The sequence below is a fragment of the Giraffa tippelskirchi genome, chromosome 13, assembly GCF_054371585.1.
Source record: "Giraffa tippelskirchi isolate mGirTip1 chromosome 13, T2T-mGirTip1v1.2.pri, whole genome shotgun sequence".
NCBI lineage: Eukaryota > Metazoa > Chordata > Mammalia > Artiodactyla > Giraffidae > Giraffa > Giraffa tippelskirchi.
The window spans coordinates 124250735-124322137 of NC_137287.1; the positions used below are offsets into that span (position 1 = coordinate 124250735).

A 71403-nucleotide genomic window follows, 5' to 3' on the forward strand; every position below is an offset into this window, starting at 1 on the left:
CGTACACAAAAATAAACTCAAAATGGATTAAAGATCTAAACGTAAGACCAGAAACTATAAAACTCCCAGAGGAAAACATAGGCAAAACACTCTCCGACATAAATCACAGCAGGATCCTCCATGACCCACCTCCCAGAATATTGGAAATAAAAGCAAAAATAAACAAATGGGACCTAATTAAAATTAAAAGCTTTTGCACAACAAAGGAAACTATAAGCAAGGTGAAAAGACAGCCTTCAGAATGGGAGAAAATAATAGCAAACGAAGCAACAAACAATTAATCTCAAAAATATACAAGCAACTTCTGCAGCTGAATTCCAGAAAAATAAACGACCCAATCAAAAAATGGGCCAAAGAACTAAACAGACATTTCTCCAAAGAAGACATACAGATGGCTAACAAACACATGAAAAGATGCTCAACATCACTCATTATTAGAGAAATGCAAATCAAAACCACAATGAGATATCATTTCACACCAGTCAGAATGGCTGCTATCCAAAAGTCTACAAGCAATAAATGCTGGAGAGGGTGTGGAGAAAAGGGAACCCTCTTACACTGTTGGTGGGAATGCAAACTAGTACAGCCACTATGGAGAACAGTGCGGAGATTCCTTAAAAAACTGGGAATAGAACTGCCATATGACCCAGCAATCCCACTGCTGGGCATACACACCGAGGAAACCAGAATTGAAAGAGACGCGTGTACCCCAATGTTCATCGCTGCACTGTTTACAATAGCCAGGACATGGAAGCAACCTAGATGTCCATCAGCAGATGAATGGATAAGGAAGCTGTGGTACATACACACAATGGAATATTACTCAGCCATTAAAAAAAATACATTTGAATCGGTTCTACTGAGATGGATGAAACTGGAGCCCATTATACAGAGTGAAGTAAGCCAGAAAGAAAAACACCAATACAGTATACTAATGCATATATATGGAATTTGAAAGATGGTAACGATAACCCTATATGCGAGACAGAATAAGAGACACAGATGCATAGAAAAATTTTATGGACTCTGAGGGAGAAGGTGAGGGTGGGACGTTCTGGGAGAATAGCATTGAAACATGTATATTATCATATGTGAAACAGAACACCATTCCATGTTCGATGCATGGGACAAGGGCTCAGGGCCGGGGCAATGGGATGACCCAGAGGGATGGGATGGGGAGGGAGGTGGGAGGGGGATCCAGGAAGGGGAACACATGTAAACCCATGGCTGATTCATGTCAATGTATGGCAAAAACTATTACAATATTGTAAAGTAATTAGCCCCCAACTAAAATAAACAAATTTATATTAAAAAAAAAAAGAGCCTATTGATGAAGGTGAAAGAGGAGGATGAAAAAGCTGGCTTGAAACTCTACATTCAAAAAACGAAGATCTTGACATTCAGTCCTATCACTTCATGACAAATACAAGGGAAAAAGTGGAATCAGTGACAGATTTTATTTTTTTGGGCTCCAAAATCACTGCTGACGGTGATTGCAGCCATGAAATTAAAAGATGCTTACTCCTTGGAAGGAAGGTTATGGCCAACCTAGACAGCAGATTAAAAACCAGAGACATTACTTTGCCAATAAAGGTCCATCTAGTCAAGGCTATGGTTTTTCCAATGGTCATGTATGAATGTGAGAGCTGGACTATAAAGAAAGCTGAGCGCGGAAGAATTGATGCTTTTGAACTGTGGTGTTGGAGAAGACTCTTGAGAGTCCCTTGGACTGCAAGAAGATCCAACCAGTCCATCCTAAAGGAGATCAGCCCTGGGTGTTCATTGGAAAGACTGATGTTGAAGCTGAAACTCCAATACTTTGGCCACCTCATGTGAAGAGTTGACTCACTGGAAAAGACCCTAATGCTGGGAAGGATTGGGGGCAGGAGGAGAAGGGGACAACAGAGGATGAGATGGCTGGATGGCATCACCAGCTCGATGGACATGAGTTTGGATAAACTCCGGGAGTTGGTGATGGACAGGGAGGCCTGGCGTGCTGCAGTCCATGCGGTCGCAAAGAGTCGGACATGACTGAGCAACTGAACTGACTGAACACTGTCACAAACTTTTTGTTAGTGATGATAATCACAATCACGTTCATTGTTTCTTTTCTAGCCAAGCCTTTTCCTCCCATAGTATCCAGCCCTACAAGGAGGGCTACGCCTGAGCAGACAGTGAGCTTCATCTGCAAATCCCCCAGCTTCTCTCCTAGAAACATCACTCTGAAATGGCTCAAAAATGGCAATGAGCTCTCAGCCTCCCAGACCAGTGTGGACCCAGAGGGAGGCTACATTTCCTACAGGATCTCTGGCACAAGCAGGGTGCTCCTTGCCCCGGGGATGTTCACTCCCAGGTCCTCTGCGAGGTGGCCCAAGTCACCCTGCAGGGGCCCCCCTGCTCAGTGGGACTGCCAGCTTGTCTGAGACCCCTCGAGGTAGATGCCCCTTACCTCAGCCCAACCCACACCTGTGCCCAAGACCCCAGCCTGTTCCTGCCTCCTGCCTTTTGCTCCAGGCCTTCCTTGAATTGCCTGGAATCTACTTCCTGACAGTCTGGCCCGATCTCCAGGCTCCTAAATGAGCTGGTTGCTCTCTACTGCCAGTGGACAGCTGTCATGTGCCGAGCACCGTGCTAAGCAGTTTTCTGTACTTTGGCAATAGTATCTCTAATTACTGAGTGCCTGCTGTAAGCCAGGCCCCTGGGTGCTTGGCAATTGCCTTTCTTTTGCTGCAGTCTCATATTCCAACTGGATGCCAGAGGCTGCGCTTGTTGTCTTCCAACATGGTGACCCTAATGGGAGGCACCTGTGCTTGAGCACTTGCCCTGCACTGTGCTCAGTGATTTCATTCATATGCAAAGAGACTCTCAGTGTTTGAACACCTGCTGCATGCCTGGCTGAGTTATCCTTCTCCCCTCTGACTTGTTTGTTCCATAAGGTCAGAACCTCTTCCTGTACTGTTTCCATTCCACCCACCCTGGAGATTGCCGAATACTCCGCAGTGGGGAACCGGGTGAACAAGTTGTACCCCCAGCACCTACGGCAGACCTGGCTGGAGAGCGGAAGCTGTCCCGAACAGAAGTGGCCTCGATCCTAGCAGAGAACAGGGACGGGGCTTTAACAGACGAGCTGGCTCCTGGGGAGCCCTCTGCCCACAGGGCGGCTGTGGGCTCACGGCAGCTGGCGGTCCCCAAAGCCGGATCCGGGAGGCCTCTGTGCCCCAGAAGGACCAGGGCATCCACGAACTTCCTGCTGAGGCTCCCACTACAACTCTCAGGGCTTTTCAAATTTTATCTTTTTTAATTATCAAGAATAGTAATTCAAGCTTATTATAGAACAGTGTAACAGTCTATAAATAAAAAGCAGAATTTTGAAGTGAGCTCCTCTCCCTCAAACTTCATACTCCAAGAGCACAATTCAAAAGAGTTTAGTCCATTCTTTATATGGCTTTTGACATAAGTATAATTAAAGAAGGAAATGAGGTTCGGGGTTCGGAATATCATCCCATTCACACCGCCCTGCTCCTCGCTCTCGTCAGCTGTTGGTAACCATGTTCAGCATCCCTGTGCGCCGCCTCCCTCCACCTCGTCCTTTCTAACCTCCGCCTCGTCTCTCTCCTTCCAGGACTTTCCACCCACACCAGGAACGGCATCCCGGCAGACGTCCGCATCTACCACTCCATGAAATCCCGGAAGAGGAGCCCTGCGGATGTGAAGCTTGAGGCTAGTCTTGGCACACAGGTGACCAAGAATGGTCACTGCACAGGGCTCCTTTGTCCCGTGATTTGTGACAGAGGACCAGCAGTGATTACAATCGCTCACTGAACATTTGCTAAATGCAGCTTTCAGTTCATCTCCTTTCCTGCTTCAGCACCCAGAAGGTTGGAGTTTGCAAAAGGGACTCATGCAGAAGTGGAGAGGGGGTGACACCGTTGAAGATGTGCTGCTTTTAGTCCAGGTGATTGGGCTAAGGTAATTGGTGAATCGGAGTCTCTGAGGTCAGGGCCACCAGCCTATATAATTGACATGTGCTAATTAGAGATAGGTTCCCCCTCAAGGGGTTCCCAAGGACAGTTCCCCTTTCTATAAACAAAACATCTTGCTCTCATGAAACCCGAAAAGAAAGTCAGCTTTCCAGGAATCTTGATTCCAGAAGACCTTTCAAAGGCCCACATTTCTTCCAGCATGCCCTACGGGGCTGTCCTCATCTGCTGGGTCAATGCTGGGTCACTGAGTGTCCATGTCCCTGCCTGTTGGAAGAATAAAGAGAGGAAAGGGAGAACAAACAATTCCACTTAAGCAATAAATACAGAGCAGTTCCATAATTATGTCCACTTTAGCTTAGTTCTGTGAACACAGCTAATCAGTGGTGCCCACAGTAATGTGGTCATATGGTTAAGGATATTGATTTTGTATGAATATAATACAAGTGCACACAATATAATTCCCTAATATCATTTCAAATGAAGTATAAATTCAAATTTTCCAAAATTCTTTTATTGTTGTTGCTTTCTGTACACCAAAAGTGTTTTTAATTCATCTGTAAGTACTTGGCAAAATTTTCCCATGAAATCACTGGGCGTTGAGAATCTTTTTTTTAAATCTGAAAAGTAATTTGGATTATTTAAGTTATTCATTTCATATTATATGAGCTGTGGTAGGTTGTGCTTTTGAGGTATTTGTTCCGTTGTCTGAGTTGTCAAATGTCTTTCTGTACAGTTGTTCATAACATTTCTTTATTATCTGTTTGTCTGCAGGACCTGTATTGACGTCCTCAGTTTCATTCCTAATATTGGAAATGTGTCATTCCTCCTTTTTTATTTGTCAGTTGTACTGGAAGTTTTTCAAAGTTATTGGTCTTTTAAGAGGAACACCCTCTTTGTTTTAGTGATTTTCTCTACTGTTGCTATTTTCAATTTCATGGATTTTTCTTTCTTTCTTATCTCCTTCCTCCTACTTGCCTTTGGTTTATTTTGCCCCTCCTTTCCTCATTTGTTGGGCAGGAATTTAGATGATTGGTTTAGACTTTTTCTTTCTCCTAGCGCCACACCTGAGTCTCCTCTTGAGCTTTGCAGTCAGGAGAGTGGACCTGGGTGACTGACTACTGCATTCTTCACCCCGATCTCAGACCCCTGGACAGTCTGCCTCCTCTCCCATCTCAGAGTCCTCCTAGGCTTATCCCTTGTGCTCTTCTTGGGTTCAAGTTGTACTTAACAGGGGGTGTAGGAGAGAAAACTTCATGCCATCTTGTCTGCAGTGTCTCGGAAATGCTTTTTAGTCTTCAATCTCCTGCTGGGCTCAACCAGGGCTGTTGTAGGGTTCCTGACCCAGCATGCCTGCTAGTGTGTTTTCTAGTGAGCATCTAGGTTGTCAGGCTGAAGAGAAGTATAAGATACTGATGTAACCTTTCTACTGGGACTCAAAACCTACCCTGGGCATCTGAGGGCTCCAACAGCTGCAGTGCTGTGTCCAGTCAGCCTAGTGTCAGGATGGACATCTCACTGATGTTTTTATCCTTTTGGGGTGTTTTACAATATTTCTATCCTAATGACCTCTCTTCTCTCATTATAGCACAATCCAATACCTTAAAACTCAACATTCAAACAACTAAGATCATGGCATCTGGTCCCATCATTTCATGGCAAATAGATGAGGCAACAATGGAAACAGTGACTGCCCACTCACAGCAGGTTCACATCTGCCCCCTTCACCCCCTCCCAGAGTGAGTGCCCATTCACAGCAGGTTCACGTCTGCCCCCTTCACCCCCTCCCGGGGTGAGTGCCCGCTCACAGCTGCTTCACCTCTGCCCCTTCACCTCCTCCCAGAGTGAGTGCCCACTCACAGCAGGTTCACGTCTGCCCCCTTCACCCCCTCCTGGGGCAGCTCACAGAGCCTCCTCTTAGGGGGACTCACTCATCTTCCTTTACCGGGACTCCTGTCTCACATCCTGTCTCTGGGATCATCCGGAAGGCTTGTCCCTCTCAGGCAGATTCAGCCTCACGTCTCCAGGGCCGCTTTCCTGGGTCACACTCACCACCTGCTCGCCCACTCCCCGCTCAGACCACAAAGGCCCCCTCGGGCCCCGAGCCCCCTGGCTCTGCCTGGGTGCTCACTCCCCTCCGGCCTGGCCCTTCCCTCTCACGGCCCCTGCAGGGTCACCAGGAGCTCCCACCGCCCGGGTCAGGCTGTCTGCTCCGTCCTGGGGAGGCCTCCGTGGTGTCAGGAGGTTCCTGTGGGGCCTCCCACACACAGCACAGCGGCCAGCACCCGCCTCCCGACCTCTTCCCTCCGCGCGGGCCCAGGTGGGTCAGGGCCCACTGCGTGTGCTGGTTTCATCTCACCCCGGCGCTGCCCACAGGGAAGTTGCTAAGCTACTCTGCCTGCTGCATAGAGGGGGCGCTCACTCATACACCCCTCCCAGGAGCACAGGGTTCTGGTGCGCAGACTCCTCCCAGGATATGGGGCTCACCTGGGCAGGTACCCGCAGGGCTCAGCACCCAGGAACCGAGTGCAAGGCCCTTATCGCAGAGCACCCCGGTCCACCTGTTGGTCAGAGCTGATCCTGAGCCCCTCAGAGCAGGACCTGAGCTGACCAACAGCTGCTCCTGGACAGGGCACTGACCCTGGGCGTCACTACACAGCCTCCTTCCACTGAGTCTTCCAGAGACTTCCACTGCACCCGGACACTGGGCTGTCTCCACACCCCTCCTCTCCCTGACTCCTGGGTTCCTCTCATTAGGAGAGGGTCTTGGAATTACCTCCCACTCATGGGCCAAATAAAATGATTAGAAAACAAGCCAGAGCTCCAGCCCCAAGTCCATCCTGACCCTCAGGACCCACCCCTGTTCCTTTCACCTGGCGGGCACAACAAGGCCCATTTCTGCGACTGAGAGCCCCTGATGGGCGGGGGTTGGTTGACCTGATCCGCCGACCAGCCCTTCCAGGTGTGCCTGGGCTGAGGTCTCTGTAAGCGGGTGAAGAGCGCCTGCAGCTGGACTCGACGCCACACTCTGTGGGGCGTGTGGGCTGGGCTGGAGAGACCGCCTTGCAGTCGCTCTTTGTGATCAGGTCTTTTCTAGACCAGGTAAGGAAGGGGTGTGTCACCCTCACCTGCTGTTGGATGTCTCCCCAGGTGGGGGGCAGGGGTGAGGAAGCAAGAGAAATGGCAGTGGGAGCAGGACTGGAGAGGTAACTCAGGTAGGGGAATGGAAAGCTTCCAGAAGAGTCCCTGGGTCAGGACCAACTTGACAAGCATGGTGTCACTGGGGTTGCCCCAAGCCCTTTCCTCCAGTCTGTGAGGCCTTTGCTCATATTCGGGGTTTTACCTGGGAATGGCGGATGAGGTTCAGGAGCAGCTAGCCTGGGGCTCAGCCAAGGTTTACTTAGAGTGGCCTCTGTTGGGTCCTCCAACTTCCCACTGAGGATGCTCCTTGGGGGGTGGGGTGGAGGAGGGGGTGAGGTAACGGGGCGGAGACAGTGGAAGGGCTGCTGGTTGCATTAAGTCCCCACCCCTGACCATCTTCAGAATTGCTCATCAGTGTAGCGAGTACGGAGAAGGCAATGGCACCCCACTCCAGTACTCTTGCCTGGGAAACTCCATGGACAGAGGAGCCTGGCAGGCTGCAGCCCATGGGGTTGCGAAGAGTCAGACACGACTGAGCGACTTCACTTTCACTTTTCACTTTCATACACTGGAGAAGGAAATGGCAACCCACTCCAATATTCTTGCTGGAGAATCCCAGAGACGAAGGAGCCTCGTGGGCTGCCATCTATGGGGTCGCACAGAGTCGGACACGACTGAAGCGACTTAGCAGTAGCAGCAGTAGCGAGTATCCTAACTAGGTTTTCACCTGTGTAACTGGTGAAATAAGCAGTGTGAACAGTGACATTAAATGTCCTCAGTCAGGACTGAGATGTTACACCACTTGTTCATGTGTAAGAACCTGGGGAGGCATGTGCAGCCCTAGGGACAGGCTTCAGACTTGACCCCTCAACATTCTGGAGTCCAGCCACTGCTTTAGCATTTCTGAGGGCCCAGTGCTGACTCTAAGGGTTCTGTAATTCAGCCTCCATCTTCCTTTAGTGAGACCCACACTTCTAGGATCCTACAGAGCAGGGCCTGTGTGAGTTCTCTGTGGCTTCTCTAACAGACGACCACATGTTGGGTGATTTAAAACAACAGGAGTTCATCCTCCCCCAGTCCTGGAGACCAGACACCTGAGGTCAAGGTGGCGCAGGGCTGAGGTCCCTCCAGAGGCTCCAGGACAGGGTCCTTCTTGCCTTTTCCAGCTTTGGGCTCCAGGGGTCCTGGGGCTTGTGGCCCCCTCCCTCCCATCTTCACGAGGCTTCTCGTCTGTGTCCTCTTTCATCTCTTATAAGGACTCTGTCAGTTGGATTGAAGGTCACCCTAACCCTAGATGATCTTACCTTGAGATCCTTAACTACATCTACAAAGACCATTTTCCCAAATATGGCCCTGTTCCCGTGTTCTTGGGGGACACATCTTTTGGGGCCACCATTCACCCCATTATCTGTATATAAAATAACCCTTATTTTAGGAGATCACCACAGGCCCATATAGACGGGCACAGACAGCTGCCACACAGGTGGGATCTGGAGAGAATGAGGATCCTGGATCACCTGGAACGGATCAAGGCCTGGCTTCATCAGGTGAGGGGAATCACAGGGAGGAGGGGGCACGGTCTTGCTCAGGCTTCAAAAGACCGTGTTGGGTGGGATGTGAGACGCACCGTGAGGGCAGGGAGCTTTGTCAGGGCCTGATGGAGGGATTAGGCTTGGGCCAAGGCTGAGGGTGTAGAGGGGAATTAGTGTGGGGGTTGGCCGTATGCCCTGGAGAAGGAGCTGACAGTCCCTTGGGCACAAGGAACTGGGAACCCAGGAGGCCTCCATGTTCCTGAACCAAACTGGAGTCCACACACCCGAGTGCAGTAAAGCCAGTTGCCTGACACCAGTTGCAGTAAAGGAAGTGCAGCATTAATTGTAAAGGCACCAATACCTGGAGACAGGTAACTCGTGCTCTAAACCCCGAAGTCCCTGAAGGGTTTCAGGAAAGCAGTTTTACAGGCCACATGAGGGAGGGGGGTCACAGACTATGTGATTGGCTGGTGCACGGTTCTCTGGTTGGTGAGGTAACAGGCGGCTAACCTCACAAATCCTCAGGCACTGGACACTCTGGGGGTGACGTGTTCATGCTCATTAAGTAGTTAACTACTTCCACTCAGTGGGGCTTTTAGCAGCTGTAAAACAACTCCCTGAGTGTGCCTCCGATACTATTATCTCCATACTTCAGAGAGGAGCTGCAGCAGAGGACACGGGACGGGGTCTGTCCTGGGAGGGCCCCATAGGCTCCTGCTTGGTTACACCAGGTGTCTGGGCTCAGCAGTTGGAGAAGTTGGGGCTGCCTCCTGGCTGTGGGCAGCAGCAGGACCGCAGTCCTCGAGGGGCCTGTTAGCCCCCAGGATGAGATGGGGAGGCCGTGGACGGACAGATGCACCTGGCCTGGGAGAGGGGTGCAGGCTGGAAATGTCACTGGAATCATCGCAGCGAGAAAGGGGAAAAGCCAGGAGGGGGCAGGTGGGTTATAGCCCCTACATGCAGGTGATGGTGGTCCTGTAGGACACAACTCAGAGCCATAAGGAGTGGTGGTCAGGGGCTCAAGCTTCATCCTCTTGTTCTTTGCTTATATGTAACTTCCCACTCCTGCAGCGAGGAGCCTGGCCCCCACCATCTGCATTTGTCAGTTCTTTTTCTCCTCTTCAGATTACATGTACAGTGGTCTCAGAATTGCTAGCTACTGCACTCTGGAAAGATCTCTATAAAATGAAGCCCAGTGTTTATGTGCAGGCCATTTTGCCTTTTCTGTATCGATTTCATTCATTTCCAAAGTCAACACATTTTGCCCCATCTCCTACAGTGAGATACCTTTTTCATGCATTTCTAATGTGGTTAAGTTTTGTTGCATTGTGCATTCTGTCCTGCGACTCTCCTACACTCTAAATAACTATACTTGAATAGATTGTTTGATCCCTTGGGCTATACAAATCGATGAGCATAGACAAATGCATAGTGACAGGTGTTCATTCTAAAGCATCACAGGGGATACTTCAACCCCCTTCAGCAGATGATCTGCTTATCATCTATGTAGCTTTGCTTTTCCTAGAATGTCATAAACGAGGTCATACTGTGTGCTGTCTCTCCAGACTGTATTCTTTCACCGAGTGATATGCACATGAGATTTAACCATGCTTTTCAAGGTTTGGTGGTTCATTCCTTACTACTGATGAGTAATACTCCATTGCATGTGTATGGGAGGAAAAACAGTTTTCACTCTGCCCTTCTGTAATAAAAGACAAATTACCAGGAGAAAAAACAGAAGCATACCTCCTCTATGCTTCCCTGGTGGCTTAGTGGTAAAGAATCTGCCTGTAATACAGGAGACTTGGGTTTGACCCCTGTGTTGGGAAGATCCCCTGGAGAAGGAAATGGCAACCTACTCCAGTATTCTTGTCTGGGAAATCCCATGGACAGAGGAGCCTGGAGGGCTACAGTCCGTGGGGTCGCAAAGAGGCGAACACGACTTAGTGACTAAAACAACAAATAGCTTCTGTATGCAGGGGAGCTACCAAAGAAGCCTGAGTCACTCCCTGAAATGTCCAAAGTCATCACCTTAAATACCATCTTCAGCTAAAAACAGAAGACCCTGAAGAATGGGAGAAGCCCGTTATGGAAGGTAATTATACAAAACACAGTAAAGAAGGGTACAATTGTTTATAGATTTAAGTCGGGACCTCTCCACTGATAAGTTACTTGAGTTTTAAAGATCCTTTTATTTCTGGTGCAAACCGGGACAACCCTTAAATGCAGAGATTTTTCTGTTGTAAATGTCCATCACAAAATGGCAATTGCTATATATTTTCCTGAGATTCCTCTTTTTTTTTTTCATGGAAGTGGACTTAAGCAATCCTCACAGTAGAGAGGCATATTTTGGGGTGGAATGTTCTACTTGCTTTGACATGGATATATCCCAATTTGATTATGCATTCATCTATTGAAGGATACCCTGATTACTTCAAGCTTTTAACTATTATGGATAGTGCTGCTGTGCCTAAGTTCATCTTTGTTTGCATTTGGGCATGGATTTTTCAAAGCAGTTTCCTAAATACTGGAAGTACGATTGTTGGATCCTAAGGTGAGGTTTGTTTAGCTTTGGACAAAACTGCCCAACTGTGTTACAAGGTGGCTGTGCATGCGTCCCACCAGCAGTGAGGGAGCGTTCCTGCTAGTCCTCACCCTCCAGCAGTTGGTATTGTCATATATTTAGAGTTTAGCAGTCCTAATATGTATAGTGTGATAGCTCGTGACTTTAATTTGTAATTCCCTAATGGTGTACAATGTTGAGCATCTGTATAACTTTTTTTGGCTGGGTGTTTGTTCAGATCTTTACTTATTGTTTATAGGGTTGTTCAAGAGGTCTTTGTTTATTTTGTGTCCAAATCCTGTATCAGATATGAATTTTGCAAATATCTTTCTCCCAGTTTGTGGCTTGTATTTTGATTTTCTGAATGAGGTCATTCAGAATAGACATCTTTATTTCTATAAAGTCCACAATATTTGTCTTCTGTGGACTGACAGCTTGTGTGTTAAAACTCAAAGCTCATGATGCACAGGCCAAACCCAGGGGCATGTAGATTTTCTATGTTTATGTCCACAATTTTGATAGTTCCAAAATTTAAATGTCTGTTAATAAATTTGAGTGAATTTGGTGACTACATTTCATTCTATACAGTGTCAAGTTAATTATTCCTTAACTATTTTGGAGAAGTTTTGGATATTGGCAATATTTCGGTTTGAATTTCCATAGTTTAACGGACCTAGTGGAACTGCCCTGAGGGGCGGAGTCTCCACTTAGCTGAGCCTGCGCGAGTGAGGGAGGCTTGATCTGCATTCTCATTGGCTGGCAGGGAGCGAGGAGCCCGCCTCCCTGACCCACTCCCACCGCAAGCTGAACTCCCGCTCTGACTGAGCACCTGGCTGCGTGTGGCTGCTGACAGGAGTCTGGTCTCCTCAGGACCCACTGGAGTTTCAGCTTTGGGACTTTGTGGGGTTCAGTTCAGGCTGAAGGGAGTCTGGTCTCCTCAGGACCTGCTCAGGTTTTGGCTTTGGGACATTGTGGGGTTCACTTCAGGCTGACAGGAGATGGGTCTCTTCAGCACCCACTGGGGCTTCGGCTTTGGGACGTTGTGGGGTTCAGTTCAAGCTGATGGGAGTCTGGTCTCCTCAGCACCCACTGGGGCTTCAGCTTTGATACATTTTGGGGTTCAATCCAGGGTGATGGGAGTCTGGCCCCTCAGGACCCATTATGGCTTTGGCTTTGGGACATTGTGGGGTTAGTTCAGGCTGATGGAAGTCTGGTCTCCTCAGGACCTGCTGGTGCTTCAGCTCTGGGACTTTGTGGGGTTCAGTTCAGGCTGACAGGAGTCTGGTCTTTTCAGGACCCACTGGGATATCAGCCTTGGGACATTGTGGGGTTCAGTTCAGGGAGACAGTGTCTGGCCACTGAGGACCCACTAGGGCTTTGGCTTTGGGACGTTGTGGGGTTCAGCTTAAGCTGATGGGAGTCTGGTCTTCTCAGAACCCACTGGGTTTTGAGCTTAGGTACATTTTGGGGTTCAATCCAGGGTGATGGGAGTCTGGCCCCTCAGGACCCATTAGGGCTTTGGCTTTGGGACATTGTGGGGTTCAGTTCAGGCTGACGGGAGCCTGGTTTCCTCAGGACCTGCAGGGAGGTGGTGCTGCTGAAGGAAAAGGTGAGGAAAATTGGGAAGAAACTTTCTGTGTGTGGCTGTTGCTGAGTGTTTGTCTTCAGAGGACCCAGGACAGTTAGGGCTTGATGTGGAAAGTTGTGGGTTTTTAGTCAGTTTTTGTCTGTGGTATGGAATGGTGTCCAGTGTTGTTCCTTGGTGTGTGGTGTCCATTTTTCCCAGCGCGGTTTACTGAGGGGACTCTCCTTTCCTGGGTGTATGTTCTTAGCTCCTTTCTTGTAAATTGATTACCATGAACCTGTAGATTTATTTCTGGGCTCTGTGGTATCTGTGCCTGTTTCTGATACAGTTCCACATGTCTTGTGGTGCATTTAGGTGCGTAATGTAGATTGAAGTCAGGGACGGAAGTGCTGCCAGCCTGTTCTCCTTTCTCAGGGTCACTTTGGCTCTTCTGGGTCCTTTGTGGTTCCACATGGATGTTAAGATTGTTTTTGTTTCTGTGAAAAATATCAATGAGATGTTGGTAGTGATTGCAGGAATGTGTACGTTACTTTGGTTAGAATGGAGATTCTAACAGTATTGTCACCCATGAGCATGGGATATCTTTTCATATCTGCTCAGTTTAATTGAGCACTATGTCCTGCAGTTTTTAGCTTGCAGCTCTTTTGAGCCCTTGGTTAAATTTCTAGTTTTGGGGGAATGCAATGGTACAGGGGATTATTTTCTTAATTTCTCTTTCTGATAGTTCATTATTAGTGTAGAGAATCACACATGATCTTGCAATTCTACTGATTTATTTTTTGGCCATGCAACTCAGCATGTTGGATCTTAGTTCCCTGACCAAGGATCAAACCCATATTCCCTGCAGTGGATATGCAGAATCTTCACCATTGGACTGCCAGGGAAGTCCCTGAATTCACTTTGTAGTTCTGACAGTTGCTTTGGTGTGGTGTTACATGGAAAACTAGAATTCAGACATCTCATAGTTTCAGTTCCATCAGGGCCATCCACAGCACTCAAGACATGGTGGCTACTCTTCCTATGGTGACTTTTAATACCATGTGGACTACTACAAGGCAGTTAGCATCACGACTTTAGTTGAATGTGGTCTGGTTAAGTCTTGGACTCTATTGCAATGTTTGATGCCATCTCTGATTTTCTGGCATGTGACTTACATGGTTGTACTGAAAAGTAATTTACTTTCTAGTAAAATTTCAAAAGTGTCAAGTTTAAATAGTGGTTTTCTATATTCACACTGAAAAATGCAATATGTTTTACCCAAAACAGGGTCACTTTCCCAGGGAACCAGCCCATAACCCCCAAATGGGGGATAGTTATGGTGTCCACATTACAATCCTATCCATAGGACCGCTTCAACTTGCATCAGCTGCCCAGACTTTGTGCAAATGTCTTTCTCCATTCTAATGCAGTTTTCTTTTTCTGGGACCACCACTGGGGCTTTCCCTCATGTTAAAAACTTTCGTGGATTTAAAGTGACAAGGTGACTATGATCTGCGTGGCTTTTTCTGTGTGGCTTCTTTCACTGAAGATGTTTTCAGTGCTTTTCCATGTTGTAACCTGTATCATTTTTTAATTGTGACTACAAGCATATAATATTTATCATCTGAGTCATGTTAAGCATGCACTCCTATAGCATTAACTGCACTCACATTGTAAAAACCTCCTCACCATTTATCTCCAGAATCTTTTCCTTTTCCCGAAGTGACACTGTGACCATTAAACAATCACCACCCTCAATCCCTGGCTACCTTATTCTACTTGGAATCGGTCTTATATGGATATCTCGTACTGGTGGAATCATAGCACATTTTTCCTTTTGTGTCAGCCTTGTTTCAACTTCACATAATGACTTGAAGGTTCATTCATGTTAGAGCATGTGTGAGAGTTGTCTTGTTTGTAAAGGTTGAATCATGTTCCGTTGTGTATCTACTACACTGTGCTTATCCATTCATCTGTGGAACGCTTGTGTTGCTTCCACCTTTTGGCTACTGTGAATAACGCTTCTGTGAATATGGGATACGATGTCTGTTCCAGTTCTTGGTTTTAAATATTTTGGGTATATTCCCTGGACTGGAATTGACGGATTCTATGTTAACTCTGTGTTAACATACTCTGTGCCCACTACTGTTTGCCGCAGCTGCGGCTCTAGTTTACTATATTCCTTTATATGACATCTTATGGATGGATCTACCTTATTTTGCCTATTCATTCACCTGTTGGTGGACATTTTCATTGTTTTCACCTTGGGATGTTGAGAACAGTGCTGCTATGAATATTGGTGTACAACTTTATATTTGAACACCTATTTTAAATTATTTGTATGTATGTGTAGGAGTGGAGCTTCCAAAACATATGATAATTACATTTCTATATTTTTGAGAAAATGCTGAAGTTTTACACACATTGATTGCACCATTTTACATCTCCACAAGTAAAGTTGGAGTTCCAATTTCTGTACATTTTAGCCAACATTTGTTATTTGTCTTTATTGTCGGTGTTCCCCATGTCTGTCCTGTGCACCTTATTACGGAGGAAGTCATAATGCAGGACCCACACTTGAGGAGAGGGGAGTTAGCTTCACATACTTGATGGACAGCTGAGTGTCTGTATCAATTGTTAGAATCTTTCTGCATAGAGATTTTTATTCAACATTACTCATAAAACCTATGTAACTTTTTTTTTAAACCAGTTTGGACACATGAAAATTATTTTAAATTTTTGGTTATAATCCAGCACTGTGTTATTAGACTGCTTAGTTTATTCTTGCTTTGGCTATTGAGAGCTTTTTCCATGCTCTCCTGTTTTTATTTTACATAATTCAGCTTTCATGGGATTTTTTGGTACTTCTTTCTCATATTTTAAGATGATCTTGCTTTACATATTTACTGTCTCAGTCCTAGTGTCAGCCACATATTTAAAGAACCCTTATTCTTTTTTATTAGAGAATGGTAATAAAACTTTTCATGTGGGAACTTACTATTCTCAGCAGATAATGCATGAAAATACATATGCCTGTATCCCAGACTGTGCATACACACAGTTATGAAGATTTTCACAGGGAGCTATGTGTTTCTGTATTAGGCTAAAGATAGTTTATAATTATGTCTCCAAGCTGACCTGTTATGACACAGGTATTGTAACCTTCTCCCTTTGTCCGCCTGTAACTTCCCACTCCAGGGGTAAGAAACCCAGCTTCCACTACTTGTCATTTATCAAATTCAGTGCCTGTTCCATTCGATGACTGATACAGTAGTTTCAGTCCTGTTAGCTACACCCTCCCATAGGAAAGAACTTACAGAGTCCATTGTTTGTGCATGGTACACTTTGCCTTTGACTGCAGATCCCATTCATTTCCACAGTGAACTTAGGTCAGCTCATTTTGTCCTACCACTAAGAGTGGGTTTTTTCTTTCTCTTCTTCTTTTTTTTTTTTTTTCAAATTCTCTTGGCTGTGCTATATGGCGTGTGGGATTTTAGTTCCCTGACCAGGAATTGAACCCACCTTTCCTGCATTGGCAACGTGGAGTCTTAACCACTGGACCACCAGGGAAGTCCTGAAGTTTTTCATACATTTCTCAATCAGTTAGATTCTTTGTTAAATTCTGCATTCCAGTCTTTGACACTCCCATAGCATAAATAAATAAATTTGAATAGGTAATAATTTACTTGTTGGGTTCTAAAAACAAAAATATATGTGCTTAGACAAATGCGTAGTGGCAGGTATTCATCACGACAATACCATGTGAAATATTTCAACCACATATTCCATAAACTGTTTATCATGTCTGTTTTGCCTTTTCTAGAATGTCTTATAAGTTTGTACAGTGTGTAGCACTTGAGGCTGGATTCCTTCCCTTAGTAATGTAAGTGTTAGATTCATGCTTTTTAATAAATGGGTTGGTAGTTCATTCCTTTGTATCTCTGAATACTATTGTGTTGCATTATATCTATCCTTTGATGTTCTTCATTGAGATCCTCATAATGAAAGGGAGATGAACTGGAGAAAAACAATCGGAGGTTTAATATATGCCATGCATTCGTGTATAATTAAAAGATACCTGGGAAAACTGAGTCACCTCCTGAAATGGTGCAAGTTCAGTTCAGTTCACTCAGTCGAGACCAACTGTTTACAACCCCATGGACTGCAGCATACCAGGCTTCCCTGTCCATCACCAACTCCCAGAGCTGGCTCAAACTAATGTCCATCGAGTCAGTGATGCCATCCAACCATCTCATCCTCTGTTGTCCCCTTCCCCTGCCTTCAATCTTTCCCAGCATCAGGGTTTTTTCAAATGAGTCAGTTCTTTGCATCAGGTGGCTAATGTGTTGGAGTTTCAGCTTTAGCATCTGTCCTTCCAATGAATACTCAGGACTGATTTCCTTTAGGATGGACTGATTGGATCTCCTTGCAGTCCAAGGGACTTTCAAGAGTCTTCTCTAACACCGTAGTTCAAAAGCATCAATTTTTCAGTGCTCAGCTTTCTTTATGGTCCAACTTTCACATCCATACATGAAAACTGGAAAAACCATAGCTTTGACTAGACAGACCTTTGTTGGTAAAGTAACGTCTCTACTTTTTAATATGCTGTCTAGATTGGTCATAACTTTCCTTCCAAGGAGCAAGTGTATTTGAATTTCATGGCTGCAGTCACCATGTGCAGTGACTTTGGAGCCCCCCAAAATAAAGTCTGTCACTGTTTCCATTGTTCCCCCATGTATTTGCCACGAAGTGATGGTACCCGATGCCATGATCTTATTTTTCTGAATGTTGAGTTTTAAGCCAACTTTTTCACTCTCCTCTTTCACATTCAAGAGGCTCTTTAGTTCTTCTTTGCTTTCTGCCATAAGGCTGGTGTCGTTGTGTATCTGAGGTTATTGTTATTTCTCCCGGCAATCTTGATTCCAGGTTGTGCTTCATCCGGCCTGGCATTTTGCATGATGTACTCTGCATAGAAGTTATAAGCAGGGTGACGATATACAGCCTTGATATGCTCCTCTCCCGATTTGGAACCAGTCTGTTGTTCCATGTGCAGTTCTAACTGTTGATTCTTGACCTGCGTAGAGATTTCTCAGGAGGCAGGTCAGGTGGTCTGGTATTCCCATCTGTTTAAGAATTTTCCACAGTTTGTTGGGATCCACACAGTCAAAGGCTTTGGTGTAGTCAATAAAGCAGAAGTAGATATTTTTCTGGAACTCTCTTGCTTCTTTGATGATCCAACAGATGTTGGCAATTTGATCTCTGGTTCCTCTACCTTTTCCAAATTCAGCTTGAACATCTGGACATTCGTGATTCATGTACTGTTGAAGGCTGGCTTAGAGAATTTTGAGCATTACTTTGCTAGCATGTGAGATGAGTGTAATTGTGATGGAATTCCATTTGAGCTATTTCAAACCCTAAAAGATGATGCTGTGAAAGTGCTGCACTCAATATGTCAGCAAATTTGGAAAACTCAGCAGTGGCCACAGGACTGGAAAACGTCAGTTTTCATTCCAATCCAAAAGAAAGGCAATGCCAAAGAATGCTCAAACTACTGCAGAGTTGGACATGACTGAGCGACTGAACTGAACTGAACCTGAACATTCTTTGGCATTTCCTAGTCCTGTGGTCACTGCTGACCTGAATGGTCTAGTGGTTTTTTCTCTACTTTCTTAAATTTAAATCTGAATTTGGCAATAAGGAGTTTATGATCTGAGCCACAGACTTATGGCTCAGTTTATAATCTGAGCTCCCATTCTTGTTTTTGCTGACTGTATAGAGCTTCTCCATCTTTGGCTGCAAGGAATATAATCAATCTGATTTCAGTATTGACCGTCTGGTAATGACCCTATGTAGAGTCTCCTCTTGTTTTGTTGGAAGAGGGTGTTTGCTATGACCAGTGCGTTCTCTTGGCAAAACTCTGTTGGTAGGGCAAAGGATAACAGGAGGAGCATCAGGGACTCAGATTCAGCAGCAGGACATTAGTTAGGGCCAGCAACAGGGCCTTAATTAGGGACCTTGTTAGGACCTCAGAGATAACTTCATGGTCTAAGTAAGAGATAGTTCAGGCTGTTAGATGCACTTCAGTGACTTTCTTAGGGACATAGTCAGGGCCTTAGTAATAGGATCAGGGTGTTATTTTGTGACAGCTTAGGCTATAAGGGGCAGTATCATGGCCTCAATTAGGGGCAGTGTCAGAGTTAGGGACAGGCTTAGGGCCTTCATAAAGTATAGTTCGGGCCTTAGCTAGGGACAGTGTCTGGGGCTTAAAGACAGTTTCAAGGCTTCAGTTAGAGATAACTTGAGGGCCTTAAAGAAGTTCAGGCTGTTACTTAGCAGCATCTCAGGACCTTAATAGGGCCAGCGTCAGGTTCATAGTTGTGACCAGTGTCAGGGTGTTAGTTAGGGACAGCATCAGAGACCTACTTCAGTACATATTCAGGGTCTTAGTTACAGACAGGATCATGGCAAAAGTAGGGATATTGAGGGCTATTAGGGACACCATCAGGGCATTAGGATGAGTCTCAGGGTGTTATTTAGAGACAAAATGAGGATGTTAGTTAGGGAAAGAGTCAGAAAATTGGCTACAGACAGTACCAGCCCCTCAGGTAGAGACTTCTTCAAGGCCTTAGTGCCCTGAAGTGAGGGAGTGCGTCAGGGGCGCATCTTCAGTGCCTGAGAGAGGGAGCGCATCAGGCCGTCACTTAAATACAGAGTTAAGGGCTTAATTAGGGAGAGGGTCAGGGCCTCAGAGAAAACTTGAAGACCTTAGTAAAAGACACTTTAGACCATTTGTCCCAGGGATATTGTCAGGGTGTTTGTTAAAACCAGCATCAGGGCCTTAGTTAGGGAGAGTTAAGAGGACAGTTTGGGAAAGCTCAGGCCGTCATGGACAGCTCAGGGCCATGTGTAGGGTCATGTGCAGTGTAGGGTCAGGGCCTGGTAGGGAAATCAAGCAGGACCCTGTGGGGCTCCTGGGCCCAGAAGCCTTTCCCATGTCCCCTGTTTCTTTGTTGGGAATAGACTCCTGGTTCCATGACCTACCCTAAGCTCCAAAGGGCAGATTGGAAGAGGTGCTAATCAGGGGAGGGAGGGGATGCAGGGAGAAGGAAAGAGCACTTAAGAAAGAGTATTTTGTTTTGGGTCAGGGTTCTGTTTCTGTCAAAAGGGATACACACAAAAATATCTCTAAACTTTTTACCCAAGTAAACATCCTCTCCAGCAAAATGGAAAATTGTAGCATTCTTCATTCCAGAGAAGCTCACCAAGAGACCACCTGAGGTCAGGCAAAGGGAGTTCAGGCCCTGTACATACCCTAATCCTTACAACAACTCTGCCCTTTAACCATTGCTATAAAGTGAAAGTCACTCAGTCCGACTCTTTGTGATCCCATGGACTATACAGTCCATGGAATGCTCTAGGCCAGAATACTGGAGTGGGTAGCCATTCCCTTCTTCAGGGCATCTTCCCAACCAGAGATCAAAGCCAGGTCTCCCGCATTGCAGGTGGATTCCGTACCAGCTGAGCCACCAAGGAAGCCCGAGAATACTAAAGTGGGTAGCCTACCCCTTCTCCAGGGAGTCTTCCCAACCCAAGAATTGAACCAGGGTCTCCTGCGTTACACGCAGATTATTTACCAGCTGAGCTACCAGGGAAGCCCATAGCTATAAAACTCCTACTAAGCAAATCCTCCTGCCTGGGGGTAGTTTTTGAGGGCATGAGTTTTCTGTGTCCCTCTTTGCTAGCAAAGCAGTATAGCTATGCTTTTCTACTTCACCTGAAACTCTATCTCTGAGATTCAGTTTGGCACAGGTGTACAGAGGTGGTGTTTTGGAATCAGATTTGATGCTCATTGTCAGGATGACTTGGGGATGGCCCCTGTGGGTCCTTTGACTTGATCAGATGCTCCAAGATTTTCTCCATGCCAGCCTCTTTCAAGAGAGTGGAAGGTTGGAGAATTCCATTAGAGGGCAAATCACCTGGCATTCTTGCCTGGAAAGGCCGAGACCGAGTCATACCCTATCTGGCAATTAGAACTCCAGGGCAGGAGCAGACAGCGAAGAGGGACTGCCTTAGCCGCTGCCAAGACCAACTCTGCCTTGAGGACGATCCTCTCTTCATCCTGTCTGGACTGTTCCAAATGTCCTACTCAAAGGAATAAGTCTGGATGTCGAGTAAACTAAGTCAGGATGTAGTGACCAGAGTCACCGCAAAGTGAGCAGCAGAGTAAGGAACTGAATGGAAAAGTGTCAGGACACAGAACCAGAACCAAAGTGTAGTCAGGTCCAGAGTAAGGGCATAGCGAGGACCAGAGTCAGGTCGTAGTGAGGTCCAGAGACGTGCCATAGTGAGGACCGATGTCGGAGTAGTGAGGACCAGCAGTCGGCCAATGAGAGGACCATTGGCAGGTGACGAGAGGGGACTAGCGGTGGGCCGTTGAGAGGAGCTGGGGACCCGATTCTGGCCGATGAGACGACCTGGTGCGGGAGGACCCACGGAGAGAATTTGGGGGTGGGGGGTGGTCCGCGGAGAGGACCCTGAGGGGAGCAGTCAAGCGGACCTGGGGTGGGGAGTCATAAGTGGACGAGTGGCAGTGCACGGGGTCTGTGGAGAGGACCTGAAGTGGGCCGTCTCAGGGCATAGAGACAGGAAAAGAGTCAGCGCCGGTCACAGGCAGCGTCAGGTCCTAGAGAGGAAAGACGTCCCGGAGCCGTGAGAGGCAGCGTCAGGTCCTAGAGAGGATAGACGTCAGGGATCAGTAGAGGCGGCGTCAGGTCCTAGAGAGGAAAGACGTCAGGTCCCAGGGAGAACGACCTAAAGGATCATTGAGAGACGGCGTGAGGTCCTAGAGAGGACGACCACAGGGATCAGTGAGAGGCGGCGTCACGTCCTAGAGAGGAGGACCTCGGGGATCAGTGACAGGCGGCGTCAAGTTCTAGAGAGGAAAGACGTCACAGAAAGACGTCTTGGAGCATTGAGAAGCGGCGTCAGGTCCTAGAGAAGAAAGACGTCAGGGAGCCGCGAGAGGGAGCGTCAGGTCCCAGAGAGGACGACGTCATGGATCATTGAGAGACGGCGTGAGGTCCTAGAGAGGACGACCACAGGGATCAGTGAGAGGCGGCGTCAGGTCCTAGAGAGGAAAGACGTCCCAGAGCCGTGAGAGGCAGCGTCAGGTCCTAGAGAGGATAGACGTCAGGGATCAGTAGAGGCGGTGTCAGGTCCTAGAGAGGAGGACCTCAGGGATCAGTGACAGGCGGTGTCAAGTCCTAGAGAGGAAATACGTCACAGAAAGACGTCATGGAGCATTGAGAAGCGGCGTCAGGTCCTAGAGAGGAAAGGCGTCAGGGATCAGTGAGAGGCGGTGTCACGTCCTAGAGAGGAAAGACGTCAGGGAGCAGTGAGAGGCGGCGTCACGTCCTAGAGAGGACGAACTCAGGGATCAGTGAGAGGCGGTGTCACGTCCTAGAGAGGAAAGACGTCACGGACCAGTGAGAGGTGGTGTCAGGTCCAAGAGAGGAAAGACGACCGAGAGCAGTGAGAAGAGGCGTCCGGTCCTAGAGAGGACGACTTCAGGGATCATTGAGAGGCCTCGTCAGGTCCTAGAGAGGAAAGACGGCACGGAACAGTGAGAGGCAGCGTCACGTCCTAGAGAGGAAAGACGTCACGGAACAGTGAGAGGTGGCGTCAGGTCCTAGAGAGGAAAGACGCCAGAGAGCCGTGAAGGCGGCGTCAGGTCCTAGAGAGGACGACTTCAGGGATCATTGAGAGGCGGCGTCAGGCTCCTAGAGAGGACGACCTCAGGGATCAGTGAGAGGCGGCGTCAGGTCCTAGAGAGGAAAGGCGTCAGGGATCAGTGAGAGGCAGCGTCACGTCCTAGAGAGGAAAGTGTGGGTCATGACTTGGGGACTGAACAACGAAGAGGTACTCATAAGCAAAACTCTTAAGGTTGCTATTACAGGGAATGGCCACAAGGCGGCAGGATTCTTTAATGGCCAGTTATGATTACCTTGGAAATGAAAGCTTTCGTTTTAACTCAGGACTGTAATTTAATACGGAATGTACCTGAAGAAACACCCAAAAGCTTTTGTGTTCTTCCCTGAACATTCTTATTTATTTATTTTAATAATTTTATTTATTTATTGGCCATTCCATGCGGCTTGTGGGATCTTTAGTTCCCTGCCCAAGGATCGAACCTTCGCCCTCTGCATTGGCAGCACAGAACCTTAACCACTGAACTGCAGGGACGTCCCCTTCGGCATTCTTTTTTTAAATGAATCTTTATTTTATATTGTAGTAACACTGAGATACTATGTGTTGTTGGTGGCAGGTGAACCGAGTGTATTTTCTATTTTATTGTTCAGTCGCCTAGTCATGTCTGACTCTTTTGGTAGGAGCGTTCCCTTTTCTCCAGGCCCTGTTACACTGGTAAAACATCTATTTGTGTATACATAAGTGTACATAGAGAGTTCCAGAAAAATATCTATTTCTGCTTTATTGACTATGCCAAAGCCTTTGACTGTGTGGATCACAATAAACTGTGGAAAATTCTGAAAGAGATGGGAATACCAGACCATCTGACCTGTCTCTTGAAAAACCTGTATGCAGGTCAGGAAGCAACAGTTAGAACCGGACATGGAACAACAGACTGGTTCCAAATAGGAAAAGGAGTCCGTCAAGGCTGTATATTGTCACCCTGCCTATTTAACTTATGTGCAGAGTACATCATGAGGAACGCTGGGCTGGAGGAAACACAAGCTGGAATCAAGATTGCCGGAAGAAATATCAATAACCTCAGATATGCGGATGACACCACCCTTATGGCAGAGAGTGAAGAAGAACTAAAGAGCCTCTTGATGAAGGTGAAGGAGGAGAGTGAAAAAGTTGGCTTGAAGCTCAACGTTCAGAAAACTAAGATCATGGCATCTGGTCCCATCACTCCATGGGAAATAGATGGGGAAACAGTGGAAACAGTGTCAGACTTTATTTTTTTGGGCTCCAGAATCACTGCTGATGGTGACTGTAGCCATGTAATTAAAAGACGCTTACTCCTTGGAAGGAAGGTTATGGCCAACCTAGATAGCATATTTAAAAGCAGAGACATTACTTTGCCAACAAAAGTCCATCTAGTCAAGGCTATGGTTTTTCCAGTGCTCATGTATGGATGTGAGAGTTGGACGGTGAAGAAAGCTGAGCGCCGCAGAATTGATGCTTTTGAACTGTGGTGTTGGAGAAGACTCTTGGGAGTCCCTTGGACTGCAAGGAGATCCAGTCAATCCATCCTAAAGGAGATCAATCCTGGGTGTTCATTGGAAGGTCTGATGTTGAAGCTGAAACTCCAATACTTTGGCCACCTCATGCGAAGGGTTGACTCATTGGAAAAGACCCTAATGCTGGGTAGGATTGGGGGCGGGAGGAGAAGGGGATGACAGAGGATGAGATGGTTGGATGGCATCACCAACTCGATGAACATGGGTTTGGGTAGACTCCGGGAGTTGGTGATGGACAGGGAGGCCTGGTGTGCTGCAGTTCATGGGGTCACAGAGAGTTGGACACGACTGAGCGACTGAACTGAACTGAACTGAAGTGTACATAGTTATAAATGTCTAGGTACATAGATACATAAATGTCCAGACTGATAGTGATATGTCTAGGTACATAGATATATAAATGTCTGTATGCATAGATATATAGATATATAAATACCTAGATACACAGAAACATAAATATCTATATACATAGACATATAAATATCTATGTACATATAGACATAAATATCTATGTTCAGTTCAGTTCAGTTAAGTCGTTCAGTCGTGTCCGACTCTTTGTGACCCCATGAATCGCAGCACGCCACATACAGATATAAATATCTATTATAGATACATATAGACATAGATATTTATATACATAGACATATAAATATCTGTATACATGGAAGATGGTTACACAGTGGAAAATGCAAGAGACAACCTTATAGACAAAGTAAGTGATACAGATAGTGGCATTTATAGGAACATCCTAGGAGAGAGAAACATAAACAATTTCAAACAAAGAGAACAAAGCTAACCACGATTCCTGTAACTAGTTTTAATCTGGTGGCAATAAACCAAGTCCACAGGGGAGTCAGTAGATGATGGCAAATTCTGGAAGGGTCAGATAGTGAAAACAAGTTAAATGTGTCATCTTTGTTTACAAAGTATACCTCATCAATTTATGGATTCATACTTGTTGATACCTCCTTAAGTATGTATCATCCTACATATATCCTCACATGCCCACATCCAAACTGTTTCAACTCAAATCATTCCAAGCATAATTCTAACTTATTGCAACTCTAGTTAGTCAATTGTTGCAATTTCACGAAAAAGGCACATTGTGATTCTTTCCTATAGACCAGTAAAGGCTAGGATTTCTGTCTAATGTTTTTTTAGAGGCCTTAGAAATCATGGAAAATTTCAACTCTTCTCCCTGCTTCACCTTGTTCTGATTCAACTGACATGGGAAAAGCTATGGAAAGAGTGTTTAATATAATCTGAACTCACCAGGTATCTATTATTTGGTATATATGAAGATCTGAGAAGTAGACTTTGATGGATATAAAAAAAAATATTGTGAATGTAGAACATAATTAGAAATTGCGAGAGTCATTTGACCAGAGAACAATCACAATGGATCAACTTTATCTCCCACACCCATGAGGACAAGTTTATCTTGGTACCAACATCAGCAACTGAGGAGTTCAAGTGTTATCACTGTGAAAAATGATTATGAAAAGAAATCTATGAAATGTTTACAACACAACTTTCCAAGAGGCTTTAAATTTCAGGTAAATGTTTTATTATTTGAAATCTTGAGTGGATTACAGACTCTGGGTAAGTTTTACAGACTGTTGAAAGTAACATTCTATTCCATCCTGGAATGAATACATCATCTTTTGATTCATGCTCTTGTGACACACTTAATCAGACTTAGAGACAATCTATGTTGGAGAGTGTTCTAAACCAATTTGCACATACCAGCTGCAGATCTGACAAGAAACATTTACTCTCACGTTGTTGTTGCTGTTCAGTTGCTAAGTTGTGTCTGACTCTTTGTGACCAGGTGGACTGCAGTATGCCAGGAACCCCTGTCCTTCACCATCTCCTGGAGATTGCTCAAACTGCTGTCCGTTGAATTGGTGATGCCATCCAACCATCTCTTCCTCTGTTGTTCCCTTCTCCATTTGCCTTCAATCTTTCCCAGCATCAGAGTCTTTTCCAGTGGGTCGGCTCTTCACATCAGGTGGCCAAAGGATGGGAGCTTTGGTTTCAGCATCAGTCCTTCCTATGAATATTCAGGACTGATTTCCTTTAGGATTGACTGGTTTGATCTCCTTGCAGTCCAAGGGACTCTCAAGAGTCTTCTCCAGCACCACAGTTTGAAAGCATCAGTTCTTCGGTGCTCTGCCTTCTTTGTGGTCCTACTCTCACATCCGTACATGACTGCTGCAAAAACCAGTAGCTTTTACTCTCACATAGGGGATATCAAATTTGCTTTTACATATTGCCTGCTATATTTAGACTCCTGGTTCATACTTCATGTAGCCATGTAGTGTTGTATTTCGTGTAGTGTTTTCAAATCCAATTTGAAACAAAGCTTTAAGAATGTTTTGCCTACCAGTAGCGTTCTATTTTCACCAGCACCTCTTACCTTGGTGTGACATCTCAAAACTCAGAAATTCTTACATGTTGATATGAATATCAATTTCATTTTAGCAGAGTTTGAACAGAGAAGTGACAAAATCAGGATGCCTATTTTGTCACATTTCTCCAGGCAGAAAATTGAAGCTTGTTGCTGTTCAGTCACTCAGTCGTGTCCAACTCTTTGCAACCCCATAGATTTCAGCACGCTGGGCTTCCCTGTCTTTCACCATCTCCCAGAGTTTGCTCAAACTCCTGTCCATTAGGTCGGTGATGCCATCTAACCATCTTGTTCTCTGTCGTCCCCTCTTCTTCTGCCCTCAGTCTTTGAAATTGAAACTGTCAGAAGGCAGAGTTCATGTAGCTTATGGGCTCCTTGACTCAATCTTTTTGCAGGAATTTTCCTATGTATTTTTTCAAGTGTGACCTTTCCTTCATATAATAGCAAATAACAGAATTAGAAGAAACTAATTTGAAATGATGGATTGTTTCTACCCTGACAATCTGAACACAAAGGAACCGGTGGGAACCACAAAGATTTGGGGGCCAGGCTTTTAAGAATATTTTAGGTTGGCAAATAATAACTAATATGCTTTCAATTTCAGCAATTTTTATTCTGATAAAGAATATCCTTTTCTAGAAGGCTTCCAGTGTGGCTGCCTCCTCCTGGAAGCCTTGGATGATGAAATCAGGACACTTTCTGTCTATCTGTACAGGACCCTGGGCTCAACTCTAAGAAATCCCTGAATCTCCCCTGGATCCTGACCACCATGTGCCCAAAGACACTGGTAACGATTTGGTTTTGCCGTTGAAGTGTTTAATGACAAAGATTCTTTCAGTTTCCTGATGTGGGTGACATGTGGAGCCCAGTGATGATTTTTTCTTTAAGAAACTTACTTGCTAGTTCCCACAGGAAGGTGAGGCCCCTGTCCAATGATGAGAGATCCTGCATGTGTATGACCTGTGCCTCCAGGGAGAGCAACCTTATGCCAGTTTAAACCTGACCACATTCTGTCTACATGGTAGATTTAGACCTCCCTAAATCAGCAGCAAGTCTTGTCTAGGGGCTTCCCTGGTGGCTGAGATAGTAAAGAATCTGCATGCAGCGCAGGACACCTGGGTTTGATCTCTGGATCGGGAAGATCCCCTGGAGAAGGGAATGGCAACAGACTCCAGTATTCTAGCCTGGAGAATCTCATGGACAGAGGAGGTTGGAGGGCTACAGTCCATGTGGTCACAAACAGTCAGATATGTCTGAATGATGAACACCTTGATTTTCAATCCCGTCTTCACTGATTATGTTTAGATAAGACTGCCTTCTTTCTACAATGAGTCCGTGTCTTGCCTATTGAAATAGTGTGAGAATACTGACACTGGCCATGTTTTGTGTGCACTAGGATGTGGAGACCTGGGTGCAGACTGGGCCCGTCCTCTGTCCTGGAAAACTCCGTGCCTGTGTCTGAATGTCAGTGCTCAGAGGCCTGGGGTCTGGAGCTGAGGTGGGCTCCTCTGGGTAACGTGCCCTCCTCTGAGTGGGGTTCAGAGGCTCTCCCAGGGGTCAGGGCCGCAGTAGGGCTCTTAGTCTTTCCTCCTGCCAGGTTCACCTGCCCTGGGGCTCACGGAGACACCTCAGGTGGGCTACCTGGTAATTAGTCCCATTTTCCAGCACATTCAGTTTGAGTAGGAAGGCAGGGTCACCTGGTAAATTGATTCCAGGGTACTGGGATGAGGCAGAAAACCAACGGGCAGCAGGTGAGATTGCTGCTGTGATCACCTTCCCTTCGGCCGTCCCTGCTCAGCAGAGACCAGACCTGCCCCTCCTCTCCTAGCCCCGCGCCCGGTGTGTTTTCTCAACACCCCAGTGAGAAAACGAAGGACCGAGCCTGCTGGAACCAAGGTAGTGTGTTCAACATTATCGTGACAGCTGTAAAAACAGTATCAGACAGAACTGAAGGGTGGGAGAGGAGGACTTCCCTGGGACAAGTGTGAGGAGAGGAGACTCTACGCTTCTTTCTACCATCCTAGGAGTTTCCAGGAACCCACTCGTTTCTGCCTTAGGGGCCCAACCAGCAGAGACCTGGTGTCCTAACCAAGAGTCATGCAACCCCAGATGCAGGGTCCGGGGATTGTGTGGGTCTCACCCCATCCACGTGAGTCCGGATCCTGTACTCGGAGACCCTGTGTCTGCTCTTGACCCTCGGAGACTCCCAACATCTGAATTGAGGGTGTTGTCCTGATTAACCTGTGGTCCTTTTTGTTCTCTTCATCTTGGGACATTCACATGAAGTCAAGCACCTTTGAATGGGTTGCTGCTCTGTGTTCTGCTGAGTGAAAACCTTTGGTGGTGTCATATTAATGTCATAGCATATCACATATCTAATCTACAGGGTTGCCACTGTCTGGGGTTCCCCGGATAGATTTCAGGTAATTCAATTTTTATTTTCTATTGGAGTCAAGTTGATTTCCATTGTTTTGTTAGTTTTAGCAGTACAGGAACTTAATTTGATTTTACATAGAAGAGTATCTATTCTTTTTCCATTTTTTTCCTTGTATAGATTATTACAGTCTGTTCAATAGAGATCCCTGTTCTATTCACTAGGTCCTATTTGATTATTAATTTGTTAGATATTAGTGTGTATAGTTAATCCTAAACTCTTCATTATCCCTTCTTTCGAACTTTCTTTTGATAATCATAGTTTGATTTTCTCAGGCTGTGAAGTCTGTTTTGTACATTAAGTCATTGGTATGAATTTATAGATTACACCTGTAAGTGATATCTCATGATACTTATCTTTCTCTCTGAGTTCCCTCACTTACTGTGATGATTTCTTAGTCCATCCATGCTGCTGACAGCATCCTTATTTCATTCTGTTTTATGGTTGAGTAGTATTCCAGTGTATACATATACCCTCTAGTCTTCATTATTCTGTCAGTGGACCTTTCGGTGGATTCCATGTCTTGCCTATTGAAATAGTGCTGCCCTGAAAATCAAGGGGCACGTGTCATTTTGAATGGTGATTTTCTGTGGACCTGTGCTTCCCTTGTGGCACAGCTGGTAAAGAATCTGCCTGCAATGAGGGAGACTTCGGTTTGATCCCTGGGTTGGGAAGATCCCCTGGAGAAGGGGAAGGCTACCCACTCCAGTGTTCTGGCCTAGTGAATTCCATGGACTGTATAGTCCATGGGGTTGCAAAGAGTCAGACACGACTGAGCTAATTTCCCTTCACTTTCTCTGGACCTAAGGCCATGAGTGGGATTGCAGGGTCATATGATACCTCTATGTCTTGTGTTTCTTGGAAGCTTCATTGCTGTTTTCCATAGTGGCTTCACCATGTACATTCTCAAAAAGATTGTAGGAGGATTTCATTTTCTGTATATTCTTTGCAGATCTTTTATTTTATTTATTTATGTTATCCTTATTCTTTGTAGATCATTTTGATGATGGCCATTGTGACCAGCATGAGGTGATACCTTATGGTAGTTTTGATTGGCATTGATTTAATAATGATTGGTGTGGAGTATCTTTCCACGTGCTTTTATTATTTTATACTTTGTGAGTACAATTTACCTCTTGAAAATGGCTTCTTGAATCTTGGCCCTGTTTGGAATTCTTTTCTGATGAAATACCTGGGACATTTCTTGAGGGCAGATGGCATTTAAAGCCCTGTCAAACTTGTGACTATTTAGAGCCCTTCAGCACCTGTTTTATGGCTTCCCTGCTCGCTCAGTGGTAAAAGAATCCACCTGCAATGCAGGAGACCTTCAGGAGACCTGGGCTCAATCCCTGGGTTGGGAAGATCCCCTGGAGAAGGAAATGGCAAACCACTCCAGTATTCTTGCCTAGAGACTCCCAAGGACAAAGGAGCCTGGCCGGCTACAGTCCATGGGGTTGCAAAGAGTCAGACACGACTGAGCAACTAAACAACAACAACTGCACCCATTTTGACATGTACATCTTGGTCTGTGCCAGCTAATTACTCCCCCACCCCTGCCACCTTTCCATTTGGCCACCTTTCCATACGTTTCTGAGTCTGTGAAACTGTTTGCCTTTTGTAATGACGTTCATTTGTATCCATTTTTAGATTCCACAGAAGTGATACTCTCTATTATCTGACTTTCCCTTTCTCAGTTATTTCACTTAGTTTGATCACCTCTAGTTTCTTCCCTGTAACTGGAAATGGTGTTATTTCATCCTTCTTTATGTCTGAGCAATATTGCATTGTGTATATGTGCCTCATTTTCTGTATCCGTCTGTCTGTCCTTGCTCACTTAAGTTGCCCCCTGTCTTGGCTGTGGATGTGCCTCATTCTCTGTGTCCGTCTGTCTGTCCTTGCTCACTGAAGTCACTCCCCTGTCTTGACTGTTGACCCGGCGCTGCCGTGGTCTATGGAGTGCGGGTGTCTTTTAAAATGTTGCTTTTTTTTCTGGATCTCCTTCTAGGTGTTGGATTTCTGGGTCACCGGGTACTTCTATGTTTAGTTTTTAAAAGAACCACCATAATGTTCTCCCTAATTGCTGTACCAGTTTACATTCCCACCAACAGTGCAGGAGGGTTTCTTTCTCTCCACACCCTCTGCAGAATTTATTGTTGTAGGTTTTTGATGTGGCCATTCTGACCAATGTGAGGTGATGCCTCATTGTACATTTGATTTGCCTTTCTCAAAGAACTAGTGATGCTGAGCATCTTTTCATGTGCTTTATGACCGTCTCTATGACTTCTTTAGAGAAACATGCATTTAGACCTTTAGCTGATTTTTTTTGTTGAGGTTTTTTTTTTTTTTTTTTTTTTTTTAGCTGAGGTGTACTACTAATTTGTATGTGTTGGAGAGAAAGTTCTTGTGGAATCAACCCTGAATATTCATTGGAAGTGGAAGGACTGAAGCTGAAGCTCCAATGTTTTGGCCACCTGAGGCAAAGAGTCAACTCATTGGAAAAGACCCTGATGCTAGAAAAGATTGAGGATGGGAGGAGAAGGGGCAGCAGAGGATGAGGTGGTTGGACGGCTTTTCCCACTCGACAGACGTGAGTTTGAGCAAACTCCCAGAGACAGTGAGGGACAGGGAAGCCTAGCGTGCTGCAGCCCATGGGTTCACAAAGAGTCAGACATGACTTAGCAACTGAACAACTACAAAAACCTGGATCTTCCTGAATATTAACTGCCTAGCAATTCAGCTGGCATTTAATATTCAGCTGCACAGTATGAAAAGACAAACAGATATGACACTGAAAAATGAACTCGCCTAGTTGGTAGGTGCCCAATGTGCTACTGGAGAAGAGTGAAGAAATAAATCCAGAAGGAATGAAAAGGCTAAAGTCAAAATGGAAACAGTTGTGGGTTTGTCTGGGGGAGGAAGTAAAGTCTGATGCTGTAAAGAGCAATATTGCATAGGAACCTGGAATGTTAGGTCTATGAATCCAGGTAACTTAGATGTGGTCAAGAAGGAGATGGCAAGAGTGAACGTTAACATTTGAGGAATAAGTGAACTAAGATGGATGGGAATGAGTGAATTTAATTCAGATGACCATTATATCCACTACTGTGGGCAAGAATCCCTTAGAAGAAATGGAGTAGCCCTGATAGTCAACAAAAGAATGTGAAATGCAATACTTAGCTGCAGTCTCAAAAACAACAGAATGGACTCTGTTCATTTACAAGGCAACTCATTCAATATCAAAGTAATCCAAGTCTATGCCCCAACCTCTAATGCTGAAGAAGCTGAAATACCAATTCTATGATGACCTACAAGACCTGCCAGAACTAAGACCAAAAAAAGATGTCCTTTTCATCATAGGGACTGGAATACAAGTTATCTATGAAATCTCTACTTTTTTTCCCCCGACTTTTTGCCTTAGAAGGTTGAGCAGAGGGGTGAGCATCAGGTCCTTGTGAGTTATTTATATCAGATACAGTTTTCTGTGATTATAAACAGAAAGATAGGAGATAAATTTTATGAATTATCTCTTAGAGACAAAGATTTCTGTGCATACGTCGAAGGAAGGAATGAAGGAAGGAAGGCAGAGGATTTTCCTTGTGGGTTACTTGTTACGTATATTGATTTCTTGTCAATTTAGGTATGGACCTCCTAATGCATCCCATCCCTTCACTTCAATTTTTTTCTGGAACCATTTGTTTGATTTGAATTCTCAGAGTCTCTTTCAGAATTGGAAATTGGTTGACTTGTACATCTTTTTTTTAGTTTACCTCATACACCATGTTCTACCTCTGCCTTAGTGTGTGATCCTTCAAACGCCATCCCTGTGACTACCAGTGTCATAATTCCCCAACTTCAGTGGCAGTTTTATATGAGTGAGAAATAGTCTACCGTATACATGCAGCACATCTTGTTGTTCAGTTGCTCAGTCATGTCTGACTCTTTGTGACCCCATGGACCGCAGCAGGCCAGGCTTCCCTGTCCATCACCAATGCCCAGAGCTTGCTCAAACTCATGTCCATTGAGTCGGTGATGCCATCCAACCATCTCACCCTCTGTCGTCCCCTTCTCCTCCTGCCTTCAATCTCTCCTAGCATCAGGGTCTTTCCCAATGAGTCAGTTCTTCGCACCATGTTACCAAAGTATTGGAGTTTCAGCTTCGGTATTAGTCCTAAAGAATATTCAGGACTGATTTCCTTTAGGATTGATTTGTTTGGTCTCCTTGCAGTCCAAGGGACTCTCAAGAGTTTTCTCCAACAGCACAGTTCAAAAGCATCAATTCTTTGGCATTCAGCTTTCTTTATGGTCCAACTCTCACACCCTTACATGATTACTGGAAAAACCATAGCTTTGACTAGATGGACTTTTGTTGGCAAAATATTGTCTTTGCTTTTTAATATGCTATCTAGGTTGGTCATAACTTTTCTTTCAAGGATCAAGCATCTTATAATTTCATGGCTGCAGCCACCATCTGCAGTTAGTTTGGAGCCCCGAAAAATAAAGTCTGTTATTTTTCCATTGTTTCCGCATCTATTTGCCATGAAGTGATGGGACCAGATGCCATGATCTTTGTTTTTTGAATGTTGAATTTTAAGACAGCTTTTTCACTCTCCTCTTTCACTTTCATCAGGAAGCTCTTTTGTTCTTCTTCACTGTCTGCCAAAAGGGTGGTGTCATCTGTGTATCTGAGGTTATTGATATTTCTCCCGGCAATCTTGATTCCAGATTGAGCTTCATCCAGCCCAGCATTTCACACGATGTACTCTGCATATAGTTAAATAAGCAAGGTGATAATGTACAACCTTGACGTATTCCTTTCCCCATTTGGAGCCAGTCCATTATTCCATGTCTGGTTCTAACTGTTGCTTCTTGACCTGCATACAGATTTCTCAGGAGACAGTTCAGGTGGTCTGGGATTCCCATTTCTTGAAGAATTTTCCACATTTTGTTGTGATCCGCACAGTCAAAGGCTTTGGCTTAATCAATAAAGGAGATGTTTTCCTGGAATTCTCTTGCTTTTTCTATGATCCAATTGATGTTGGCAATTTCATCTCTGGTTCCTCTGCCTTTCTAAATCGAGCTTGAACATCTGGAAGTTCATGGTTCATGTACTGTTGAAGCCTGGCTTGGAGAATTTTGAGCATTATTTTGCTAGCATGTGAGATGAGTACAATTGTGTGGCAGTTTGAGCATTCTTTGGCATTGCTCTTATTTGGGATTGGAATGAAAATTGACCTTTTCCAGTCTTGTGGCCACTGCTGAGTTTTCCAAATTTGCTGGCATATTGAGTGCAGCACTTTCAAAGCATCATCTTTTAGGATTTGAAATAGCTCAACTGGAATTCTATCACCTCCACTAGTTTTTTGTAGCAATGCTTCCTAAGGCCCACTTGACTTCACATTCCAGGATGTCTGGCTCTAGGTGAGTGATCACACCATCGTGGTTATCTGGGTCATGAAAATCTTTTTTGTATAGTTCTTCTGTGTATTCTTGCCATCTCTTCTTAATATCTTCTGCTTCTGTGAGGTCCATACCATTTCTGTCCTTTATTGTGCCCATCTTTGCATGACATGTTCGCTTGGTATCTCTAATTTTCTTGAAGAGATCTCTAGTCTTTCCCATTCTATTGTTTTCTTCTATTTCTTTGCATTGATCCCTGAGGAAGGCTTTCTTATCTGCTTGCTATTCTTTGGAACTCTGCATTCAAATGGGTATATCTTTCCTTTTCTGCTTTTCCTTTCACTTCTTTTCGTTTCACAGCTATTTGTAAGGCCTCCTTAGACAACTATTTTGCCTTTTTGCATTTCTTTTTCTTGGGTAAGGTCTTGATCCCTGTCTCCTGTCAAATGTCATGAACTTCCATCCATAGTTCTTCAGGCACTCTGTCTATCAGATCTAATCTCTTGAATCTATTTCTCACTTCCACTGTAGAATCGTAAGGGATTTGATTTAGGTCATACCTGAATGGTCTAATGGTTTTCCCTACTTTCTTCCATTTAAGTCTGAATTTGGCAATAAGGAGTTCATGATCGGAGCCATACTCAGCCCCCGGTCTTGTTTTTGCTGACTGTATAGAGCTTCTCCATCTTTGGCTGCAAAGAATATAATCAATTTGATTTTGGTATTGACCATCTGGTGATGTCCATTTGTAGAGTCTTCTCTTGTGTTGTTGGAAGAGGGTGTTTGCAATGACCAGTGCGTTCTCTTGGCAAAACTCTGTTAGCCTTTGCCCTGCTTCATTTTGTATTCCCAGGCCAATTTTGCCCTTGCATTCCAGTCCCCTATGATGAAAAGGACATCTTTTTTGGGTGTTAGTTCTAGAACATCTTGTAGGTCTTCATAGAATAATTCAATTTCAGCTTCTTCAGCATTACTGGTTGGGGCCTAGACTTGGAACTGTGATATTGAATGGTTTGTCTTGGAAATGAACAGAAATCATTCTGTCCTTTTTGAGACTGCACCCAAGTACTGCATTTCCAACTCTTCTGTTGACTATGAGGGCTACTCCATTTCTTCTAAGGGATTCTTGCCCACAGTAGTAGATATAATGGTCATCTGAGTTAAATTCGCCCATTCCAGTCCATTTTAGTTCATGGATTCCTAAAATGTTGATGTTCACTCTTGCCATCCCCTGTTTGACCCTTCTAAGTTACCTTGATTCATGGACCTAACATCCCAGGTTCCTATGCAATATTGCTCTTTATAGCATGGGACTTTACTTCCATCACCAGTCACATCCACAACTGGGCATTGTTTTCACTTTGGCTCCATCTCTTCATCCTTCCTGGAGCTATTTCTCTCCTCTTCTCCAGTAGCATGTTGGGCACCTACTGACCTGGGGAGTTTATCTTTCAATGTCCTATCTTTTTGCCTTTTCATACCGTTCATGGGATTCTCAAGGCAAGAATACTGAAGTGGTTTGCCATTCCCTTCTCCGGTGGACTACATTTTGTCAGAACTCTCCACCATGACCCATCTGTCTCGGGTGGCCCTACATGGCATGGCTCATCGTTTCTTTGAATTAGACAAGGTTGTGGTTGTTGTGATCAGTTTAATTAGTTTTCTGTGTTTTTGGATTCTGAACTATCTATCTGGATTCTACCTGAACAAACAGAAAAGGCCTCGAGTCTCACTACTCTTTCCCCATAAAGCATCACACAAACACCCAATCCAGACTCATCGTTTCAGGGTCCACAGTACACTACTGAGGGTGCTTCTATGGCAGGAGGCAGCATTGTCAGGAAGGAGACTTGAGCTAAGATCCCAAGGACCAGCAGAGGTGAAGACTGGCTTAATTTTGCCTTGAAATTCCTAGCAGCCTCGATCCCACAATGTAATTTTGTCCCAGCCTGACACAGCACACACTAAACCTTTAAAAATTGTTCACTGCCAGACTGTTTTGACCCCATCCCAGTTCAGCAGAGGGACTCAAGCCTGCTCGGCCTCCAGGGATGCGGTAGCGTCCCAAGTTAGGGAGGTCGAACATCATACAGTAGACACTGCTTTCCTTCCCTTTTCTTTACCATCTTGCCAATACTACCCACAGCATAGTCCAATTGACCTGCTGTGACGGTTGTCACTGCACAGTCGCCTGATTCAGGTATGAAGTCATCTATGGGTTTTCTCTATGGTATTAGGGGGACTATCTGCCTTAGGAGTTTGAGCAGATTGGTGAGCATCAAGTCTTCATGCCTTTTCTACCTCAGGTACCTTTTTTTTTTTTTTTTGCCAGTGGAAAGCAGGAAGATCACAGATAACTGGTGCGGATCATCTCTTAGCGCTACAGAGTTGTATGTCTGTGTGGATGGAAGGGAGGAGGAAAGGGTACAGCCCACGTGGGTGATTCATTGCACGTACAGATCTGCTTTCGCTTTGGGTGCTTATCCGCCAGTTTGTTCCAGGCCGTGCTCTTTCTTTCTTTCCGAAACCCTTTTTTTGACTTTGAATTCTCAGCATCTCTCTCTGGGATGTCAATTTGTTGCCTTCTATGTCTGTCCTCACTTGACCTAGACTAGATCTCATATACCCAGTTCTTCCTCTGCCTGCCTGACTCCTCTTGGCCTCTGATCCTTCATGGGCCATCCATCCGTGTCTCCCAGGGTTGGAGTTCCCTACTTTCCGTATCATTTTTTCTGTGAGTGAGAAACCGTCTACCGGATCTGTGTGCGACGTTTTCTTTAAGCTTCAGTCTCTCGTTGGGGATTTTGCAGGTTGCGCATCTAGGCTCCTGAAGGAAGCAGTGCTGGCGGTCTGTTGGAGTGCATGTGCCTTTTGATCGATGGAGCTCTCAGGATACAGGCCAAGGTGCGGGAATGACATAAGGCCTGACTTGAGAGTGTTTCTTTCAGGCGTTCAGAGTCTGCCGTCTCCCTTCTAGCGGCTGCTGTCAATGGGCGCTCCCACCCACAGTCCAGGGAGGTCCTTCTTCCTCCAGACTCTCTGCCGCGTTGATTTCCTATAGCCTTGCCATGTTGGCATTTGTGAGTGTTGCAATGTGACTTCCCATTGTCCTTTCGATTGGCATTCCTGCGGTAATCAGGGATGCTGAGCGCCTTGTTTGGTGGGGGAGGTTGAGTGCGTCTGTGCTGTTTTTTTCTTTCTTTCTTCTGCTTTAAGGGTGTGAGGGCGATTTTCCTTTGGCAGTTGGCTTCCTGAACATCAGCTGCCATTCCCTGGGGGCAGCTGGCTGGAAGGGAAGCCGAGGCCTTGTGGATTGGGCCGAGGTGCCTGTGGTTATGTTGTAGTTACAGACAATGGCCACAAGGTGGCAGCACTTTCCCATGCCCACCTTTGGATCCTGGGGGCAAGAGGAGCCTTAGGGCCAGCTGGCTTCCTGGGCTGTGCAATAAATGAGTGGGATGTGCCTGAGCAAAGAAGACAGGGCCTGAGTCGCACTCCTTTCCCCCTACAGCATCTCACAAACAGCCCTTCCAGACGAGTCCCTTCAGGGTCCACAGTGCACTGCTGGGGGTTCTTAGGCGTTAGAAGGCTGCATCCTCAGGCACGAGGCTGGAACTGGGCTTCCCAGCACCAGGAGAGGGAGAGGCTGCCTGAATAACCTCAGTTACGCAGATGACAGCACCCTTATGGCAGAAAACGAAGAACTATATAGCATCTTGATGAAAGTGAAAGAGGAGAATGAAAAAGCTAGCTTAAAACTCAACATTCACAAAACGAAAATCTTGGCATTCGGTCCCATCTGCTGCTGCTGCTGCTGCTAAGTCGCTTCAGTCGTGTCCGACTCTGTGCGACCCCATAGACGGCAGTCCACAGGCTCCGCCATCCCTGGGATTCTCCAGGCAAGAATACTGGAGTAGGTTGCCATTTCCTTCTCCAATGCACGAAAGTGAAAAGTGAAAGTGAAGTCGTACAGTCATGTCCGACTCTTAGCGACCCCATGGACTGCAGCCTACCAGGCTCCTCCGTCCATGGGATTTTCCAGGCAAGAGTACTGGAGTGGGGTGCCATTGCCTTCTCCGTCGGTCCCATCACTTCATGGCAAATAGATGAGGAATCAATGGAAGCAGTGAGAGTGTTTTTTTTTTTTTTTTTCCTTGAGCTCCAAAATCACTGCAGGTGGTGACTGCAGCCATGAAATTAAAAGACGCTTCCTTCTTGGAAGAAAAGCTATGACCAACCTAGGCAGCACATTAAAAAGAAGAGACATTCTTTGCTGACAAAGGTCTGTCTAGTCAAAGCTACGGTTTTTTCCTGTACTCATGTATGGATGTGAGTGTTGGACCATAGAAAAACTGAGCACCGTGGAATTGACGCTTTTGAACTGTGATGTTGGAGAAGACTCTTGAGAGTCCCTCGGACTGCAAGGAGATCCAACCAGTATATCCTAAAAGAGATCAGCCCTGAATATTCATTGGAAAGACTGATGCTGAAGTTGAAGCTCCAATAGTTTGGCCAGCTGATGCGAATACTGACTCACTGAGAAAGACCCTGATGCTGGGAAGGATTGAAGGCAGGAGGAGAAGGGGATGACAGAGGATGAGATGGTTGGATGGCATCACTGACTCAATGGACATGAGTTTGAGTAAGCTCCAGGAGTTGGTGATGGACAGGGAGGCCTGGTGTGCTGCAGTCCATGGGGTAGCAAAGAGTCAGACACGACTGAGTGACTGAAGTGAACTGAGGCAAAAAGGGCCTGACTTCCTCAGCTTTACCGTACTCTGGCCATCCCAGAACGTCCTATTTAAAAATTGAAGTTTTGCTTTGGCTCGATTTATAAATTGAAAAAGGTCTGTGCTGAATGCCTTATACAAACTTTGAAGGCATAATAATTTAACTCTGAAATTACAGAACATAGAACTTCCTAAAAGAAATTTCCAGCCAGTGGAGAGGGGAACCCCATAGGGTCATGCTTCGAGAACTGTGCCCCTTCCTATGAGGAGTCCATGGGCTTATATAAGATGAGGACTTATTGGAGTCAGGACTTAGTGATGAGGAACAGAGGTGTTAGGATCTTGACAAAAACAGTCCTAGGCTGGTGTCAATAGCCCAGTAATTGAGTCTAGCAGTTCAGTGACTCTGTGGCCTTTCTGGTATGTAACTACAAGGGGAAGGGAGTGTTGTGAGGATAAGCAAAGGATAAGATGTGCAACACTGTGTCCTTACATGGCAGGGAGAGAGACAGAGAGACACACAGGCAGAGCAGACAGTATTTTAGAAGAGAGAATTTGCTGAGAAAAGAAGACTGAGATAGGGAGGGCCACTGATGAGACAGCAGGCAGACTTCCTGACTGACCAGGAAGAGCTGATCTCTTTCGTGGGCTTGAGGCAATTGTTATAGTCTCAGGACAAAGAAAGTTCCTATGAGATGGGATGGTGTTCTCATTGGTTGGGGGTCTTTTGATTGCCCACCTTGCCTAATATGGAGATTGGAACTTGCTATTTAGGGACAGAATGTGAAGTGAAAAGTGAAGTGAAGTCGCTCAGTCGTGTCCGACTCTTCACGACCCCATAGACTGTAGCCTACCAGGCTCCTCTGTCTATGGGATTTTCCAGGCGAGAATACTGGAGTGGGTTGCTATTTCCTTCTCCAGGACATCTTCCCAACCCAGGGATTGAACCTGGGTCTCCTGCATTGTAAGCAGACAGTTTACCATCTGAACCACCAGGGAAGTCCAAGGGACAGAATGACAAATGACAAACAGAATGGCCCATGACAGTGGTTGCCATGGAGCTTAGCTAATTCTGGAAATATTGCCCTATGACCCCAGCATGTGGTTCCACAGCTTATGCTTCAGAAAGACCATGTTGAGATGGGGTGTAAGAGTCACCGTGGGGGCAGGGAGCTTTGTTAGGGCCTGATGGAGGGATCAGGCTTGAGCCAAGGTTGTGGCCCTAGAGGGAAATCAGTGTGGGGACTGGCCATAGGCTCTGGAGGGGGAACTGGCAGTCACTGGGGCACAAGGAAGTGGGAGACTGGGAGGCCCTGGGTGTCTGGACTCAGCAACCAGGGGAGATCGGGCTGCCTCCTGGGTGTGGAAGTAGCAGGATCACAGTCCTCTGTGAGGCCTCTTGGCCCTCAAGGTGAGATGGGGATGCGGTGGCTGGACAGATGCACCTGGTCTGGGAGAGGGTCCAGGCTGGAAATGTCACTGGAATTGTCACAGGAAGAGGAGAGGCTGGGCCGGGGCATGTGGGTCATAGCAGACTCTACGCTGGTGACTGTGGTGCAGTCCTGGTGAAATCAACTCAGAGCCAGAAAGGGCTGCCTGTCAGGAGCTCAGCTTCTTTCTCTGTTCCTATAAAACCCCCTGTCAGAGTCTGAAACTCTATCAGGAGATTTCTGAGCCCAGTGTTGCATGGTTTCATCAAAGGGCATGTGACCATGCTCAGTCATGTCTGACCCTGTGGACTGTAGCCCACCAGGCTCCCCTGCCCTTGGAATTTTTCAGGCAAGAATACTGGAGTGGGCTGCCATTTCCTCCTCCAGAGAATCTCCCCAACCCGGGAATCGAATCCCCTTCTCCTGTGTCTCCTGCATTGGCAGATGGGTTCTTTACCACTGAGCCACCCAGGAAGCCTTTTCATCAAAGGGTTCCTGGGGAAAACAGAACCACTGCCGGCCCTGCCCATGTCCCCAGTGGGAATGAGTCCCATCAGGGCCCTGGGGCTCACAGACGACAGGGAGCTCTTGCCCTCAGTACTGGCTCCTCCTCCTAACCAGCTGCTGGTTAGAGGCCCAGGCATCCCTATCCTGGCTCCAGGCTCTGGGCTTCTGGGACAGCTTAGGGATAAGTAAGACCGTCACACTCCTGTACCTGCCTGGGGTCAAGAATGTCTTAAAATCGGCACCTTGCAGATCATGGAGGGCTGAGTGTTTCCAGCGGGTATGGGGGAAACACGGGCCGTGAGGTTCCTACCTGTGCAGGGCCTTCCCAGTGCAGAGGTCTGTGCGTTTCCCCAGCCAGTCGACTCCCCACGTCATCCTCCCAGGAAGCCCAGATCCAGGGTCACCAGGGCAGAGGCCCTCTCTCCCTTTATGTGTAGCTGTCAGTCCCACAGTGAGAACCCGGTGCCCACCATCCGCCGTTTTTCTGTGTGTTGCTCCTTTCCAGATGACATGTTCAGAGGTTTGAGCATTCTCAGCTGCCACACCCTGGAGAGACCTCTGTAAAATCAAGCCCACTGTTTATGAAGCTCCGTTTTGCCTTTAGTCTACAGATTCTGCTCTTTCCCACAGTTGTCAGCGCCTTTTGCCTCATCCCACACAGTGAGGTTTTTCTATGTAGTTCTATTACAGTCAGATGCGGTGTCCCATTGTGTTCCACTCCTACACCCAAAATAACTAAAATAGAATATAATCGACCCCTTGGGCTATACACATCTGCAGGCTCAGACAAATGCATAGTGACAGGTATCCATTCTAAAGTATCACATGGACTCCTTTAAACCCCCACCCCATGCTCTGCTTATTATCTGTGTAGCTTTGCCTCATCCAGGATGTCATAAATAGGGTCACAATGATGTAGGAGATAGCTGGGCTCCAGGTTAGACGCTAGCAACTGGCCTCCTGTTTGCATTTCATGGGGCATGAAGAAGTGGGCTTCAGCTGGATACTCACCACTGTTAGCATTTCCTGAGACAGTCTGCTAGTCACACAACAGGCCAATGAATCCAAGAGACGAGGTGTTGAGGCAAGGAAGAGACTTTAATTGGGGAGCCAGCTGACTGAGAAGACCGCAGGCTAGTGCCTCAAAATATCCGTCTTGTCAGGACCTGGTGGCCACGCTTTTTTATGGATCAGAAATGGAGGGAGGTGAGGAAACAAAGCAAGAAGACTTTTCAATCCTTGCAGATGTCTCCTAGAAGGGCAAGCCTCAGGCAGGGGGATGTGTTAGTCTCACTTTCTTACAGTCCTTCATAGGGGGCTCAGATTATCTCCCAGAGGCAGGCCATTATGTATATTTATTATAATAAAAAAGGGTTAAAGTCATAGAAGCAGATCCAGTGTAAATTTAAAATTAACCCTTCCTGGTTACAACTGCTGCCTCGTTGAGTTCAATAGTGTGTGCCGCTTCTTTAGACTGAATTCTTTCACTAACAGTGTATAAGTTGATGGTTTATTCCTTTCTATTGCTAAGCAGTGTTCCATTGCATATGCTTGTAAAGAAAAACAATTTTCCTTCTACCCTTCCAGATTCTTGGTAGAGACTTCCCCTGTAAAAAAGAAAAAACAGATTACCAGGAGAAAAACAGAAGTTTAATAACCTGTATATCTCCTATATGGGTTTTCCTGGTGGCTCCGATGGTAAAGAATACACCTGCAATGCGGGAGACCTGAGTTTGATCCCTGGGTTGGGAAGATCCCCTGGAGGAGGGCACAGCAACGCACTCCAGTATTCTTTCCTGGAGAACCCCCCTGGACGGAGGAGAGGAGCCTGGGGGGTTACAGTCCATGGAGTCGCAGAGTCGGACATGACTGAGCGACTAAGCACATACCTCCTGTATATACAAGAGCTACCCAGAAAAAGAGAGGTACTACCTGTAACGTCCAAGGCCATTATTTAAAATACTATCTTCAGATAAAAACAATAGGAGAAAGTCCTTGGGGGAGGTTATCATGCGAAACACAGTAAAGAAATGTATGATTGTTTGCAGATTTAAGTCAGGGCTCCACCATTGAAAAGAGCTACTTGAGATTTAATCATCCTTCTATTTCTGGTGCAAAGAGGGATAGCCATTAAATATGGAAATTTTTCTGTGGTAAATATCCTTCATCTCCATACAGTTTTCTGAGATTCCTGTTTTTTTTCTTTTCTTTTTTTTAATGAGACTGAAATATTCCTTATGCCAGAAAGGCATATTTGGGGGCGGCATATTCTGTTTGCCTTGACATGGATGTATCCCACTTTGCTTGTGCATTCATCTATTGAAGGGTATCCTTATGTGTTCAAATTTGTAGCTATTATGAATAGTGCTGCTGTGCATAATTTCCTCCTTGTTTGAATTTGGAGATAGGTTTTCAAAGCAGTTCACTAAATACTGAGCATCCCAAGGTGAGACTTGTTTAGCTTTGGAAAAAACTGCCCAGCTGTCTTACAAAGTGGCTGTACAGGCATCCCACTGTTAGGGGAAGCACACTGACTGAAACCGCCCACCCTGCCCAGGCACCGTGGTAACCATTTGCATGAGTTGTTTTATGACTGGAGGTCCTGGTAAGGAACACAGAACTCATGAGCCACCACCAACTGAAAGAGTTTGGGAAAGGTCAAAAGGAGACACCATATGTCCAACCACCTCCCAGAATCCTCTCTGGCATCCATCTTGGCTGAACAGGGTGTGCACTGTTGTAGCCACGCTCTCCGGGAAGCAAACTCACTCAGAAGGACAACGCAAATACTGGAGAGCAATTTATTACACTGGTGGGTATAAGGCAGAGTCTCCTCTTAGCCAAGGACCCCGACCAGTTTTTGTGACAACCTTATATACCGTAAATGTACATGCCCAAACCCACATCCCCAGATTCCTTGAAACTAGTCTGGATAGTGTAAAGGAGAGATATAATCAAGGCTAGCTATGATTTATATGCAGTAAGTCTTAGTTGGATAAACAGGGTAACATATATCAATAGATATTGTACAGATAATTTGTTTTGCTTTGGGGTAAATCAGTACACTCCCTTGGTGACAGGATGTCTTGGTACGAGTCCTGAAGGCCTTTTATCCGGGGGTCGGTTTTCCAATTGATACGTCGTCTCCATGGATACTGGGCACATAATTTAGTGTCCATCGGGTGAGCACCCAAGCATATAGTCCAAAGTTCACAGGGGTTTCAAGACAGAGACTGATTTTCAAGACGGAATCTGTTCGGCCTACTTTCCTCCTTCAGCACCACCAGGCAGGACTCTGAGTCAGAATGATTGGCTAAAGACAATCCGGAAACTAATCCCATCACCATAAAACCTGGGTTCCCTTCCCCTACTGCTCTCCATCCAGGCGCCCTTCCCAATAAAATCTCTTTCTTTGTCAGCACGTGTGTCTCCTCGGACAATTCATTTCCAAGTGTTAGACAAGAGCCCAGTTTCGGGGCCTGGAAGGGGTCCCCCTTCCTGCAACACCACCAGCAGTGAAGGAGAGCTTCTGTTGTTCCTCACCCTCCAGCAATCGCTACTGTTATATATTCGGAGCACAGCAGTGCTAATAGGTGCGGTGTGTTAACTCCTGATTTTAAATGTTATTCCCTAGTAGTATGATACTTTTGTATAATTTTTGTATGATATTTAGCATCTGCATATCTCCTTTGGCCAGGTGTTTCTGGTTAGATCCTTACCCATTTTTTTTTTTTTTTTAACTGGGGCTGTTTTAGAGGCCTTTGTCTATTGTAGGTCCAAATCCTTTATTAGATATGTGTTTGCAAATGTTTTTCTCCCAGTTTGTGGCTTGTCTTTAGACTTTCTGAATAAGGTCTTTCAGGGGAGAAAACTTTAATTTTATGAAGTCCACATATTTTTTTCTTTTGTATATTGATGTTTTCTGTGTTAAAACTCAAAGCTCATGATCTGCAGACCAAAGCCAAGGTCATGTATATTTTCTTATATATACATGTAATTTTGATTGTTTTGCATTTTAAATGTCTGTTAATAAATCTGAGTGAATTTCGTGTAAGTTTGACAGTTTGTGTTTACAGTCATTTCATTTCATATGGTTTCCAGTTGATTGTTCTCTAACTATTTTGGAGAAATCATAAGATATTCATCTCTATTTCAGTTTGAATTTCTTATCTGCAGCAGAACTGCACATATCTGCTCCCTCTGAGATCCAGGAAACAGGAGGACCCACCAAACCGAGCCCATCCCTCATCAATGAGGTCTGGCTGCGCGCTGTCTCTTCAGACTGCGTTCTTTCACGGAGTAATATGCACGTGAGATTTAACCATGCCTTTTGAGGGTTGGTGGTTCATGCCTTTCTACTGCTGAGTAATACTCCATCGCATGTGTATGGGAGGAAAAACAATTTTCATTCTGCCCTTCCACGATAAAAGACAAATCACCAGGAGAAAAAACAGAAGCATACCTCCTCTATGCTTCCCTGGGGGCTTAGTGGTAAAGAATCCGCCTGCAAAACAGGAGAGACGGGTTTGATCCCTGGGTTGTGAAGATCCCCTAGAGAAGGAGTTGGCAACCCACTCCAGTATTCTTGCCTGGGGAATCCCATAGACAGAGGAGCCTGCGGGGCTACAGTCCATGGGATCCCAGAGTTGAACATGACTTAGTGACTAAAACAACAAATGCCTACTGTATACAGGGGAGCTACCAAAGAAAACTGAGTCGGTCCCTGAAATGTCCTAAGCCATCACCTTAAATACCATCGTCAGCTGAAGACAGAAGTAAGACCTTGGGGAATGGGAGAAGCTGGTTATGGAAGGTTATCATGCAAGACACAGTAAAGAAGGATGATTGTTGGTAGATTTAAGGTGGGACCTTTCCATTGATAAGTTACTTGAGTTAATTATCCTTCTATTTCTGGTGCAAACAGGGGTAACCCTTAAATGCAGAGATTTCTCTGTTTTAAATGTCCTTCACAAAAGGCAATTGCTACTTAGTTTACTGAGAGTCCTCTTTTTTTTTTTCCCTTGAAGTCAACGTGAATAATCCTCACACCAGAGAGGCTTATTTTGGGGTGGCCTGCTCTACTTGCCTTCAAGTTTTTAACTATTATGCATACTGCTGCTGTGCAGAAGTTCATCTTTGTTTGCATTTGGGCATGGATTTTTCAAAGCAGTTTCTTAAATACTGGAAATAGCGATTGTTGGATCCCAAGGTGAGGTTTGTTTAGCTTTGGAGAAAACTGCCCAACTGTGTTACAAAGTGGCTGTGCATGCATCCCATCAGCAGTGAGGGGGCTTTCCTGCTGTTCCTCAGCCTCCAGTAATTGGTATTGTCATATATTTAGAATTTAGCAGTCCTAATAATATGTGATGTGATATCTCATGATTTTAATTTGTAATTCCCTAATGGTGTATGATGTTGAACATTTTTTTGTTTTTGACTATCTGTATATCTTTTTTTGGCTGGTTGTCTGTTCAGATCTTTACTCATTTTTTATGGGGTTGTTCAAGAGGTCTTTGTCTATTTTGAGTCCAAATCCTTCATCAGATGTGAGTTTTGCAAATACTTGTCTCCCAGATTGTGGCTTGTCTTTTGATTTTCTGAATAAGATCTTTAAGAATCAGTTCAGTTCAGTTCAGCCGCTCAGTCGTGTCAGACTCTTTGCGACCCCATGGACTGCAGCACACCAGGCCTCCCTGTCCATCACCAACTCCTGGAGTTTACTCAAACTCATGTCCATTGAGTCAGTGATGCCATCCAACCATCTCATCCTCTGTCAATCCCTTCTCCTCCTGCCTCCAATCTTTCCTAGCATCAGGGTCTTTTCAAATGAGTCACCTCTTTGCATCAGGTGGCCAAAGTGTTGGAGTTTCAGTTTCAGCATCAGTCCTTCCAATAAATATTCAGGACTGATTTCCTTTCAGATGGACTGGTTCGATCGCCTTGAAGACCACGGGACTCTCAAGAGTCTTCTCCAACACCACAGTTCAAAAGCATCAAATCTTCGGCCCTCAGCTTTCTTTATAGTCCAACTCTCACATCCATACATGACTACTGGAAAAACCATAGCCTTGACTAGATGGACCTTTGTTGGCGAAGTAATGTCTCTGCTTTTTAATATGCTGCCTAGGTTGGTCATAACTTTTCTTCTAAGGAGAAAGTGTCTTAATTTCATGGCTGCAGTAGTTGTGCATGGGCTTAGTTGCTCCATGGCAGGCGGGATCTTCCCAGATCAGGGATTGAACCCATGTCTCCTGCATTGGTAGGTGGATTTTAACCACTGCACCACCACGGAAGTCATTCCACTCCCTCCTTCCTGCCAACCTCCTACTTAAAAAAAGACTAAAAGCAACCTGTTTAGTAAGTTTTCAGGAATCTGAGCTCTGAGGTCAGCGTCTGTGGTGTCATTCTCCCAAAGGCTTCAGATACCAGTTGTGCTCATGAATCTGGCAACCAGGGTGGGTCTGGCGGCTGAAGAAATGCTTGGCCTCTGGAGCTCTGCCTTCACCGACTCACGCAGGGTCCCTGAGCCCTGGTAGCCAAGCAGAACGGCGCGCGGGAGGGGCTGGTACAGCCGTGGGACCACTGCAGTCAGAGTGGAGCCTGTGGTGGAGGCAGCTGGCTGTCCTGTCCCCGTGACTGCTGCTGTCCTGTGTGTCCGTGCAGGGCAGTCAAGGTGTCAGGTGAGGCCTGGCCGCTGTCGTGGGGACAGGATGGGACCTCAGACAGCTCACATCCCCACCCCACCCCATCCCCGCTTCAGGTCGTGGCTTGTGGCTGCTGGCAGCTCCCTGGGCTGGGAGGCTGTGTAACACACCAGCCGCATTGCTCATGGTCAGCTGAGACCCCAAGCTCTGGGGTCACACACCATCCCTGCCACATGCAGGTCGTCCCACTTCAGTGAGGGAGGGCCTGTGCGGGGCTGTGGGTGATGGGGATTTGGGGGTGTTGTGGGCTGGCCCAGGAGCCAGCTTTTTGAGGGGAAGAGAGGGGAGCAGAGGGGAGGGAGAAGCTTTGAATTGCTCAGGCCTGCAGGGGATTCCAGGCCCAGCTCCAGTGGGAGGTGCAGGTGAGAAGCCCCTGCAAGTTTCTGGGTCCCCACCGTATTTCAGTTGAAGCCCCTCTGTCTGCACCATCCCTAACTCTCCCTCCCGTGGCCCCTGCCTAAAGCCACAGAAGATGGGGACTCTATACGGCTTCCCTTCCTGTAGGGAAACCAAGCCACAGACAAACGTGTTCCTTTAAGAAAGCATGAAAGAAACGAGAAAATACTAGTGGTTGGTTATTACTGACACAGTTCATGTAGAGACGCTTCGGAAGCCTGGCCGTTGCCCCCAGTCCTGGAGTTTGCACCCTCCGCCCCCCCATCCCACGGCCCACTCTCCCCTTGGTGTCTTCTGGTGACTGGGCGAACTTCAGCCTCCTGAACACATCCTGGAAGGATCAGGCCGGGGCAGAGGTCATTCACAGAGGGGAGGGTGTGGTCGACTCTTTAGCACGCCATTGCCTCCACTCTGTGTCGGAGCTCCGTTCTGGGTCAAAGCAAGCGTGGCTTCCTGATGCGGTCACTACCTTCACTCACCGGGGGGCCTAGGGGTCCACCTTGTCCCCTCGTGCAGCCTGGTCACCCCTGGGACCCGTGTGTGAGTATCTGCTCTGCTCACAGCACACCCTGGGGTCCATCCGACTTCACTCATAAAAGGGACGTGTAAGGATGAACTATTCCAAGTTAAGAATTTCAAGGTCGCGACAGTGTTGACCAGAGCACGTGGACACAGGTACGAAGCCCGTGCGTAGAGAAGCTGCTGTGTGGGCTTCGAGGACCCTCCGTGTCGGGGTGGGATGGGGGCCGGACAGGGACTTCCTTCACACGCGGCTCCAGGCTTTGTTCTTGGCAGGCGGACGACTGTGGGCACTGCCTGTCTGTGGAGGGGCTCTGGGGCTGCCCAGCTCAGCAGGAACGGCAGTGGTGGGAAGGGAGGGCTCCCTCCCTTAGCACCCCTGACCTCACACCCACTCCTCAGGGCAGCCGAGTGCCTAAACGGCCCCTTCCTCGTCTAGCTCTGAAGACCTGAAAGGTGTGGGGGCTGAAGGGCATGCAGAAAACAAAATTCTGTAAAGCAATTATCCTTCAATTAAAAAATAAGAAAAGGGTAAAGAAAAAAACACAAAAAACAGCAAAGGTGGGACTTGCCTTCTCAGCCAGCCTCTGCCAGATTCTCCCTGTGCTCATGCATCAGACTAAAATGCTGCTGCCTCCACCGTGTGTCACAGATGAGAACAGAGACACAGAGAGGCTGAGCATCTTGCCCCAGGTCGCACAGCTGCTGAGGGCAGGGCTGAGAACTGGACCCCTGTGGTCGAATCTGGAGTCCAGATGCTGTGATGACCCTGAGGGAGCGGCAAAGACCAGATGGCCCAGGCTGAGTGAGGCACACACACATGCACACACATACGTGCACGAGGCCTTCACCTTTGAGGCCACAGAGGTCAGAGGAAACCAGAGGGCAAACCCTAGATTTGCCTGTCTGTCTCAAACCCTAGATTCCTCTCCCTGGACCCAGGAACCGACTGTACCATGACGTAACTGACTTGGCTCCAGAATTATGCCTTCCCAGGGGTTCAGCTACCACTGGACCCCACTGCTCTCAGTAATAAGTGGGGAATAAGTACATAGTCTGGGCTTCAGATTTGTTTGGAGACAAAATTTATTAGGAGTACAAAAAACCACGAAGGCAATTGGCATGAACATCTCCAGAACACTTAAGAAACCCTCTGCTGTTTATCTATCTCCTCTCCTGTCATGAAAGTGGAAGGTCTATTTAATCAATTAATTCTGTGCTTATCACACTCTTTCTTTAAAATATTTATTTATGTATTTATTTATTCGGCTGCACTGTGTCTTAGTTGCAGCATGTGGGAGCCAGTTCCCCAATCAGGTATTGAACATGGGTCTCTGCATTGGAGTCTTGGCCACTAGACCACCTGGGAAGTCTCTCCTCATACTCTTGGGGACAGTAATGGGTCATAGACCTCCTCTGAGGCCCCCTTAGAGCTAAGGCATGGGGTGGCTGCAGTAATCCTAAGATGTGGTTTGTTGGTCATGACTCACTCACACTCCCTGCACACATAGGGCTTCTCCCCTGTGTGTGTCCTCTGGTGTGTGATGAGATGGGACTTCCGACTGAAGCTTCGCCCACACTCCCCGCAAACATAGGGCTTCTGCCCTGTGTGTGTCCTCTGGTGTGAGATGAGATTTGACCTATCCTTGGAGACTTCCCCACACTCTCTGTACTTGTCTCTCATAGTCCCTGAGACCCCTGCCCCCATGAATGATTTGCCTGTGCCCTCTGGATTCAGTTTCTGGCTTGTGCTGGGCTCTTCTGTCATTCTCTCATGCACCCCAGAACCCCCCACTTGTCCTCTGGGTGAGTAGGAAGAGGCCCTTGAAATCTTCTTCAGCCTTATGCTTTCCAGCAAAGGTTGGGGCCTTTCCTTAGCCTCGTGACCCTCAGGTTTGTCACTCGGGCTGTGTGGATCAGAATATTACTGCTGCTGATTTTGATTGCCTGGGCAGGGATCCTCTGCTTGGAGGTGGTCTCTTTTAGATGGTCTCAGGAGGGTTTGAGAGGGGTGATTGCGTTGGACGTGTTGGCTGAGGAATTTCTGACTAGAGAAGGCCAGAGAGCAGGAGGCACATGGGTGGATCTTGGGCTTCAGTTCTGCTGAAAGAGAAAGCTTTGGTCAGTTAGCTGGTTTGCCATGGGAAGGCCTGCCCACTAATCATCTTAGTGTTGACAGCACACAATTTGTCTCCCATCAAGTGTGTCTTTACAGTCCACTTTTCCATTCCATTCTTATTCGCTACATCTACAGAAATCCAGGAAGCCTGTGTCAAGGGCCTTTTCTACATATTACCCAGACTAGGGACCTTCCAGCAGCATCAGAGGCAGCGTCTCTCCTGATACAGGTGGATCTGCAGGGACCTTTCCCTGCGTGTAAGTATCTGAAAAGTCATGTCACCGTGGTCATAGGTATTTTACCCTACTGAGACATAAGACTCTTGATGACTTAGGTGGAATCTTCCTGAGCAGCTCCCTGTGAGGGGAAAGGGTCTATTAAGTTAGGGGCGCCTGGCCTGGAGCTCTCTGCATATGGGAGGCAGCACAGGGGGTAGTTAGAGCAGGTGTGAGTAAAGCTGACTTTGCGGCTCCTGGTTCAAAGAGCAGCCTTTGTGCCGATCTCTGCAGGAAGTGGGTTTCAGACTGGATGAGACCGAGTGGCCCAGGTCCCACTGACTACAGGTCTCTGGCTCCTGCTGCCCCAACAGATCCACAAATTGCTCCTCTCTGAGTTTTCCATAAATCAGAAAATAAAGGCATGTCCTTTCTCAAGCCTCAGCAGTATTCATACCTCATTTATTTCATTCAGTCTTAGCTCATTTAACATGCACTAGGAAGTCCTGTTTAAGAATACATCTCCAGCCAGACTCCTCACACCCTCACTCCCGTGCATCTTCAGCCAGCCCACTCTCCCCTCGTGTCTGGCAATGAACTGACCTCTGAGGGGACTCCCCGCTGCTGTCTCTTCCCCAAAATGAACCAAAGCATCGTCACAGAACAGAGAACGTGCCGCTTGCAGCTGAAAGCCTCACGGTTGTTCTGTGTCACCCAGGAAGACCCCTGGGGCCTGCACGTGGACACGGGCCCTGAGGCTTCCGGTCCAGCCTCCTTCCTCTCCCTCTGTGCTTCCTCCTGCGACCACTGGCATGGCCTCTCGTCCCGGCCCTGGGGCTGCGGCACTGGCTGCTCCCCTGCCTGGAATCGTTTCCCAGGGGTGTTATCTCTGCCGAGACCCTGCCCCACCATCCTGCGCCACACCCCACCCTCTGCTCAGGCTGATCGCAGGCACTTTTCCTGCGCTGTTTTCCTCAGAGCACCAGCCCCTGTCTGGTATGAAGCCCGTGCTGCCCCAGGCTGCCCCAGGGCAGTGGTTTTGTCTGTTTCGGTGGGTGGAGCCCTGTCTGGCGCAGAGTATGAGCTCACATGACAACAAACTGAAACAGTGGCTGAATGCAAATCACTGTACACGTGTGGCTTAGAAATGGGAGGAAATGAGGGAGAAACAGGGAGAGGTGAGAGGGCGGGTCGGTGCTGGGAAACTTGCTGTTTGCCTCTGAGCCTTTCAGCAGAAGGTGATGTGACATAGTTTTTGCACAAAATTTTGAAAATTTGAAGTAACATTTTTAATATAAAAATCTTTCCTAACAGTCATATGAAATGAATCAAATTCTGAGGCATTTTAATGACGACTTGACTGACTTTAGACTGGATTGTACTCTGCTTTGGAATTGGACCAGGGAGGCTCCCCAGGATGGGCTGGGGCGCTGGAAGAGGGGTGGCGCTCCTCTCCCGGCTGCGAGCTCGCTCTTCCCCCTGTTGTCCTGCTTGATGCCGAGGTGCTGGCCATACTCGTCCCCGTACCAGACCAACAGCTCCCAGCCCAGCCTGACCACCTGGCAGGTTTGGTAGAAGATCTGCCCGTGATACTGGAAGGGTACCAGGTTCTGCTCCTAGTCGTCCCGGGCACAGTTCACATACCTGGGGTCGAGGCCAGGAGATGGAAAGAAACCTCAGGTGATGAGTGCCCTCCAGGGTCGGACCATGCCCAGCTCCTTGCCTTCAGGCTCTGAGGCTGCCGTGGTTCCCACCGCCCCTCATGGGGACCTTCTGTTCACACCTTCGACCAGGCCATGTGAACTCTTATTTCCAGATCCTGTTTCCAGTCCTCTTCCTGGCTCGAATGCTTTTCTCTCCTTACTTAATTAGTCATTTTCCAGAGCCCAGTTCTAGACTCATCTCCACCTGGACTGTCCACGAGGCTGGTGACCTCCAGCTCCCCTAAACTCTAAATTAAGTTCTCTTTCATTCCACAGGACTTGGTGCTCCTTGGCTAGCACACACCCCTCAGCACTCACCCCAGCCTGCCTTCTCTCCCGAGGCTTTTCTTCAATCTCCCCACGTGTATCCAGGGTCCTACTCACTTGCCCACCCCGTCCCATGGAAACTTGGAGCGTGCTCTGACATAGCTTGAGACCCAGAACAGTAATAGTTTATTCACTTTCTGCCTGCCCTGGTGAAAGGAGAGGCCTTCAGAGAATGGCCATGCTCACAGCCATCCTGCCCCCCATTCCTTCCCACACCTCAGGGCTCACTTCTCACTGGAACCGAGCCTGGGGAAGTTGTTGCCCACATGGACTCAAGGTCTCCTGTGTTAGGTTATCCTGGCGCTGTGCAGTTACTCAAAGATAGAAAAATTAAGGTTACTGTTCCTAAAATCAATTGGCTAATGTCTGTCTGCAGTATGTTCTCCAAAAGGACATGGTTTGTGTGATCTACTTTAGTAATGAAGTTCGCTGACTAAACTGAAACATTAAGTGCTTGGTAAGTGTCAATTAAGTGAGTTAAAGTGTCCCTGGTGAATCTAGACTCCTCAAGTTGTTTTCAAGTCCCCCAGTTTTGTTCAGCATATAGCCTTATATTTTTGAGGGCGCATGCTATATTTTTATTTCGTTCTTTCTAATGTCTTTTGAAATGAAAAAGCATGATATGGAGGGAAAAGAGGAAAGAAGATGTGAAAGCTATTGAGGGAGACAGGTTGAGAAGGAAAGGGGTGTGGGCTTGAGGGAAGAGCAACATCTACAAACTGCAGACTCACTGCACTCACCTCATCCAGTTGGCCAAAGACGTGTCCTTTCTATCCACATACTCACAGCAGTTTCTCCCTTTGGTGATCTGAGTGTCAGAAAAAGAGTTACAATCTTTCTTCTCGCTTTTATTTATTTATTTATTTATTGGTAGGAAGCAATAGAAAAACTATTTCTCTATGCTGTCATTGGTGCTCTTCAGCCTGCATGGATTCAGCTGCTTTCATCAAGAGCCTCTTTAGTTCTTCTTTCCTTTCTGCCATAAGGGTGGTGTCATTTGTATATCTGAGGTTATTGATATTTTTCCTGGCAATCTTGATTCCAGCTTGTGCTTCATCCAGCCCAGTGTTTCTCAGGATGTGCTCTGCATATAAGTTAAATAAGCAGGGTGACAATATACAGCCTTGACATATTCCTTTTCCTATTTGGAACCAGTCTGTTGTTCCATGTCCAGTTCTAACTGTTGCTTCCTGACCTGCATACAGATTTCTCAAGAGGCAGGTCAAGTGGTGTGGTATTCCCATCTCTTTCAGAATTTTCCACAGTCTGTTGTTTCATGTCCAGTTCTAACTGTTGCTTCCTGACCTGCATACAGATTTCTCAAGAGGCAGGTCAAGTGGTGTGGTATTCCCATCTCTTTCAGAATTTTTCACAGTTTATTGTGATCCATACAGTCAAAGGCTTTGGCATAGTCAATAAAGCAGAAATAGATGTTTTTCTGGAACTCTCTTGCTTTTTCCTTGATCCAGCAGATGTTGGCAATTTGATCTCTAGTTCCTCTGCCTTTTCTAAATCCAGCTTGAACATCTGGAAGTTCACAGTTCACTATTGTTGAAGCCTGGCTTGGAGAATTTTGAGCATTACTTTACTAGCGTGTGAGATGAGTGCAATTGTGCAGCAGTTTGAACATTCTTTGTCATTGCCTTTCTTTGGGACTGGAATGAAAACTGACTTAACAACCTAGATGTTTTCAATTGCATATGCTAAAAGAACCAGCTTTACAGTTTCCAAGAAAAAAAAAGTTTCATTTTAACCAATTTTCTCTGAAGTCCAAGGAATATCATGGCCATCCTGCATCAAAAAGTCATCTTTCCTTTATGTAGTCGTAGTTTGATGCCTAAATTATGGACCCAATGGTGCTGAAATTGACTCTGATATCAGGGGCAGATCAGCTGATAAAAAGCTTGGATGGTCCCTCTGGAGGGAAGTGAGACCTTGGTCCCATCAGAAGAATCTGAGGGGTTAAGGGAATTGGCAGGAGTGGGGAAACCTTGGTCCATCCTACATGTACCCTAATCTTAAATAATGCTTGTTTACTTTACTGAAGTAAAAAAAAAGATTATAAAAACAAATATAAATCACTGAAAGGTAAAGAAATTCATAATCTGTGATCGAAAGCTACATTCTAAGAAAACTGTTCTCTTAACCTAGAGACTAGACTAAATTCCAGTCTGCTACCAGCTTACCAGATAACAAAAAATATTGTTTACGGGTAAGCTTAGAAAAGTCTTTTCCATATATCTTGAAGTAGCAGTATTTTTGCAAAGGCATCAGTGTGAAACCATAGAAGGCATGTTTAAAACCTGATTAAGTTGAAATTGACAAAGTAATCTGGTCATTGCTGTGACTTGAAACACTTTAATATGATGACTAGAATTATAACTGACAGCATTTTACCAGAACATATCAGATTTTCATGAATGTCACATAATTTCTAGGATATCTGTATTAGTATCATCAACCATACAATATAACTTGAGAAGATTCATCACTCCTCTGACAACACTTCCCATGCAGTTTAACAGGCCAAATGAACTCAGGTTGTTTAATATCTCTCTTTGGGAGGTCTCAGAGGCCCTCTGAAGCATCCCAAAGTTAGCTAGAAGTCAATTATTTAAGAAAGTTTGTTCATAAATATCAAAAGGGTTTATAACAGGTAGGATCACATAAGTCACTGTGAAACAATACTTATCCACTTAGGCAAAGTTAACAAAAGATTTCAAAGGTAAACCTAGAACAGATCACTTAAGAGGTAAAGAAACTTAAAATCCATTAGCAAAGGCAGTTCAATATCTCAAGAAAACTTGTACTAGGCACAAAACTCTTTTCTGGGGGTCCACTTTCCATAAAACCTCCTTATCCCTTTCTGTACCCATTCCTTTGCTCCTCCTATTCTGAAACTGCCACCTATAAGTCAGAACTACTTTTTCCTTCATAAAATGTGATTTCATTCCTCACACAACAAGACATACATTTTCCTTAAGCAACCAAGAACTGACTTTTTTATTGGCATTCTATAGATTGGTGAACATATGTATCAGTGATATTATCTAAAAAAATTTTTTTTGCTTTCTTATATTGAACATCTCAGGATGGCACCAGACACTATTCATGGATAGTCAAACATCTCTTTAGTTTCCGTGTAAGAGGAAGGTCCTGTCAAATAGTGAATGTTTCAGAACCTTAATTTATTTGCAAATGATCTAGCTATTCAATACACTGTCATCACTTAGTTTAGCACAACGATAGAAATTCAGGTAACCAAAATCTGGAGAAACTATTGTAAATTCAGTTCAGTTCATTTGCTCAGTCGTGTCTGACTCTTTGTGACCACGTGGACTGCAGGATGCCAGGCTTCCCTGTCCATCACCAACTCCTCAGGCTTGCTCAAACTCATATCCATCGAGTCAGTGATGTCATCCAATCACCTTATCCTCTGTCGTCCCCTTCTCCTCTGCCTTCAATCGAGACTATTATAGACAGATGTTTTAAAGTATAACTATTTTTAATAGTTTATCTAAAAGCTCATATCGCATTTACATTTTTTAGGAGTTTTTTTTTTTTGTTTGTTTTTAGAGGTGCTTTCTTTGTTGACAAGCTTGTAACAGATATAACAATATAGCAGTATTTAACTTATAATAAACTTGCTGCTAAGCTGCTAAGTCACTTCAGTCGTGTCCGACTCTGTGCGACCCCACAGACGGCAGCCCACCAGGCTCCCCCATCCCTGGGATTCTCCAGGCAAGAACACTGGAGTGGGTTGCCATTTCCTTCTCCAATGCATGAAAGTGAAAAGTGAAAGTGAAGTCGCTCAGTCATGTCCGACCCTTAGCGAACCCATGGACTGCAGCCTACCAGGCTCCTCTGTCCATAGGATTTTCCAGGCAAGAGTACTGGAGTGGGTTGCCATTTCCTTCTCCGATAATAAACTTAGGCACTATAAAAATTTTATGCTTAAAGTTAATGACTCAGACGTGTCTATATTAGAGTAGCAAAAAAAAAAATACTAGATATTTAATATTGACTATTTCCCAGTTCACGTTAATCTAAAATTCATTTAGGTCATTTTTTTCTTGTATTTAGAACTGTTTGGTTTGTAAGGGCTTCATTTTCTTTAGATTATTTAAATAAGAACTCATTTACAACTTCAGCAATATTATCAAAAAACAGAAGACTCACACTGAGACATACATAAAACCACACAGACAGACAGACAGAGATCTTCTAGTTTTCCGCCCAAGATTTAAAATATCTCTTTGACCTTCTTTTTTGGGGGGGGGGGGCTTGAAGTTCTCATTTGCCGAAGGCTGAGTTCTCAGGCAAAGTGGGCAGTATTTTTCAAGGAAAGGATTAACTTCAAGCTTTGCCCTAGGCAGGGCTTTTTAACAAGCTAATTGTTCTTAATTGCATATGCAAAAGAACCAGCTTTACAATTTCCAAGAAATTTTTTTTTATTTTAACCAATTTTCTCTGGTTCTATAGAATATCATGGCCATCCTAGGTCAGGTCATCGTTCCTTCCTGTAGTCATAGTTTTATCCCTGAATTATAGACAGATCAGCGGATAGAAAGCTCGGGTTGTCTCGGTGGGGTGGATTTGCTCGCTGATGGATTTCACCTGGCGGCAGTAGCGAGGCCCGCGGGCCTCTCCTGGGAGCGGGCGTTTGGGCGGAGCACACCTGGCCGCGTCGGGGGCGGAGCGCGCCTCCTCCGAGCTCCTAGGCTGTGTGTCTCGGGTCTCAGGGGTCTCCATTGCGGCTGGGAACGCCCATTTCGTGGGCTCCTGGGTCCCCGTCGATCGGCATCCAGTGAGCGGAGCGGAGGGGTGCGGACCACAGGTAAGGGAACTGGGGCTCTGGTGCGGGGCGGAGTAGGGAACCACGTATTCCGCCCTGTCTGTTGGCACAGTCTCGGAGCCCCCTAACCTGGCGGTGGCAGAAAGGCCTCGCCAATGGGGTCAAAGCCTTTACCACTTTACCCCGTCGCCTAAAGCTCAGACCCACGTGGTTTTCCCAAGCAGCCTAGTGCCTGCAGCGAGGTCCCCAGGAAGTCCAAGGGATTTATCCTGCCTGGTGATTTCACCTGCTGGGACTCCACAACCCTTCCGCTGGCCGGCTGGCCCAGCCCTGCTTCCGGCAGTTTGCAGCCCAGCGGGCCCTTGACCACCTTCTGGGATGGGAAAGGGAGGGGTCCACGAATTGCACCCTAGAAACTTAGTAGGGTGCATGGATTTAAAAGCCTGGCGGCCACCCAGGCGGAAAAGAAGGGAGGAGGGCACCTGGCTGCCCTTTCATGGTGGCATCTGTGGCTGTCCTGCTGAGAGGGGGGCCTTTCCATGGGGACCCTGTGCAATAAGTGTGGTGTTTTGGAACTGAATAATTAGAACGTGTAAAATTTTTAAATTATGTGGTGCTTTAATTAAAAAAACACAAAAGCTCCAATTTTTTTGCAAATTGAGGTCTAAAAATTGAAGGCCTATTTTCCTTCCACTGTGGCATTCTATGAAGAAATGAGCGTGTTTTTCAGAAAAGAGTCAGAAAAGTGAGGGAAACAGAAAACCCAGAGGTGCCCCTGTAGTTTGGTGAAGGCCTTAGGAGGTCACTCATAAATGCTGCTGGCTGTCAGGAGGCGGTCTCTTCCTGTGGCTGATGGGCACAGAGCTCTGAAGGCTTGTCCTTTGCATGGATGTTCTTGTTTATGGAAATCCAGCTCGGAGCCATCTCCTGATATGTAAGAATTTCCCAGACTAGACCCCTAGGCAAATCCCGCAGGGCCAGGGACTCCTTCCTTTATTGTATTTGTCTGTTTGAAAAGCAGCAATGCCATATTTTTCTGTAAATCTGGTCTATCATCCCAGCCTTGGAGTAATATTTCCCATCCCTCTCAATAGGCTTGGGTTCCAGGAATGAATTATAGTCAGTTGTCCATGATTTTACAGATGAGGAAACTGAGACCCAGAGAGGGCGGAGGATGGTCCAAGGGAGAATGTGATATCCTTCCGGGAACCCTGGCTCCGGGGTTTGTAATCAGCCTCCTCCCCAGCATGTGTCAAGTGCTGTCCGTTTCCCGTGCGCTCTGTTTCTATTTCTGTTCCCTGGTGGCTCAGTTGGTAAAGAGTCTGCCTGCAATGCGGAGACCCGGGTTCAATCCCTGGGTCGGGAAGATCTCCTGGAGAAGGAAATGACAGCCCACTCCAGTATTCCTGGCTGAAGAATTCAATGGACTGAGGAGTCTTGTGGGCTACAGTCCATAGGGTCACAAAGGGTTGGCTGAGTGAGCGAACACTTGTTTCTATTATTATTTCATCAGCGCCACCTCAGATCATCAGGCATCAGATCCTAGAGGTTGGGGGCCCCTGCTTTAGTTCCCTCTTTCGTCTTCTACGTAGCTCCAGCCTGCTTCCCCCTCCTCTACCTCCTGGAGAACTACCTGCTGGGCTTCTCTGAATGTGACTAGGAGTCTCCTTCCCTCACTTCCTTTTCTCTGAGCCTCCTCTCATCTCCTAGCTGGGTTTCCCTGATCTCCATTTAGGCCCTTTTGCCCCAGGTGGCGGAGAAGGCAATGGCACCCCACTCCAGTACTCTTGCCTGGAAAATCCCATGGACGGAGGAGCCTTGTAGGCTATAGTCCATGGAGTCGCTAAGAGTCGGACACGACTGAGCGACTTTGCTTTTACTTTTCCCTTTCATGCACTGGAGAAGGAAATGGCAACCCACTCCAGTATTCTTGCCTGGAGAATCCCAGGGACGGCGGAGCCTGGTGGGCTGCCGTCTATGGGGTTGCACAGAGTCGGACACGACTGAAGCGACTTAGCAGCAGCAGCAGCAGCAGCCCCAGGTGGTGCTAGTGGCAAAGAACCTACCTGCCAATGCAGGAATTCGATCCCTGGGTTGGGAAGATCCCCTGGAGGAGGGCACGACAACCCACTCCAGTACCCTTGCCTGGAAAATTCCCATGGACAGAGGAGCCTGGCGGGCTCTGACAGTCAGACGTGACTGAAGCGACTTAGCACAGCACACCAGAGGACCTTTGAACTGCAGACTCATGTGATTGTTTTGGCTCCTTGGAGTCCCTTGTCACTCCACGTGTATGTTAGGATCAGCTTGTGTATTGCTTCCTAAAGGCCTCAGAGGGTAACAGGCAGGAAGGCCAGGGGTCTCCAGACAGAGGGAATAGGCTGCAAGTGTCGGTCGTTTTTACCTCTCTCTTAAGAGGCAGGAGGAAACAAACTAGTGTTCCATTTTTTCCCCTTCTTGATACAAATTTAAAAGGAGGTTTCTCTTCAAAACCTGTGTTGCCATGACGACTCCTGGCTCCCCCTGAACTTAACTTTTCTCAAACCTTGAGCTAAGCAATGCATTTTTCTTATGGAAATGTTTGTCTTAAGCTATGTTAATGTGCTATGTGTTTACCCTAGACTCTGTCTTCAAGTTGGTTCCTCCTAAAGGCTCAGAACTGACTTGACAAACCAGTATGTTTTACTCATACCTTGTTCTCCTAATCTACGTTAATGAAACTATATATTTTCTTGGAAATCTGCCTTTCTTCAAGATTCATGTCAATCTTTTTATGGCCCGGGATGACTCACCTGCTGCCAATGTTATGTCATGCATGTTGTGGGTGAGGGGCCTGGTGCCGTTTTCTGATACGTTGTCTTTATTTAATTAGCAGACTGCTAGTGGTCGTATAACATCTTGCTAAAGACTAGCAAGGGGTACTCTTTCTGCCTCCTTCTGATGTCTATGTCAGCAGCTTTCTCTATCTCTTTTATACTTTAATAAAACTTCATGACACAAAAGCTCTGAGCAATCAAGCTTCGTCACTGGCCTTGGATTGTATAATTTCCAGTGTGCCTGTCTTGTCATCCTCATTACATCCGTGGCAAAGTATTTTATTAATGCTGGCATTATTGAAAGGGAATTGTTTTTTTAAATTCCTTTTCAGATTGTTATTTGCTAGTGTATACAGATAGAACTGTGTAATCATTCATTTTTATCAGTTTGGACAGCTTGATAGTTGTCTTAACGTTCTTTACTTTCTCATAATTTAAGATTACCCTGGCTTGTATATTTACTGTCTCAACCCTAGTCTCAGTCATTTCTTCAAAGAACTTCTGTCCTTTTTTTTTTTTAACATTAAATTATTTTTGACTATTCTGGGTCTGTGTTGCTAGATGTCTAGTTGTAGTGAGCAGAGGCTACCCTCTAGTTGCCGTCTCATGACTTCACATTGCAGTGCTTTCTCTGGTTGCAGAACTTGGGCTCTGGAGCATGCGAGCTTCAATAATTGTACGGGGGCTTAGTTGCCCCTGGGCATGTGGAATCTTCTAGGACCAGGGATTGAACCCGTGTTCCCTGCATTGGTAGGCAGATTCTTTACCACCGGGCCACCAGGGACGTTTCCTGTTCCTTTTTATTGGAGAATGATATTTAAAACATACATGTAGGAGCTAAATATGCTTGGCTGACAATACATGGAAATATATACATGTATTCCAGCTTACCTTTGAACATATTCAGTTAAAGGTAATTTGTGATGATGTCTCCAACTTGATCCACCATGACGTGGAGATTGTAACCTTTCCTTTTGTGTATCTGTAACGTCACATTCCAATGGTAAGATACCTGGCTTCCACCACTTGTCATGTATAGAATTCAGTGCTTGTCCCATGGGGTTACTGAAAAAACTGTCAGACTGTCTTCCAAAGGGGGCTGTGCATGCATCCCACCAGTGTCTTGAGTATGTTTTTGTATGATAGTTTACAATCAGTATACCCTCAGTGGCCAGGTGTCTATGTCAGTCTTTGCCAGTTATGAATGGGCTTGTTTGCTCTAGTGTTCTTGGACAATTTGAGTACAGATTCTTTGTCAGATATGCATTTTTTAGGAAAACGATGTTATTTATTTTTGGCTGTGTTTGGTCTTTGTGTGTGGGCTTTTCTCTAGTTTTGGTGAGCATGGGCTATAACTAGTGGTGTGCGGGCTCCTCACTGCAGTGGCTCCTCTTATTGTGGGGTACAGGCTCACGGGCTTCAGTAGTTGCAGTATGTGAGCTCGGCGTTGTGGCTTCCAGAATCTAGAGCACAGGCTCAGCAGTTGTGGCACACGGGGTTAGTTGCTCTATAGCATGTGGGATCTTCCCACACCAGGGATCACACATGCATCTCCAGCACTGGCAGGCGGATTCTTGACCACGGAGCCACCAGGGCATATTTTAGATTCTAGCTTTCCACACGTGTATCTGGTGAAAGAGGCCAGGATCAAGAGGCCTGGCAGCTGGGAGTCCTCAGGCACAGTTCTGGCTGTGCTATCAAAAGCTCTGGGCCCTTTGGCGAGCGCCTCAACTTTCCTGGGACTGTTTCCTCCCCTCAGAAATGCCCTGCTGTTGGACTGTAGCCCACCAAGCTCCTCTGTCCCTGGGATTTGTGAGGCCGGAATACTGGAGGGGGTGCCATTTCCTTCTCCACAAGATAGCATTTTGAAGATATTTTCTCCTGGGTATTGGTTTTGATGAAGGAAAGGGGATCCCTTCCGGGGCTTGAGAGTGGGTTCTTGTCTGACACTTGGAAGTGAGTTGTCCGAGGACGGAGCGCTGTCCAAGCGAGAGGCTTGATTGGGAAGGGCTGCCGGGGCGGAGGGCGGGAGGGCGAGGGAAACGGAGAGAACTCTGCCATGCGGCTCACAGTCTCAGGTTTTATGGTCATTGGGTTAGTGTCTGGTTTGTCTCTTACCCGTCATTCTGAATTGGGATCCTTCCTGGGGGCACATGCATCCCTCAGCTGAGAAGGATTCCAGCGAGGAGGATCCTGGGAGGTTGGTAGGACCTCTGGACTGGAGTCCCCCATCTCCTTTTGACCTCTCCAGAGTCCTGGTTGGTGGTAGCTCGTTAGTTCCTGGCTCCTTACCAGGACCTCCTGTTGTAAGACGACTCCTGCAAGTGTTTTCTCTTCTCTGGGGCCTGGCAAGGGCGGGTGGTCAGTGGTTCGTTTAACAGTTTTTTTGGTTCTCTCGAGTAAGGTCCTTCACAGAGTAAATGTATAAAATCGTAAAAGTCAATGTTGTAAGTAATTTATGTTAATAATTTGGTAAGTTAGCTTTTTTGTTGTGTGTTAGAACTCATCACCAGAACAAAGGTCATGTAGGTCTTTTGTTGTTTTCTAAAATTTTTATAGTTTTTAAAATTGAATTACAGTGTTGCAAAGTTTGTGTATATGTTCATTTCATTCCATATGTTTTTTTTTTTTAATGGTTATTTATTTTTATTGATTGATCGTTGTTTTACTATATTGGTTTGATTTGTCATACATCGACATGAATTAACCATAGGTGTACGTGTGTCCCCTCGCTCTTGAATCTCCCTCCCACGTCCCATGCATTCCCACCTCTCTAGGTTATTACAGAGCCCCAGTTTGAGTTCCCCGAGTCATACAGCAAATTCCCATTGGTTGTCTATTTACAAATGTTGGTGCACGGGCATCCATGCTGCTCTCTCCATTCATCTCACCCTCTCCTTCTTGTTCCCCACCCTTGTCCATCAGTCTGTTCTCTATGTCTGTATCTCCATTGCTGCCATGTGAACAGACTCATCAGTGCCATCCTTCTAGATTCCATGTTTTTCTCTTTCTGACTGCCTTGCCTGTTTAATACGCTCTAGGTTCATCCACTTCATTAGAATTGACTCAAATGTGTTCCTTTTTACGGCTGCATTCCATATAGTCTCTAATTGTTCCTTAGCCATGTTTTGAGGAGGGTCATGGAGCTATTCTGCTCCATTTCAGTTTGGGCTTCCAGTCTGAGTGCTCAGAGCAGAGCTGCTTCTGGGTGAGCCCTCTGGGCTCTGTGAGCGCGGGGCTGCCCGCTCTTCTCTGGCGGCCCGCAGGGGGGCGCCAAACGCCCCTCTGACCCGCGGGCACAGGACGCCTTGCCTTCAGACTCGGATTGGTGATCAACTGGCGGGAGCTTTGTCTCCTCAGGGCCGTCAGGGCTAAGGCTTCTGGATAACGGGGCTGAGCCCAGGCTGAGAGGAGTGGGGTTGCCTCAGTGCCCGCCAGCACGGAGGCACTGCAAGAGGGAAAAATGAGGATGAAGTAGACGTTTCCTGTGTCCAGCTGAGCGCTGACCGGAGGTCCATCTCAGAGGACTCAGGGGGGAAAGAGCTCCATGTGCAAAATGGTGGGTTTTTAGTTAGATTTCTGTTAGATGATCTAGAGGATGACCAGTGATGTTCTTCAGTGTAGGTGGCCAGTTTTCCTGTCACTGTCTCTCGAGAAGACTGTCCTTTCCTCTTTGCTCGTTCCTGGTTTGATTTTCATGAACTGACCACATGCATGGGGGTTCGCTCCTGGGCTCTCTGTTCTTTCCTCGAGTCCGTGTGTCTTTGTTTGTGCCATTTCCTCACTGTGGTGGTTACTACAGCTCTGTGATGTAGTTTGAAGTCGGAGAGGAAGATGCCTCTAGCTGTGTGCTTTTTTCTCAGTCTTGTTGGCTGTTTAAAGTCCCGTTCAATATTAGCAGGCTAATATTAGGCATATTTCTATTTCTGTGAAAAATGCCATTGAATATTATTTTGTGATTGCAGTCAGTGTATTTGTTGTTGGCTTTGGCTGGAATGGACACTTTAATTCCTCATTGTTCCAGTGCATGAGCGTGGAAGAGTTTTCTGTGTATTTATGTTTTCTTGGTTTCTTTATCAGTGCTTTCTAGTTTTCTGACTACTGGTCTTTTATGTCCTTGATTAAGTTTGTTGCTAGATGTTTTATTCTGTTTGATGCAAATATAAGTGGGATTTTCTTAATTTTGTTTCCGATTGTTATTAGTGTACAGAAACACAACTGATTTTTGCGTATTGATTGGGATTGTAAATTATAATATTTTATATGATTGTAAATTGATCCAAAATTATTCAGCTTTACTGAATATAGTCTAACAACTTTTTGTGAAGTTATGTGGAAAATTTTATTTGTAAAATCTGTTTCTCCTGCAGTAGGTCATGCAGAGGACCCAAGACATGGTGGTTACTAATAGAGTTCCCACAGTACTTCTTCATTCCATGTGGACTCCTACAATGGCAGTGAGCATCACAGCTTCCCTTGAACCTCGTCTGGGTAAGTCTTGGTCTGTATAAGAAAGTTTCATGCCTGTCTAATCTAATTTTCTTTTGTGGTATTGACATGGTTGTTTTGAAACATAGTTTACTTTCCAGTAATTTAAAATGTACAGAAAATTCCTAGCAATGGGAAAAAGTACTGACATTTGCCACATCATCTAAAATACTCCATGTGTTTTATCCAAAATGGGTGCATTCTCTTGCAGAACCAGCACATAACCTCCAAAATCAGGAAATCATGTGGTTTCTCCATTATAATGTATTCCACAACCCCACTTCCACTTTTAGCAATTGTTCAATTGTATGAATATATCTTTTTTTCCATCCTCATCCTTTTTTCTTTCTTTAGAGTGTTACTGAGATTTTCAGTTATTTGGACAAACTTGATGGATTTAAAGCAGACATGGTGAATATGGGATCTGGGTGGTCTTTTCTATATGGATTTTTTTCCACTAAAGATGGTTTTAACGTTTATTCATGTTGTAACATGTATGAATACTGCATTCTTTTTTCCCCATAGTAATTAAAAATAAATAACATGCCATTTACCATTTAGATATTTGTAAGCATACAGTGTTGTAGTATGAAGTACCTTTACTTGTTTTGCCAACCAGTTTAATAATGTGTACCTTGTGTGTGCTTTGGAGAAACTCAGGAAACTGAGCCAGTGACTGAAGTGGCCCAAGATATCACGTTAGGTACCATCTTCATCTAAAAACAAAACAGGGGCTTCCTGGTGGTCCAGTGGTTAAGACTGGACACTCCCAAAGAAGGAGGCCCAGGTTCAATCCCTGATCAGAGAACTAGATCTCCCATGCCACAACAAAGAGTTTGCATGCTGTAGCTAAATATCTGGCTTGCCTCAATGAAGGTCGACCTGGCACAGCCAAATAAAAAAACAAATAAATATTAAAAAAATAAAACCAAAGGAAAGGAAGGGTATGGTTGTTGTACAGATTTACGTCTTAGCTTTCCCTATTGATAAAAAAGAGTTTCACAGACTGTCATCCTTCTGTCTGGTATATACAGAGGATTCCTTCGAAATGAGATTTCTCTGGTAAATGTGACTCACAGAAGAGCTGTCTTGAACTTCAGTTTCAGAGATGATCACGTGTCCTCTTAAAAAAAAAAGTTAATTAGGTCCAACTAATTCTCATGCTGAAGTGGTATATTTTGGGGTAGCATTTGCTCCCCTTCACTTTGGATGTATCCCCACTTGTTGACACAGTCATCTACCAAAGACATCCTGATATGTGAAAGTTTTTAGCTATTACAAGTAGAGCTATTGTGTAGAATTGTGTGATAGTTTTTGTCTGGACACTTTTTCAAAGCTGTTTCCTAAGTACTAGATGTGTAGTGTTCAGGTCACAGGTGAGCCTTGTTTAGCTTTGGAAAAATCCAGCTATGTTTCTCTGTGGATCGAACTTGAGTCTCTTGCATTGTCAGGCAGATTCCTTACCACTGAGCCACCAGAGAAGTGCCTCCCAGCCCTTTTTTGAGTTTACTGCATCTAATAGATGTGCAGTGCTACTTCACTGTTGTTTTAGTTTGTAATTTCCTAATGATATATGATTTTGAGTATTTTTGACATGCTTATTTACTATCTGTATATTTTCTTCGGCCAGGTGTTCAGATTTATACATTCTTAATGAAGTTGTTTGTTCCAGATTTTTTGTTATAGTTGGAGTACAATCCTTGATCAGATATGTATTTTGTAAATGTATTTTTATGTGGTTTGTGTTTAAGTTTTGTGAATAAGGTTTTTCACAGTTTAAACTTCTAATTTTTTAAAGTTCATGTTATATATGTTTTATATCCTTTTTTGGATAGACTTTAGTGGTTTTTTTTGTTGTTAAATTTCATAAGCAAAACTGAGGTACTGTAGATACAGTTTTAAGCAAAGCTGAGCTACCATAGATACAGTTTTGGCTTTTGCCTATTGAGAAGTTTGAGTGAGGTTTGTGTACACTGTAAAATTATGTCTATATTCATTTGAGTGGATATGGCTTCCAATTATTTGTATAATTGGTTTTGGCGATGTCATGGGAAGTCAGTTTCCCCAAGGGAAACTGGGTGGGGTCCATGAAACATGAACTGTCTTCCATCCCTGGGAATCACTTTCTGCTTTTTCTGGCTTTGGATTTGACTTGTTTGGCTATCTCATACTAGTGGAAACACAGAACGTTTGTCCCATTTTGGTCTGGTTTATTTCACTTAATATAATGACCATAAGGTTCGTCCACATTGTAGCATTGTCAGAATGACCGACTTTGAAGGGATGAATCATATTCCATTGTGTGTATACCACAGTTTGTTTATGGAATTGGCTGCCATGAACACTTAGATTGCTTCTGTTTGTTGGCCAATGTGAATCATGCTGTTCATTCAAGCAATAGTATCAAACAGCAATGGCATCAATTAAAGATGTGGATCTGTTTCACTGTGACAAGTTATTATTTAAGGTAGTCTATTAATGCCAGTAACAAAGCTGTCCAGAAATAATACAATGTTTATTAAGAAAACAAGATTTACTACTTTGTTTTATTATTCTATTTCTTTTGAACCGATTTAATGACAACAGGCTTAACTTTCCATTAACTTGTATGACTATCAGCAGTTTGACCAAGTTGAAGAACATGACTCGTTTGTAGTCTTCCTCATCAGTACATTCCATCTACTAGCTTTAAAATCATTTAGTGCAGAGCTCAAACACTGTCTAGGTGTTCATCCAGTGTTTTGTTTGATTATCATGCAGGATCATTTTAAAAGTAAAAGTATGCCTGTATGAGTTAGAGCTCTTATCCCAACAGTCCATGTAGAAGCTTCCACTGAGAAATGTATAGATTTTGCACCAATGCCACTGACATTTGTGAATGTGGTATACCGCAAATCACAATAAGTGTAAACAGCTTCCCACGCTACCTATTTGAAATGACCACTATTAATGACATTTTCATTCACTTGAGGACTAAATATAGCCAACCTATGCTGTGTTTGCCAAATAGACTTTGAAGTATTCTTCACATAGTGCTTCATCGGTCCATGGCACTTGTCAGATTGAAGAAACCCTTGCTACATCAAGGTTGTGAACACGTCTACTTATGTTTTGTTTGAGATGTTAAAGTCCTTCTTCAGTTTTCTCTGAGGAATGGTTCTGTATATGCCCCGTGGATCCCAAAATCCACTGATGTTCATGTGTCTTGGTGCTTCCCAGGTGGTGCTAGTGGTAAAGAACCCACCTGCCAATGCAAGAGAGTACTCCCCCTGCTCGTCTTTAGCTAGATGTTATATAGCTACTAGCAGTCTACTAATTAGAGAAAGGAATGGCAGCAGGCCCCTCACCCACAAGCTGCATGGAGATAACCCTGGCACCGGGTGAGTCATCCTGGGCCATAAAACATTTGACATGAGCAAATATATAGCTTCATTCCCATAGATTAGGAGGACAGTGTATGAATAAAGCATATTGGTTTGTCAAGTCAGTTTTGAGCCTTTAGGCAGAACCTACTTGAAGATAGAGTCTAGGGTAAATACATTGTACATTCACATAGCTTAAAGCAAACATTTCCAAAAGAAAAATGCATCGGTTAGCTCATGGTTTGAGAAAAGTTAAGTTCAGGTGGAACCAGGTGTCATTATAGGGACACAGATTTTTTAGAGAAAACCTCTTTTTAAATTTGTGTAGAGAAGGGGAAAAAAGATAGCACTAGCTTGTTTCCTCCTGCCTCTTAAGAGAGAGAGAGAAAAAATGTCTGACATTCGCAGCCTAATTCCTCCCTTTGGAGACCCCTGGCCTTCCTGTCTGTTACCCTCTCAGTTTCATTAATTGAATGTTATCTGCCTTGTGAAACACTGAGTCTAGAAGTATGTGTTTATTTTGGGGTATTTCAGCCAATTTCATTTAAATGCGTATGTTCATGGTAGTATTGCAAAGTTTGATATGCTGTTGCTTTGTATACTGACATATGACATAGGGAAATGTGAGTCTCCAAGTTCGATTTTGCTTTTGAAGGTTGTTTTTCTTTTTAGGGGTACAAAGAAAAATACTATGACTGTTAAAATCAGCTTTTGTATCTTTGCCAGATATGAATTCTGATCACATTGAATCTGGAGATATGTCTGTGCATTAAAGTCCTAATAACTATGTGAATTGATTTCACTACCATGGAATGTTTTCATATCTATTGAGGATTTACTTCATTTATTTCGGTCATACTTGTTTAATTTTCTGTCTTACAGTTTTGTTCATAGATCAAAGCTATTAAAAATTGAAAATGACATTTGAAATGGTCACCAGCCTTTAAATTCCTTGGGAGGTTATTCATTGGCAGTTTATAAAACTGAACGGACTGTGTGTAGCCATACTTTCTTGTTGTCATTCTGTGAATTTGAAGAATGTTTGAAGTCGTTTATGCCTTAAATATTGATACAGATGGTGTCCAATATTTATCTGAATAGACTTGCTTTCAATGTGTAGTTTCCTATGCGTATGTCTTTCTTTATGGATTTGGGTAGAACTTGTATTGGAACACTGAAAAATCTGTGAGAGCAACCATGCTGACCTTTCTTCTGACAGTCGTAATTAAGATTTTCATTGTCAATGATGAGCATGTCATTTGTACTGTCATTTTGCGCCATGCCTGGATCCTATGGAAAAACGTGCTGTTAATCCTACCTTTGTGAAGATTGAAACGATTGTAGAAACTGGAATTTGTAGAACTATTTGTGGTTTAAATACATCTTGTGTATATAATTAGCCAGATTACTGTTCGGTGTTAGACTACTATGTTACAATATGTATCACAAACGTGTCTTCCACTCTTATCCATTGGAAATGTGGTGGAGAGATATTTTGGTGATGTGAGTCATTTAAATAATGTGTTCAGAGTGTTTATATTCCTGTTATACAGATAATGGGTCTTGGTCCCATGTTTAAATATTACTCCCCTGTCTTTTGTTATGCATGAGAAGAGCTGAAATTGAAGATGATGCAGGTATGTACTTCAAAAGGTAAGTGTAGGGTTGAGGGTGTGAAGAATGTGGGTTAGGGTTAGGGTGTGGGATAGGGTGTCGGTACAGGGTTAGGGTTAGGGTTAGGGTTAGGGTGTGGGATAGGGTTAGGGTTAGGGTGTGGGATAGGGTTAGGGTTAGGGTGTGGGATAGGGTTAGGGTTAGGGTGTGGGATAGGGTGTGGGATAGGGTTAGGGTTAGGGTTAGGGTTAGGGTGTGGGATAGGGTTAGGGTTAGGGTGTCGGGTTAGGGTTAGGGTTAGGGTTAGGGTTAGGGTGTGGGATAGGGTTAGGGTTAGGGTTAGGGTTAGGGTTAGGGTTAGGGTTAGGGTTAGGGTTTAGGGTTAGGGTTAGGGTTAGGGTTAGGGTTAGGGTTAGGGTTAGGGTTAGGGTGTCGGATTAGGGTTAGGGTGTCGGGTTAGGGTTAGGGTGTCGGGTTAGGGTGTCGGGTTAGGGTTAGGGTTAGGGTGTCGGGTTAGGGTGTCGGGTTAGGGTGTCGGGTTAGGGTGTCGGGTTAGGGTGTCGGGTTAGGGTGTCGGGTTAGGGTGTCGGGTTAGGGTTAGGGTTAGGGTTAGGGTGTCGGGTTAGGGTTAGGGTTAGGGTTAGGGTTAGGGTTAGGGTTAGGGTTAGGGTTAGGGTTAGGGTTAGGGTTAGGGTTAGGGTTAGGGTTAGGGTTAGGGTGTCGGGTTAGGGTTAGGGTGTCGGGTTAGGGTGTCGGGTTAGGGTGTCGGGTTAGGGTGTCGGGTTAGGGTGTCGGGTTAGGGTTAGGGTTAGGGTTAGGGTTAGGGTTAGGGTGTCGGGTTAGGGTGTCGGGTTAGGGTGTCGGGTTAGGGTTAGGGTGTCGGGTTAGGGTTAGGGTGTCGGGTTAGGGTTAGGGTTAGGGTTAGGGTTAGGGTGTCGGGTTAGGGTTAGGGTGTCGGGTTAGGGTGTCGGGTTAGGGTTAGGGTGTCGGGTTAGGGTTAGGGTTAGGGTGTCGGGTTAGGGTTAGGGTTAGGGTTAGGGTGTCGGGTTAGGGTTAGGGTTAGGGTTAGGGTTAGGGTTAGGGTGTCGGGTTAGGGTTAGGGTTAGGGTTAGGGTGTCGGGTTAGGGTGTCGGGTTAGGGTTAGGGTTAGGGTGTCGGGTTAGGGTTAGGGTGTCGGGTTAGGGTTAGGGTGTCGGGTTAGGGTTAGGGTGTCGGGTTAGGGTTAGGGTGTCGGGTTAGGGTTAGGGTGTCGGGTTAGGGTTAGGGTGTCGGGTTAGGGTGTCGGGTTAGGGTTAGGGTGTCGGGTTAGGGTTAGGGTGTCGGGTTAGGGTGTCGGGTTAGGGTTAGGGTGTCGGGTTAGGGTGTCGGGTGTCGGGTTAGGGTGTCGGGTTAG

At 45.7% G+C, this 71403-nt stretch overlaps 4 long non-coding RNA genes and 1 pseudogene across 4 annotated transcripts; 2 read left to right on the forward strand and 3 right to left on the reverse strand.

Annotated features, from left to right (window-relative positions):
- Positions 1-3410: 3410 nt before the first annotated feature.
- On the reverse strand, positions 3411-41786 carry LOC145530903 (uncharacterized). Its single transcript, XR_014072089.1, has 2 exons — positions 41263-41786; positions 3411-4247 (listed from the first exon to the last, which is right to left on the reverse strand). It is a non-coding gene; the product is annotated as an uncharacterized LOC145530903 (long non-coding RNA).
- Positions 12048-17066, reverse strand: LOC145530904 (uncharacterized). Its single transcript, XR_014072090.1, has 2 exons — positions 15260-17066; positions 12048-15087 (listed from the first exon to the last, which is right to left on the reverse strand). It is a non-coding gene; the product is annotated as an uncharacterized LOC145530904 (long non-coding RNA).
- Positions 31221-41738, forward strand: LOC145530906 (uncharacterized). The gene is made up of 3 exons (XR_014072092.1): positions 31221-32914; positions 38942-39803; positions 41336-41738. It is a non-coding gene; the product is annotated as an uncharacterized LOC145530906 (long non-coding RNA).
- Positions 41787-41918: 132 nt separating the features above from the next.
- On the forward strand, positions 41919-49115 carry LOC145530905 (uncharacterized). Its single transcript, XR_014072091.1, has 3 exons — positions 41919-42158; positions 44372-44545; positions 45109-49115. It is a non-coding gene; the product is annotated as an uncharacterized LOC145530905 (long non-coding RNA).
- Positions 49116-50057: 942 nt separating this feature from the next.
- Positions 50058-57687, reverse strand: LOC145530999 (histone-lysine N-methyltransferase PRDM9-like; annotated as a pseudogene).
- Positions 57688-71403: the final 13716 nt, after the last annotated feature.